This window comes from Marmota monax, unplaced genomic scaffold (genome assembly GCF_021218885.2).
Source record: "Marmota monax isolate L192 unplaced genomic scaffold, Marmota_monax_Labrador192_F-V1.1 WCK01_AAM20220418_F8-fsc00196, whole genome shotgun sequence".
NCBI classification, from domain to species: Eukaryota; Metazoa; Chordata; class Mammalia; order Rodentia; family Sciuridae; genus Marmota; species Marmota monax.
Genome location: NW_026694390.1, coordinates 899,236 through 966,610, shown reverse-complemented (window position 1 = coordinate 966,610; position 67,375 = coordinate 899,236). Strand labels below are relative to the sequence as shown.

The 67,375-nt window shown below is 50.8% G+C and overlaps 2 protein-coding genes across 4 annotated transcripts; one reads left to right on the top strand and one right to left on the bottom strand.

Annotated features, from left to right (window-relative positions):
• Positions 1 to 7,180: 7,180 nt before the first annotated feature.
• On the top strand, positions 7,181 to 20,431 carry Gprin1 (G protein regulated inducer of neurite outgrowth 1). Its single transcript, XM_046467966.2, has 2 exons — positions 7,181 to 7,716; positions 16,399 to 20,431. Exon 2 carries the CDS (start codon positions 16,441 to 16,443, stop codon positions 19,444 to 19,446), a length of 3,006 nt encoding a protein of 1,001 aa, XP_046323922.1. The 5' UTR covers positions 7,181 to 7,716; positions 16,399 to 16,440; the 3' UTR covers positions 19,447 to 20,431.
• A 21-nt stretch (positions 20,432 to 20,452) lies between these two features.
• On the bottom strand, positions 20,453 to 62,486 carry Cdhr2 (cadherin related family member 2). 3 transcript variants are annotated; one of them, XM_058586614.1, is made up of 33 exons: positions 62,385 to 62,425; positions 61,648 to 61,723; positions 48,476 to 48,537; positions 48,144 to 48,215; positions 43,618 to 43,757; positions 43,417 to 43,467; positions 41,013 to 41,102; positions 39,085 to 39,174; positions 38,321 to 38,446; positions 38,096 to 38,242; positions 37,928 to 38,003; positions 37,702 to 37,820; positions 37,367 to 37,600; positions 36,279 to 36,434; positions 36,036 to 36,197; positions 35,788 to 35,849; positions 34,943 to 35,186; positions 32,211 to 32,450; positions 30,380 to 30,449; positions 29,426 to 30,031; positions 28,094 to 28,165; positions 27,683 to 27,732; positions 26,013 to 26,164; positions 25,764 to 25,872; positions 25,591 to 25,679; positions 25,078 to 25,146; positions 24,896 to 24,973; positions 24,742 to 24,802; positions 24,536 to 24,660; positions 23,920 to 24,033; positions 23,759 to 23,839; positions 23,409 to 23,466; positions 20,453 to 20,695 (listed from the first exon to the last, which is right to left on the bottom strand). In XM_058586614.1, the coding sequence occupies exons 3-33, from the start codon at positions 48,525 to 48,527 to the stop codon at positions 20,558 to 20,560; spliced, it is 3,933 nt and encodes a 1,310-aa protein (XP_058442597.1). In that variant the 5' UTR covers positions 48,528 to 48,537; positions 61,648 to 61,723; positions 62,385 to 62,425; the 3' UTR covers positions 20,453 to 20,557. The 3 variants fall into 3 exon arrangements, with proteins under 3 accessions (XP_058442597.1, XP_046324069.1, XP_046324067.1); XM_046468113.2 differs by lacking the exon at positions 61,648 to 61,723 and having other exon boundaries at positions 62,385 to 62,486; XM_046468111.2 differs by lacking the exons at positions 61,648 to 61,723; positions 62,385 to 62,425 and adding an exon at positions 62,012 to 62,328.
• Between the last annotated feature and the right edge of the window lie 4,889 nt (positions 62,487 to 67,375).

The window sequence follows — 67,375 nt, the reverse complement described above, 5'->3', positions numbered from 1 at the left end:
GAGACCAATGTTCTCGTCTGCCAGGGTTACTTTAAATGCATTCCAGGCACAAGTCCAGAAGCATCAGCAGAGGATGCCAGGCCCGTGTCAGAAGGCAGTCCTGGCTGTGTGTGTATGTGTGTGTGAGCCCACACAGATCATGGTCTCCTCTCATGTGACAGGCACAAAATCATTTCCCAAGGGCCCAGGCATGTGGTCCTTAACTCCATTAATTTCACTTGAAGCCAGCTTCAAGGCTTCTTTGTTATTTGCCCCAATTTGTGAATGAGGAAATGGAGCTCAGAGAGGTAAAACCACATGTCCTGGTCATCTTGCTGGGAAGTGGCAAAAGAAATATTGAGCCCCAAACCTGAATCCAAAGCCTAACACCTTTCCAAAATGGGCTTTCTTTGGCTTTGTGGAGAAACAAACAAATGAAAACCAATAGGAAAATGCAGAGAAGCATCAATGTGGAGATTACAGACACTTGTGCAATGTCATGGAACCCAGGAGCAACACTGTGTGAGTTAGTGGGGTGTTCACACTTACAACTGAGATATGGACATGCATTTGCACTATGTCTGCATCTGTGTTCGTGTGTGTACATGGATGTTGCCCGTGTGTGCTGAGTTCATTTATTCTTCCAATAGTGTGTTTACACACTTGTTCTCCTCTTAGAAGTGAGGAACTTCAGGGAATAGCCCTGCAGGTCAATGCTCTGACAATTCACCTCCCAGAGATCACAAAACAATCAACAAGATAATTTCTAGTTTTATGAAGCACATAAAAGGGAGCCATGTGATAGAAAGTTACAGGGAGGGGGCTGGGTCAGGTGTCTGAGGAGGTGAGGTGGAGCTAAAACCTGAATGAAAAGAGGTGGTTTGGGCACAGCCAGCATTGCACACCAGAGAAAGTGCCCACCCCTGTGCCTGGGCATGTGCATAGAGGGAGTGTGGTCAGCAAGGCTCACCCTGCCAGGCCTCCGGATATCTGAGATCCTGCACCAGCCCCACCCCTCCTGGCCTGTGCTGTCTCCTCCTTTGCCTGGGCTCTTTCCCGCATCCAGACAAGCTGCCCTCAACCGTGCCTGATGAAATGCTTCCATCTTCTGAGCTTTCCTACTCCTCTGACCAGAAGTACATTCTGCTCAGCTGTGCATACAGAGTCCCCCTTCCCACCCACATCAGCCCTCTCTGGACCCTTGCTGGGCAGCTAAGCAGAAAATAATGGGGGGCTGGGGGTCATCCCTGCATCCCTGCCATTGTCTGTCTTCCCCCGTCTCCCCACCCCCATCCCCCAGTAATGCAGCTTCCCGGCTTTCTCTGGAACTTTATTTTTGTTTTCTCCCTTCCCTATTTATAGCTCTCTCCCCTCCGAACCATCCCTGCATCCATTCTGTTGCCTAGAAACGGGCTCTGGGCTGAGGGTGGGGGAAGGCCAGACGGAGCCAGGCAGGGGGAAAGGAAGAGATGTCACCCACTCCCCCCGCAGCACCGCCCCCTGGCTCCCAGAAGCCCACTCAGCCCTCTGCCCAGCACCCACAAGTGTTTCTTAAAAGGATGAAACAAAATGTGAGAACCAGCAGTCCTTTGTGGAGTCGTTCACAGCTTCTCAAGCGCCTGATGAGAGTGGCTTCACTCGTGCCTCTTAATAGCCTCTATCCTACCACAGGACTGGACCCATTGTTTTCAGATGGGGAAACTGAGGCTTCAGGAAGCAAAGGTCCTCACAACCAACGCTTTCTCAGAAGAAACTCCAGGCTCTACATTTGTTAGTCTTGATATATTAGTTTGAAACATGAAAGGTTTGAAAGCATAAATAATTCCATAATTCATGAATTGCAAGAACGTAAAGGAAAAATGTTTCTACATCTCTGCCACAAACCCTGCTGCCAGGGATACCTCTGCCATCCCTTCTCACATACCTCCAATGCCCTTGCCATGGCCCTGCCATGGCTCAACCATGCGACACTACTATGCACCTTTGATGCCCAGCCATGTCCCCGTCATGCCCCTGTAGTACCCCCACCATGTCTTCCTCCTAGCAATCGCCATATTACCCTGCATGCCCCCCAACCGTGCCCTAACTTTGCCCGAATCACAGCTCCAGGGCTTACTTCCCACAGAATGGACCAGAGGGCTGGGCTTTCATCCTGGCTCAGTCATCTCACTAACTGTGTGACACTGGTCATTTCATATATTTCTCTGAGCCTCAGTTTCCTCCGCTCCAAAGTAAAGATGCTAATTTCCACCCCCTAAGACCAGTAGGAGAATTAAATGTGATGCTGATGAGAAAGAGCTTTATAAACTGCACTACTGTGAAATGTGAGTGATCAACTAGAGTAGTGAACAGTGTTATTGTTGCTGTTATTATTAGAACCCAGACATTGAGGAGGCAAGCCAAAATGGGCCCTGGTATTGGAGAGGGAGCCCCTGGTCTCAGTCCAAACAAAGGACACCTTTTCCTGGCAGAATGAGGGTCAGGGTGAGGGCTTCCTGAAAGGCTCTCTTGTGCTTTGTCCTCCTTCTCAAGTGCCCCATCCCCCGCTCCCTGCCCCCCACTCCAAGGCCCACCTTTGCCTTCCAAATAGGCTTTCTGGGCAGAATGGGGGAGGGGGCTGCCAAGGAGCAGCTGGGCCATGATTCAGCCTGAGTCACCCATCCAAATCCTGGGGCCGCCCCCAGCTGGGCCAGGGCCTGCAGCTTTGGGGAGGGTGAGGGGGTTGCAGCAGGGGAGGGAAGGGGTCTGTGTGGGCATCAGGCTGTTCTCATAAAGTCCCAAACCAGGGAGTCTCATGAATCAGAGGGCAGCCAAGTGAGAGCCTGGGAGTGAGAAGGCCAGGGATGGGAAGACAGCTCCATGGGCATCAGTTATCTGGGTTGACAGGAGGCAGTGTGTGTGTGCTTGCACGTATGCACCCAGGCATGCGGTGTTGCATGTACATCTGGGTGGGGCTAATAGTGTGGCAGCAGTGATTCCCAGATTCCCTTCTAGCTGTGTGACCCTGGCAATTTACTGAACTTCACTGAATGTCCGTTTCTTCACTTATTCAATGGGAATAATAATTGTATTGTCCAGGTGATTTTCCTTAAGGATTAAATTAAATGAGATGATGACTATACTTAGGGAGTCAGTAAGGTATACTACTGTCACATCATCATCGCAAGCATGTAGAGTTATGCATCTGAGTATCTGGACAACCCTCAGGAGTCAATGTGTGTTGTACGTGTATCCCTGAAGCGCGAGAACGTTATGCAAGAACTTTACAGAAAGTTAGGATTATCTGTCACTGCCCACTATGATAACCCCTACCTATACACACACACATGCACACAGAGCACACACCTTTCCACCCTAGACAAGGACCAGTGTACAGGTGAAGGGGTCAGGAATCATGGCTGCTGCTGTATGGGGAATCTCAGATCTTCTCCAAAGCCTTTAGCATCAATCAAAGCTGGAATGGGGGTGGCTGGCTAGACCACAGGAGCGGGTGGTCCTGGTGTGAAAGAAGAATTGTGTTTGATGGAATGGATATGAACATGATAGAGACATGAAAGAGGAAAGGACAGCGTGTGTGTGTGTGCGTGCGCGTGCACGGAGAGGCATGCACAGGGGTGGCATTGGGGGCTGTCGGCTGTCTGCTCTGGTACAGTCTGCTTGTCTCCATGGTGCCTATTGCCACACACGCTTGCTTTTCAGAAAGTCACCAGGATTGTTTATTCCACCCCCGGCCTGGGCGCCAGCCAAGGAGCTGCAGGCCCTTGTTTATCTTCTTGTGCGCACGCGTGTGTACAGCTCCCCAGCAGCAGATCAACCTAAGCTATATGCACACACACACTCATATGGGTGCGGGTGGCCATGTGGGTTGTCAAAGGGGTGTCCCAAGCCCCAAGCCTAGGCAGAATCTGTCCTCATGAGAACAAAGATGACCCTCCAGCATGTGGACACATCAACAATTCAGCTATCCACAAAGTTCCAGGAAAGAGAGTAATTTGCTCTGAGTTTGGTCCCCTGCTCTACCCCCACCCTCAGAATAAATCCTTGGACATCAGTTAACCAGGCCTGGGTTACTACCCACCTCCAGAGCTGGCAATGGAGTCCATCCCACCCCACTACACAAACTAGAGTGGGGAGTTCCCCAGGAAAATGGAGGTGCTGTGGTCAGAAAAGGGCGTATGAGAAGCATCCTCTACAGTGGCTACCTTATGTCAAGCACTTAGTGTATTTTTTCTCAGATCGCTAGTGTTATATGTGGTAAAGTGAAGTTCACAGAGACCTCAGTCAAGGCCGCAAATTTAGTAACTGACAAAGCCAAGATTGAACCCAGACTGCCTCCCTGCCCATTTGAGCTCCATTCCTGTCTTAATAAATGATTTATTTTGTTGTCTGAAGATTTCCATTAAAAATGGTTTTATCAACAAGTCCCTTTGGAACAAGAGGGGTCAGAGAGCATGGAAAAGGACACAGATGCTATGCCTATGCAGCAGACATGGACAGAGCTCTACACATCCCCTTGAATGCCCTGACCATTTCTGTGCCCCCAGCAGGACTCCCAACAGTCAGTATGATTATCTTTGTCCAAGACACTCTCAGGCTGCTGCTGAACACATATCACCCCCCATGCACTGTGGACCAGAATTGCCCAGGAATTAACACACAGCCCCATGCCACAAACTCTGGGGATGGCACTTAAGCAATATCTGCCAGATGTGGGGATATGCATTCCCCAGATCTCTTTCCTTGGCCAGAGGAATTCTGAAATGAACATTTGCCTCATTTTCCAAGACTTCCCTGCAGAATTAAGTTTCACTCACCCACTGTGGTAGCTGGCTTAATAACAACCTCTCATTGGCTGCCTTCCTTTCCTGGGTCACCTTTACACTCCCCTACCGGTGTCCTTGCACCACACAAATAAACAACATGCCTTCGGAGTTCATGTCAGTTTCTGCAAGCCACCCCAGGGATCTGGATCCCACCTGTCCCTCCATCCTGAGTATCTGGCCCAGCCCTCATGCTCTGCCTTGCTGGCCTCCTCCCTTTTGCCCCTGCCCCAGGCCTTTCTCACCAGGATTTCAATGCCTTTAAGTCTCCTCCATTTTAACCTTGTATCGCCATAGAGATCAGCATCCCTCTTTTCTCTCTTAGAGCCAAAATTTCTTGAGAAAGGCATCTAATTGTTCTCTCCACTTTCTCCTCCCTGCCCCCTGCCCAGTGCCTGGTATCATACCTAGGGTTCATGCTAGGCAGGGACTCTGCCACTAAGCTATGTCCCCAGCCTAACTCCACCTCCCTACTCCCATTTGATCATCAAACTCCCCTACACCAACTTGGCCTTCCACCCCCTCCTCTCCACCCCTCCACTGACTGGGCTCTGATGGAGTTTCCAGTTAACCTTCTTTTCAAATTCAGAGGGCACCTTGCAGGCCACATTTTGTCTTCCCATGTGATTGACACTGCCCTCCTTCTGGAACATTCTCTCCCCTTGCCTTCTGAAACATCACACTCTCTTGGGTTTCTACTGGCTTCTCAGACTTTGTGCTTCTCATCCTTTGCAGTCTCCTCTTCTCAGCGGTTCCCTCCGTGCTCCTTCCTCAGGCTGACCCAGGCCCTGCACGTCTCCCTATTTGGTTGATACTTTCCCTCCACAGGCTGACATGTCTCTCCTGGCCTCCATTAACAGTCTCAGGGGGTGTTAACAGCTTCCTAGTCCATTTTCAGCAGTGGCCACTTCAGAATCCAGCTCTGGGCTCTTATGTCTCACTGTGGCTAGAACATGAGCCCCTCCTTTCCCCTGAGCTCATCAGATATAGATCTTCCATCCACCTGGATTTCTAAGGCAAAACTTCAGAGGGGCAGCAGAACCCTCTCTCCTCCATGCCAACCTCCAACCCATGACCAAGTATATTAGTTGGCCCCTCTTCTCCATACCAAGAAATGTCACCATGATTCACGTATCAGCGAACCTCACCTGCCATGGCTTCTTCATCTGTGTGTAGGATCTGCTCCTGTGCACTCTCGTTCTGCCAGAGGGGGAACTTTTTAGATCAGTTTAGTTCCTGCCACCTTTCATGTCTTGTGAACCTCCCCAAAATGTGTTTATCTTCACCATGGAGTCGATAATATTTGCCTTGAAGGACTGGAGGGAATGAAATGACGGATGCAGAAGGGTGCCCTTGTACCAGTGAGTGAATAATTTTTAGGACTAGGAATACAAGGAAGCATCCCGGCTCTGTGTGTGCTGTCCGTGGTGCTGAAAATTGGTCAGGCACTTCGCCGTTTTCTCCCTTTCCTGGGCTCCAGGCTGAAGATGCCAGTTTAATGGATTTTCTTCATTTGCCATCGGATTTTAAAAATAAAAAATTCTTTTAAGGTCACAGTTACTTATGGTTCACCGGATAAGGGAGAAGGCTAAAACAGTGAAACGTGAGGTTGCTGGAGTTAAATTGCATAAATTTGTAATGCCAGTCCCACTATTAATTGTGTGACCACAAACAAGGCACTTATCTGTATCTGTTTTCTTATCCGAAAATGGGGATATAATACATTAATCTTTCTCCTGAATGATTGGAAATGGAAATTAGATGAAACCTGTAAACAAAATCTTAGTACAGTGTTTGTGTTTGTGCCTAACTAAGAGTTTCATTTACATTAATTGTTACTATTTTTAGTAGATGGTTTCATAGTACAGGCAAGAGAGGGTTTTATCACCTCCAGGACAATTACAGTTATTTTCTCTTCGGGGAAATTGAAAGAGCAGGGGACCACTTCTCTGCCAGGAAACGTGGAGGAGGAGAGCAGCGAATCCTCATGTCTTTGGCAATTCAGATTCAACTTGAAGTCCCTGAACTCCTACTTCGGGCGCCTTCGGCCTTCCAAAACTACTGAGGTGATTAATGTTAGCCCCATTTTCCAGATCAGGAGACTGAGGCTCAAAGGGGGTGAAATGACTTGCTCAGGAGTATCCAGGAGGAGGAAAACCCAGCTTACACAGACCGGAGAGTGGGCGGACACCCTGTTTGGGGAGGACGGCAGAGGGAGAATGAAAGGCTCCTCTCCAGCACCACCACCGCTGGCGTCCCCTCCACCCACAGGAGCGTGGGCAGCGGCGAGACAAAGGGCCGGGGGCGGGGCGGGGGCGGGGGCAGAGAAGGCCGGATGTGCGGCCGAGGGGGAGGCGGGAAATTTCCTCTTCGAGGGAGCTTGGAGATCCCGACGACCTGGGTCCCCAAGCAGGCGCCGCAGGTCCTCGGACCAGTGGCTGCAGCTCTCGGAGCAGCAATTCCCTCCTCGGTGAAACTACAGAGCGTTCGCGGGGATGCGGTTATTGAGATTTGAGAAGCAACATGCCCCGCCTTCTGCTGGCGCGCAGCAAATGGGCAGCCTCTCCGCCCCTCAGTCTCCGGGTCTGTGAAATGGGAACCCGGAGGAGAAGGGCGGGGCACTCTGGAAGACCGGGCCGACGGTGAGGGGCGGCAGGCTAGGGGCGCCCCTCCCTCCACCCAGCTCCCGTTTCCCCGCCGGCACCGCCCCCCCCCGGGTTCCAAGGCCGCGAGTCGGCCAGCGCGCATGCCCGGGGCGGGGCGCGGGGCGGGAGCGCGGACCGGCTCGGGGGACGGCAGCGAGGAGTCCGCGGGTCCACCCGCCAGCCCGGCCCGAGGCAGCTGAGGCCGTTTGGGCCGCGGCAGCGGCGGGAGCCAGAACGTGGCGCGCCGAAGAGCCGGAGCATCGGCCCCGCGGGTAAGCGCAGCGCCCGCACCTGCGGTTCCCTCCAGGAGCGCGGCTTTGACCCCTCTGGTTCGCTGGCGGCAGCTCTGCAGCCGCTGTCCAGGGTCCTCAAAGCCCCTCCGCTGGGGGCTCTGGCACCGCGCAAGGCGAGGGGCGGGTTGTGTGTTCTCGCGGCTGGGGGCGGCAGGTGTCTGTTTCCAGGCTCCTCACTGGGGCGGGGCGGGGGCGGGTCCGGCATCCTCGGCCGGAACCCCCGAGGGGCCCTGCGGGCCTGGCCGCGGTGCGTGTAGGACTGGGGCCCCGCGTCTGGCCTGGACGCTGCTAGCTGCTTTGTTCCGCACGGCAGTGCGGGAGGGGGCGCTTCCCGCCACCGGGGGGAGGGGGTCCGCCCGCGTTGATTCATCTCCTCCCCAGAGTGAGCTCCGCGGTGCTTGAGAGGCTCCACTGGCACCACTGAGCACACTCGCCGTTGCACACCCAGTGTGGCACACACTCTGGGACACGGTCACACACTGCGTTGGAGATCACCTCATCCTTGGGCCAGGCCACAGGTCCAACACACACCCGCTGTGGCCCTTGGTCATTCCATCAGACTCATACACACAGCCACCTGTGTACCCACCCAATTCACCTAGTGGGAGCTTTGAGTATACACTCAGGCACAGTTAAGCACTCACATTAGCCATCACAGATCACAGCATACTCAACTCGACAATGCCCTGATCACAACACACTCCCAATCTCCCTACTGTGGTCTGATTGTGCCTGTTCACACCTGCTCATGGTGTCCCTCCTGTACCCCCAGAACCTGGAATAGACGGTCACCCTTGTGAGCACACTCCCTATCATTCCACACACAGACTTGCTGTGTCTTAGCTTGTTGCTTACCCCACCCAAACTAGCATGCCCCTAAATGCCCATTCTTGCTCTCCTATGGATGGATGGATGCATGGAGGCTGTTTCTAGGGGGGAAAGTCCCTTTAGTAGACTCCTTCTCCCTGAGAGCCCCAGGCAGGAGGCTTTGCTGTTCTAAAGGGACTAGTGGACAAGGGGCTGCAGACTATACTCACAGGTACACAAGCTTTTGTCGGTCTTGTTACTATGGGAGGAGATGTTTGCAGGTACCTGGCAGCTCTGGTCCTGATTGGGGGTGTAGGGATGGCTCCAGACTGCAAAGAAATCCTAGAGAGAAAGGAACAGGCTAGCCAGGTCTCTGGGCATTCAATGGGGCTGCTATGCCTTTGAGTGGAATACAAGTGCCTGTGCACAAACCCAGACCAGTCTCCCGTGAGTAAGACCATGAGGCCATATGGCCATATGTGCATACCCACAGGGTCCAACAGGCCCCCATGATGTGCAAACACACAGGCCATTCTGCACATATGGGTTATATGTACGCACACCAAGATTTTCTTCAGCATACCTCAGGAGCCAAGTCCTAGCTCCAGATTGGCCTAAGCTTGTACAAATCTCCACAGGCAGTCTGCTCACTCCTTTGCACACCAGGTGAGCCAGCCTATACTCCTACACAGTCATTTCAGCCTTCTTCCTCAATTGGGTCACACTCACCTGTTTATGCCCAAGTGTGCAGATCATCTGTTCATCGGGTGTGCATGTTCCCGCAGGTGGGTGTATGTATGCAGGGACATTCTTGCTTCCTCTACTGCATGCTCCATTGTACAGTTGCTGTGAGATCCACAGGATCCAGAGGAGCCTTGGCCTGGTCCCAAGGAACACAAAAGGGTTTTAAGAGCCAAGCATTAGTGTCCCCGATCCTGGCTGATATGATTGGGAAGAACCCAGGCTTTGGCCTCAGACAGAACTGGCTTTGAACGATAGCCTCCTTCCCCCCAATGTGTGCCCTCAGTCGAGTCACTTCTCCTTCTGACTTCAGTGTCCTCATCTGTGGAATGGGGTGATAATGTCTGTCCCCCCATGCATTTGTTGTGGGGTCCAGATGATGAACTGGGCCTGAGAGTTCTGGACCCAAGGCTGAGCATAAAGTAGGAAAGTGGTGGTGTTGGGTTCTAGAGGGAAGAAGTGGGGAGGAGGTGGATCCCCAGGCCTAGGCTGCCTCTTGAATTAGTGACTGGAGAATACTGAAGATTCCTTTAGAGCCAGGAGGGGCCCAGAAGAACTGGGAGCAGCAGAGCTTCTTGCATTGATCTTTGAGCCCCATTCAGACTGGGAAATAGAGGCCCAGAGAGTACAAAAACTCATTCAAAGACATAGAGCAAGTTAATGGCTAAGCTGGGTCTCTCACCCTGGCCAGGCTCTCTGTTTCTACCCTGAAAGCCCCACCCCCCCTATCCTATTTTAGAGACAAAACTTTGAGCAGGGAACTGGGAATCCAGCCTTTTCCAGGAAGGCTTGCCAGAGGGACATCATACCAGCTGGGCCATGCCTACTTCTCAGAACCTCAGCTTACTTCTCTGAAAAACAGGACGATAGCACCTACCTGACAGGTATGCAAGGTCTACCTGACTTGTGTGAGGTCACTTCCTGCCTTTACTGGCATCCAGTGCAGGGGTCAAAACTTTGGTGGCCATAGGTCAGGAGGGTAACATACATGAAAGGTGAGTTATAAAAAAACAACAGCATGAATTTAGTGATCAGTAGCAACAGTCAGCCTCAGTGTCCAGGACACCCTAGGGAGAAGTGAGGATGGCAGCTAATTGGACAGTGCCTCCCCTGTTGCTATGCAGGAAGCATACTCAAATTGTCAAAATTTAATTTTCCAGGAGATTCTGGAAATCTAATTCTCACATGGAATCTTCTAATTTTTAAATGTTGATCACCTTGCTCCTTTATTTAAAATTAATTTTTAACTTTTTTTTTTTTTCAAGCCCCGTGGGTCAAACAAGCATGTGGGAAGACCAGATTTTGCTGATTTGCATCTCTGCTGCAGCCCCCGCCCCCTCCTGGGAGCACAGCTGGGCTCTGACACGCTGAGTAGATAAAAACAGGCCTTTCATGTACACAGCCCAGCCCTGAAGGGAGCAGAATCCCACACACCCCTCATCTTCTTTAATTCTCTAACATCCCTGGAAGAGCAAGGGGTGGCTTCTTCAGGGTCCCCAGGGAGGAAGAGGTCTTGCTTGAGGCCACACAGCTGGTAAGTGGTGAGATGTCCAGACTTTTTGCCCAGGGCTCACCCAAGAGGAACTTGTTGGCTAGGCTAGTGTGTGCAGACCCCAGGGCCGAGATATTGGGCTGAAATGAGGCAGTGACCCAGAACACCCCCTTATAGCCTTTCCTGACTACTTGGAGCTGTAGCTTGAGCTTCCCATACACCTGGCAGGTAGCTTCTGAATTCCTGCTTTCCAAAGGAGGAAGCTGAGGCGGGTATGGTGAGGCGGGTATGGCAAGCCCATCTTGGCCCTCTCCAGAACCTGGGCCCTTTCTCTTGCCCATCCAGTCACTCTGGCTTATAACCTCCTTCTCCACAGCTGCCAGGACCAGATAAAGTGGCGGTCACAAGCTAGTGACTTTGGGGTCAGAGATGACCTACAGAAGTGTTTTGGCCTGTGTGATAGTTAAAAAACGAGACAATGTTAAAGATGTAGAAAATCTAGATTATGACTGTGCTCAATAAATTAGGAGACCTGGCCACCTAGAAGCCAGTTTCATTTCCCTGCCTAAAATGCTCCAGGGGGTTCCCAGTACCCTTAGGAGAACCCCCACTCCTCCCCCAAGCCCTGCAAGGCTGGCTGCTGCCGCTTCCCCTGCTTCCAGCTCTACCCCCTCCGCCGCTCTGATTTCTTCCCCAATGGCTCAGATGTTAACCTCAGAGAGGCCTTTCTTGACCACGTGTCCAAACTGGCTGCCCACTCCTTTGTCTCCACAGCATCTAATATTTGAAATGATATCACTTGTTTGCTCCTTGTTTGCTGCCCCTTCCTGGTCTACCTTCATTGGAACCAGGGACTGTACATCCCTCACCCACAGTTATGTTCCAGCACCAAGAACAGGGCCTAGGATGTTGCAGATGTGCCCAGTAAATGTCGAGCTCAGAGATGGATCTGACCATAGCTGGCAGAATTGAGTTCAGTGACCCCTTTAGAAGGGACCAGTGCCCTCCATTGGCCACAGTCCCTACCACACCCTCGTCTCCCTCACTCCGAGGATGTTGGGAATCTGTCATCATCTCCCTTGTTCTATTGTTTTTCTTATATTTTTTATTTCCACCCATATCACTATCAAAAGGTAAGCCATGCAGACGGACCCCATCTATTCAGCTCAAATCTGATCAATCCCTGTGGATCGATGATATTCTAACTCACTTTTATGCTGATGAAAAACACATCCAAAGGAGTCCGGCCAGACCTCTCCTGTGCTTCAGACCTGACTCTGATCTGACTCCTCCATGACCCTCCATAAGTCCCATAGGTGCCCCAATTCAACTCTTTAAAGCCCAGTGCCCTCTGAAAAACTGTTCTTTCTCCTGGATCCCCATCTTAGTTCATGTCTCCCACCCTGCGAAGTCTCAAGCTCAAAGCCTGGGAGACCCAGTGGTTACCAGTACTGACTGAATCCCCATCAAGAACCTGAGGTCAAGTCAGGGACCTAGAGGTGTAAATGAATACATGCAGAGTGACCTGCCTGGTCAGCGGAAGAACAAGAGGTCAGGAAATCCAAAGGACGCTGGGGGTGGGGGGTGGGGAGAAGGCCCACTAGAGGGTGAAGGATTTAAACTGAGACCTGAAGGTTTAATAAGAAATAACAAGGAAAGGAGGGAGCAAAAGAGTCCCCCTACCGAGGTGTATAGAGGCTGAGCTGGCTCAGGACGTGACACCGTGGGTGAACCCAAAGAGGCCACCTTGTGTGTGTCTGTGTGGTGTGAATGTGTGTGTGTGTGGTATGAGTGTGTGTGGTGTGAGTGTGTGTGTGTATGTGTTTTGGGGGGTGGGAGTAGGTAATGAAAGATAAATCCTAGCAGGTAAGAGGGTACTAGGGGATTAGAACCACACTTTAAAGATAGGCTTGACCCTAAAGACAACAGGGAAGCATTAAAGTTTTCTTTTTTCCCTTGTTTTTAAAAATGGTACAGTCATTTACCACATAACGGCATTCTGGTCAACAACAGACCACATACACAGCAGTGGTCCCATAAGATTATGATGAAGCTGGAAAATTCCTTTTGCCTAGTGACATTGTGTCCGACATCACATCTTAGCACACATTTGTGGTGATGTTGGTGTAAATAAACCTGCGCTGACAGTTGAATAAAATTATAGCACATATAATCATGTACAGTGCATATTTGATTATGATAATAAACAACTATGGTATTGGTTTATGTATTTACTGTACTATATCTTTTATCATTAGAGTGTGCTCCTTCTGCTTATAAAAAAACAAAAGTTGGCTGTGAAACAGTAGGCCGTGCTTCACCAGGAGCAGCTTCATACACCTAGAGTGTACTGTGTCTCTTAATTGCATCAAGAGGCCGCATGGAGTATACTCTGTAATATTCACACAATGACCAAATCATCAACAATGCATTTCTCAGAACACATCCCTGTTGTTTAGCAATGTGTGCCTGTACTGTGAGCACATGTGATCCAGATTCAATCTCAAAGGGGTGTACAACACAACAAAGGTCATCTCCTTTTTTTTTTCCCCCAATAGTAAAAGGAATAGGATTTGTTTGCACCTGAAGAACAAAAACAGAACTCTTGGAGAGGCAAGAGGGGACCCCAGCAGGGGGTTGCATCCCATTCTCATTTCCAAGAGGCCATCACCACTAAAAAGCTTTATGGAATTCCTTCCAGAAACGTGTCTGCCCTTTTCCTTGGCTAAACACATGAGAGTCTAGAAACTATGCTGTCCCTAGGTCTTTATTCTTTTACATTATCGTGGCATCTTTCCTCAACACCCCACGTATATTCTGGTAGCTGCATGATGTTCCCTGAGTTTGTCCCACTTGTCATAGAATTGCTTCCTGGTTTTCCTCCACCGCCAGCCATATTCTCAGGCCCCCAGTGCACGTTAGTCTATCTTCTAGCCTATCTTCAGGACCATCCCTATAGGTGGGTTGATGGCTCAAATTCTATGTACATTGTAAACTTTGACAGAAGTTGACAAATGTCCTTCAAAAAAGATGATAACCAACTTAACTTCCCATCAAGAACCAGAAGAAGCAGGATGTGGTGGAGCACACCTGTCATCCCAGTGACCTGGGAGGCTGAGGCAGGAGGATCGTGAGTTCAAAGCCAGCCTCACCAATTTATCAAGACCCTGTCTCAAATAAAGTATAAAAAAGGGCTGGGGATATGGCTCAGTGGTTAAACACCCCTGAGTTCAATTCCCGGTACCAAAAAAAAAGGAAGCATTTTGAGCCAGAAATAGCACGGATAGATCTAAATCTCAGCAAAATCAGTCATTCATGTAACTTTTATGAGGAGCTTGCCACTCATTGCTCCTGACTCTGGGATCTATCATTGAGCACAGCAAAGTCCCCACCCTCCTGGGGCTGGCATTCTAATAAGAGGAACACACCATAAACAATAAATAATATATGTGATACGTCAGATGACACGTACCATGGAGAAAAACTCAGGGGCACTAGGTAGATGGAGAACGCCAGCCAGCGTTGGGGAGGAGGCTGTGTTATACAGTATGGGCCAGGAAAGGCCTCAGGGAGTGGACCATTAGACAAAGGACCTTCAGTGCAAGGGCCCTGAGGCTGGGGAGGAGGGTGTTCAGAGTGTTCAGGGGGCAGTGAGGGAGCCAGTGGGCTTGAAACAGCACTACGAAAAAGGGAGAATGGTAGGAGAAATGGCCAAAAGTGTTAATGGAGCCAGAAAATGTCGGGTCTTAAGAGCTATTGAGAGTTTGCTTCTATTTGGCACGAGAAGTAGATACTGCTTGGTTCTGAACAGAAGGACATGATCTTCCTTGGGTTTTACTGACTTCTCTGGCAGCTGTGTTGAGAATAAACTGGATGGGAGAAGGAGGAAAGCCAGGGTCGTCCAGATGAGAGATGGTGAGGGTTTAGCCTAGGGCAGTGTTGGGATTCTGTATGTATCTTGAAAGTAGATCAAACTGGATGAACAGGACATGGGGGCCAGGTGCCATGTCGCATGCCTGTAATCCCGGCCACTTGGGAGGCTGAGGCAGGAGGATCACTAGTTCAAAGCCAGTCTCAGCAACTTAGCAAGACCCTAAATAAGCAACTTAGTAAGACCCTGTCTCAAAATAAAAGATAAAAAGGGTTGGGGATGTGGCTCAGTGGTTGAGTACCCCTGAGTTCAATCCCCAGTACCAAAAATAAATAAATAAAATAGGACATGGGGTATGAACGTCAAGGATTCTGGCCTGAGCACTAGGGAGATAGTTTTGGAGCAGGTTTTGGGGGGAATCATGAGCCCTGCTCACTCTAGCTGCTAGTGTGTAATGGGACAAAGTCGGTCACAGCTCCAGTTGCCTGCCAAACCCTCTTCTTTTTTTTTTTTAGATTTTTTTTTTTAATATTTATTTTTTAGTTTTCGGCGGACACAACATCTTTGTTTGTATGTGGTGCTGAGGATCGAACCCGGGCCGCACGCATGCCAGGCGAGCGCGCTACCGCTTGAGCCACATCCCCAGCCCCCAAACCCTCTTCTTGAATGTCCCCCAACTATCACAAACAGCTCATCCAGACGGAGTTCCCTCTTTCCCCAGATCTCCTACCCAGCGTCACTGCCCAGCACCACGCTAACAAATGTCCTGTGGGCCACCCTGGCCACCACCTGCTATAGGGCTGGAGAGGTGGCTCAGTGGTAAACAGCTCTGGGTCAATCCCTAGTACCAGAAAAAAAACAAACAACAAAAAACGATTGCAGCTGCTCAGGGTCTGTTGCTGAGAAGGGACGGCACAAATGAACTAAGGGTCACTCAAGTGAAAGACGGAATGAGTGGAGGACGGACCTCCTCACAGATACTGTCCAGTCCCTCTCCTCCTTCAGTGCAGCCTCCACGCCATTCCAGAGGAATCTTTGAAAACATACACATCTGACTGTGTCCCTTCCTTGACTATAAACCATTCACAGCTCCGCAGGGCCTACATAGACATAAACCGGTGGCCTACAGACATGTTTTCTTTGGCCCACATAGTGTTTTGGGTTTTTATTTAAATCCTGAATGAATTAGCATATTTTACATAAAAGTCTGTTTTTTCCCACTTCTCTTAAGACACTGGAAGAACTAGTGCTACGGTTTCATTTCTCCAGGACAGCACTTGGTTCAGGGAGTAGTGGCTTTCCCTTCAGACAGGGCATGATCTCTTGGCCACAGTCCCCACCATTCCCTCTTGTTTCATACCCAACTTGCTTCCCTCACTCAAATGACCCCTATGGCCTCAGAGTTTGTAGCTGTGGCCTACAGAACAAATATATAGTCTCTGGGTTGCATGAGGTGGGCATGACCATGGTGGGAAGACATTAGGAGAAACTGAAAGGTCAGGCTGTGGCCAAGTTGTGAAGGGCCTTGAATGCCATTTTAAGAAGTCCTATCCAGAGGACCACTGGGTGTGATGAAGCAGGAGAGTGACATGGTTGGGCCTATGCTTTTAGCCCAGGCCCTGTGAAGAGGAGGGGGCCAGACAGGGACAAAGAACCCTGTGAAGAGCTGGGCTGCTAGGAAGAAGGTGAGCAGGAGGGGCTTGGATGGATGCTGTCCCCTAAGTCTGAGTCTGCTCTCTCTCTGTTTCAGAACCAGACAGCAGCCTGCATTCAAGCATGGCTATGAGGGCAGATGGGCAGTGCTGAAGACCCAGCCTGGTTCCAGCTGCTTCCGACAGACTCCAGCCCCCACAGTCCCTTCTGCTGCCCACAGGATGGGAGCCTGGGTGCTGGGGGCCTGGCCATGAGGGATTGCTGCCCCTCCCAGCAAAAGGCCAGTCCTGCATGCCTCAGGCACACCCCTGACCAAACCCCAGGCATGGACTCCAGACACAGCAGCCCCAGGGGAGCTGGGGAAGGGGCCTCCTGCTCTGAGGACCCCACTGGGAACTTAGCCTGCCCCTCTGCCACCTGCATCCCTTCCCAAGAGGAAGCCACCAAGGAGACATTGGGGATACATGGAGCCTTGATCTCAGGGACACCAGAAACCACTTTGTCTAGGAAGCCAGAGATTGTGTCCTCACTGAAAACTGATCCCACATCCTCAGAGAACAGAAATCCTGTGATCCTGGAGAAGAGAGATTTCAATTCTTCAAAGCAGGCAGATTTGGGGTCCATAGGAAAGAAAGATGCTGGTTCCACAAGAAAGGCAGAGCCTGTGTTGACAGGAAAGGCAGAATCTGCAGCCTCTGGAAAGGGGGATCCTGTGCCTCCTGGAAGGATGGATTACACGACTCCAAGAAAGGAGGATCTTGAATCCTTGGGAAAAGTAGATCCTATGTGCTCCAGCAAGGTTGACACAGTGTCCCCAAAGGAGGATCCTGGGTCTTTGAGAAAGGTGGATCCTGTTTCCTCAGGCAAAGTGGATCCCATGTTCCCCAAAAAGGAGGAGCCTGAGTGTCATAGAAAAGAGCACCTTGTGTCCTCAGAAAAGGTGGGCTCTGCATCCACAGAAAAGATAGATCCTGGGCCCTCAGGCAGGGTGAATCCTGTATCCTTGAGAAGCATGGATCCCACACCCACAGAAAAGTCAGATCCTGGGCTCTTGGGAAAGCTGACCCCAGGGTTATCAGGCAAGACTGAGCCTGTATTCTCTGGAATAGGGACTCCTGGGTCCTTGGGAAGGGTGGATCCTACATGCTCAGGGATGGCAGATCCTGCATCTGTGGAAAATGCAGAAATGGTGTCCTTGGCAAAAGAGGACCCTCAGTTCCTGGCAAAGACAGACCCTACCTCTTCAGGGGAGGGGCATCCTGTGTCTGTGAGAATGACAAAAACAGTGTCTGCTGGCCCAGTGGATCCCATGTTTTCGGGAAAGATAGATCCCACATCTGTGAAAAGTACTGTTCCTGTGTCTCCAGGCAAGATGGATCCAGTTTCCTTGGAAAAGGTGGATCCCATGTCCTCAGGAAAGCCAGAGCCCTTGTCTTCTGGGCAGGCAGAACATGTGTCTATGGGAAAGACAGTAACTGTATCTTTAGGAAAAGAAGACCTTGTGTCTTCCAGAGGGGTGGATCCCACAACTGAGAGAAACACAAAAATACCATCTTCTGGAAAAGTGAATCCTGAATCTTCAGGCAAGACAGACCCTGAGTCCTCAGGTCCAGGGGACCCCAGGTCTTTGGAAACAGGGGTTCCTCCATCTGCAGTAAAAGCTGAGGCAGTGACTGAGGAAAAGGGAGATTCATGGTCCTTGGAGAAGGCAGGTCCTACAGTCTCAAGGAAAGCTGATCCCCTGGTTTTAGGCAATGTGGACCCTGTGAGCAGGGGAAAGACAGAAACTGCCCCCTCTAGAGAAGTGGACTCCATGTCTTTAGGAAAGTCCCCCATGACTTATAACAAAACAGGTCTGGTGTCCCCTGGGAAAGCAGATCCCATGGACTGTGGTAAAGCGGAAGCCATCCCAGAGGGAAAGGTGGATCCTCCGTCCCTGGAGAAGGGGAATCCTGTGAACTCCACAAAGAAGGAAACCAAGGCCTTGGGGAAAATTGAGCCCAAGTCTGGGGGCAAGGCAGAAGCAAAGCTCCCTGGGCAAGAGTGTGCCACATCATCAGGAAAAGCAGAGGGGTTGTTTTTGCAAAAGGAGCAGCCACAGACCTCTGAGAAAGTAGATCCGGGATCCTCAGGAAAAACAGATCCCATTGTGTCTGGGAACGTGGAGCCTGTGTCCCAGGCCGACTCTGCATCTCCAAGAAAAGCAGAGTCCCCATCCTCTGGAAAGGGGTTTTCCATTCCGAAGAAGACCGAGTCCTCCTCTTCCAGGCAATCAGATGGCAAACCCTGCAGTTCAGCCCCATCTCCCCGCGGTGGTCCCGGGAGCTTGGAGAGCGGTGTGGAGCCAGAGCCCGCCCCCAGCGCTAAGACCCCCAGCCTCTGCCAGAAAGACCTGGTGGCCACTGAGGCCGAAAAAAGCCCCCATGTGGAGGCCGCAGCGCCCCAGCCGGGACCACGGACTCGCGACAACTTCACCAAAGCGCCGTCGTGGGACGCAAGCGCCCCGCCACCGCCGCCGCGCGAGGACGCAGGCACACAGGCAGGGGCGCAGGCCTGCGTCTCGGTGGCCGTGAGTCCCATGTCTCCGCAGGACGGCGCAGGCGGCCCGGCTTTCAGCTTCCAGGCAGCGCCTCGCGCGCCCAGCCCCACGCCCAGGCCTCCCTCGCGCCGGGACGCAGGCCTGCAGGTGTCAATGGGCGCCGCCGAGACGCGCTCCGTGGCCACTGGGCCCATGACGCCTCAGACCGCCGCGCCCCCTGCCGCGCCCCCTGCCTTCCCTGAAGTGCGGGTACGGCCCGGCTCGGCACTGGCGGCCGCCATGGCTCCCCAAGAGGCGGCGGAACCAGTGCGCGACGTGAGCTGGGACGAGAAGGGAATGACGTGGGAGGTGTACGGCGCCGCTATGGAGGTGGAGGTGCTGGGCATGGCCATCCAGAAGCATTTGGAGCGACAAATCGAGGAGCACGGCCGCCAAGGGGCGCCCGCGCCGCCGCCCGCCGCGCGCGCAGGCCCGGGCCGAGCAGGCTCGGTGCGCGCCGCAGCCGCTGATGGCGCCGCCAAACGCCCGCCTGGCCTCTTCCGCGCGCTGCTGCAGAGTGTGCGCCGGCCGCGGTGCTGCTCGCGGGCAGGACCCACGGCTGAGTGAGCTGCCCCTGTTTTGTACGCCCGGGTTTTCGACCTTCTCAGGCTACTTTCTTGACCCCCAGACCCCTAGAAGGTGTCCCCTCGGCGTGCGACAGCCCTCTGAGGGGTGGGCAGCCTCTAGGGGCTTCTCATCCCCTTCTTCCCAGCCCCATTCTGTCCGAAACACACAAATGAAACCCCTTTACTTAGTTCCCTCGTGGCCTTGAGACCACAGACCCTGCCTCCCATCTTGCCCTCAGCTGCGTTCCCTCCTGGTCACACTGGGCTAGCAAGGGGACCTGCTCAGCACCCATACCTCCGGTCCCCTGAGAGCTAAGGCAAGCTCCTGAGATGGCCAGATTAGGTATGTTGAGGTCTCCAGTGGGACCAGATTCCCAGAACTGGGAAAGACTGCATGCAAATCTTTTAAGTGGCCCTCCGTGTGTGCAAGGATCGGTGTGTGAGACCCCCACCCCTAAGCGTGCTGGACTCTGAATGTGAGACCCTGGAGGTTTCTGAACGAGTGGGCATGTGCTGACCCCCAAGGCTGGGGCATCTCTTGCATGCTGTTGGTGGTCCCTCCCCATCTCCAGTCTCCCCCATCCCCCAACCTTTAGCTCCTTTCCCACCAGGTCACTGGTTCACAATTCCCAGAGAGGCCAAAGGCCAGGAAGGGCACTGGGGACTCAGATGAGAGGGAGAGTTGCAGAAAAGTGAGAGGGTCTCAAACAGGACAGAAGGTCACAGTCAGGCTCATGGAAGGTCTTGGGCCACAGCTGCCTAGGTGGTAGCTGTTCTTGGGTATTGGGGACAGGGTGAAGAGTTCATTCTATAACCACAGTTCACCTTTAAAGGCCACCCTCTTCAGTCCCTTGTCACCCCTGTGCTGTGAGCCCCCACAAGTCCCTTGTGACCACTCAGTGCCCTCGTCCCCACCCCTCCAGCCTCAGTTTTTGGCTACAAACTGTCACAGTATACGTTGGTAATAAAATCTCTCCCCAACCCTTGTCTGCTGTGATTGACTGAAATAAGAGGCAAAGCAACATCATATATTATTATATCCAGGGTGGGGGAGGTGTTGTTAGGCTGTCACAAGGCCTCTTCCCAAGAGGGCCAGGGGAGTAGGGCCTCCATCACAGGTCTGTGGTGTCCAGGCCAGGGTTGGTGAAGGACATTCCCTGTTGCTCTCCACTTGTGTCCACCTGCCTTCCTGACAGCACCACACTTAGGGGCTCTGGATCCTTCTCCGGTGGATTGTGCTGAGGCTCCTTCTGAGGGAAGAGGAAGGGAAGGTGAGATGACAGGGTGATTACAGGCCCTCGGGAGGAACATGGGCCTTCATGCCCATGACCACATGGCTCCTCAGCTGAGGTTGCCCCCACAAGATGTAGTTAAGATATCTAATGTCATCTAATCTTTGAAAAATACCTTTTTATTGGCATAACCTCTGTGTTTAGTAGAGATCCCTTTATTTCTGAGAGAGCTAAAAAAAGGGGGGGGGGCTTTCATTTGTTTGGGACAGAATGGGACTGGAAACCCCCAACTCCTCTTGGGGCCTCAATCTCCTAGGTATGTTTCAGAGTTGGCCACGACCAGGGGTGGTACATGCAGATGGGCTGGAGCGGGTGGTGGGCCAGGGTGAGTTCTTTTCTGCCCTTTGCCCCACCAACAGAGCAGCATTCTGGGGTTCTGCCCAGTCCTGAAAAATGTCCAGTCCTAAAAAATGCATCCTGTGCCAAGGAGTCAGTCCATCTCGGTTCCTGCCACCTGCACCCCTCAACAGACACCATGTTAAGCAAAGTTCACCCACTACCTGAAATGCCCACAAAAACCCCTTGAGGGAGGGTTTATATCCCCCATATTATGATGTGGGAACTGAAGCTCAGCAGACCCTCCTGGGCAGGAAGTGACAGAGAAAGCTTTGGATCACTGGTCTTTGTAGATCTAAAGCATGTCCTTGGATGAATCAAGCATCTCCTGCCACCCTCAGGGACATATCACACCCAGGTCCCACCTGTAGTTCATCATGGCACACACACTCCACTCCTGCCCTTCCTCTTTCCCCTCCCCATGTGACACAGTGCACACTTGCACATCCAGCCAGTCACATGTGCCTCCTCACACATACACCCTACTGTGGGAGGACCAGGTCCCCAGGCTCAATCCTCTGCTGCCATCTCTACCCTACCCAGGACACTCCAAGGGCTTTTCCCAAATTAGGAACTACTCCAGTCTCTAGTGAACAGTGGAACATCTGTGGGGCCCCAGAGGGGCTAAGCTCCACAGACCCTGAGCAGAGGAGCAGTGCTACCCAGGATAATGTCACCTAGCCCCTTAGATCAGAGACCTGAGTTCTAGTGTGCTCCTACCCTGCAAGCTGTCTGACCTTGAGAGAGTCAGCAGCCCTCTCTGAATGTCAGTTTCCATATTGGTAACCTGGAAAGACAGGATGGACGACCTCTCAGGTCACACACACTGTCTATCTGCCCATTTTTGGAGTTCTTGGGAAAGTCACGCATCAGTCACAAGATTGATGGAAAAGACCCCCGCCTGAATCCCCACCCAGCCAAGGAAGCGAAGGAACAATGGCTCCTAAGAAGCCTCTGTGGCCTCCTGGGTCTGCCAGAGACCCCCAAGGCCATCCATTGCTCAGGGCAGGAATGAGGCCTTGGGCAGCTTCTCAGAAACACAGCAAGCTCCTGCCTTCCCTGGAGCTCTTTAGCTTCGAAGTCTCTGTGAACTCGTCCCCTCCCGGCTCTAGACTCTCCCATGAGCCCAGCCCCGCCTCCTGGTCCCCTGACTCTACTCTCCTCCAGGGGTCAGCCTTGGCCTCCTCTGGGGGAGAGGGGTGCCTAACACCAATAGGCAAGATCATTCCCTTGTTTCTCGTCCCCTTGGACATGTTCACTGGAATTTTTGCCTCAAACTGTCTTCAGAGATGAGCTATGCCCAGAGGTTGCCTGGATTGCCAACCAATGCCCCCACCTCAGGGACCTATCTGGACGCCTCTATGCCAGATTCTCAGCACTGTGAGTGACATGCCTGGGTCCCTGTGCAGCATTCTGGCATTTTAAAGTCCAAAAGACACTTTGGTTAACCAAGTGTTTCCAAGCAAGGAGTCCTCGAGGGAACACGGGGACTGAGGAGTGAGGGCAGGCTGGCGCTCTTACAGACAGCAACCAGGCTGAGCTCAGGATCTCAGGGGGCCTGGCTGTGGGCAGATGGTGAGTGGACACCTCTACCTGCATCCACAACCTCACACCATTACAACTCAAAATAGGAGAATTTCTATTCCGGGGGAAGAGAAGGAGTAGTTCTTTTCGTTTCTGGATCCTCCTCCCCAGCCTACTGACCGGCTCCTGGGGTTCACAATCCTGCCTGTACCTTAGAATCCCCTAGGGAAGCTTTGACACACACCCATGCCCAGGCTCCACCCTGGGCCACCAAAATCAGGATCTCTCCTTGAGACCTGGCACCCATAATTTTAAAGCTCCCCACAAACCCAGGCTGTAAACGCTTAACCAATTAATCCACTTAACAAGTGATGGCGCTGCCGTGTATTGGGCCTGCCTCTCCTTGGTTAGACCATGTGTATTCATCTCCACATCCTTCCTCACCCCATCAGCTTTCATGTAAAGGCTAGAACAGGATGGAACTAGACTTCCGAGCACTTGTTTTAGGACCAAGTATTTTTTATGGCTGCTCTTATTTAATCCTCACGACAGTTGCTGTTTTGCTCCCCGTTTACAGATGAGGAAAGTGAGAACCAGAGCCAAGAAGTCATCTATCCAGGGTCACATGACGACAGGGATTAGACAGGGATTGAACCTCATTCCAAAGCCATGGGGCTTCCCAAGGCCTGGTGCAGAGGAGTTAGACTGCCCAGGCCAGCAGCAGGTTCTGCCCACCCCTTTCCTGAAACCACCCCTTCAAAGAAGACTCCCACATCAGAAGCCCCGGGTACCAGCTCATCCCAGATCTTGCCTTGATTTTCTGATTGTTCCCGTCCAGATCCACAGAGTTGTCATCCAGGGAATTGAGGCTAGGGGGAAATAGGGATGGAGCTCAGGATTGTTGGCAAACCCAGTCCTTCCTATCTGTGGCCTCCACCACCACTGTCTCCACTGCCGTCACCACCACCACTATGGCCACCACCACCACCATCACCATCCCCACCTCTATTACACCACCACCACTGTTATGGCGATCACCATCATCTCCATCACCAGTCACCGCCACCATCACAACAGTCACCATTACCACCATCACCGGCCCCATCACCGTGATCGGCACCGTCACCAATAACCATTCTGGCCATGAGAGGTGCTGCTCACCTGACATAGTCCAAGTCACTGGAGGAAGTGAGGTACTCGAGGCCCAGGTCTTTGGTGGGCAGGTTCAGCATGGGGTTGGCCCTGGAGAGAGGGTCAGGTCAAGCGGCCGTGGCCTTGGCCACCTCACGAGGTCCCTTGCTCACCCCTGTACCCCTGCTCACCGCTCAGTGTTGTACATGTTGGTCCCGGGGATGGCAGACCCTGAGGGCAGCACCCCTGCTGCTGTCTTCCGGGCCTCCTTGGCAGCCTTCATAGCCCGAAGCTTCCGGTGGTAGCTGGAGGGAACCAGGAGGGGAGTCATGTTTTGCCAGGTAAGCACCCACTGAGTGCCCCCCAGAGGCCCTGAGATGTGGCCTCACGATGATCCTGGCTGGTGAGAGCCTTGGCTCCATCTTACAGGGGCCAGAAAGAATAGCTAGAAGCTGAAGGGCACACGGCCTGCCCGAGGCAAGGCCTGAATGCGGCTGCGGTTGTTTCTACTAGAAGGGGCAAGGCCTTGGCACTTATTAACCACATTGGAGGTGCCGGGCACCTTGTATGACATACACTTCACAACCTTAGGTGCATCAAGAACTCTAGCGTCATGCTCCTTCTGCAGAGGAGAAGCCTGAGGCTCGGGCAGAAGTGACTCACCCCAGATCTCCCCACACGTCAGTGGGGCTTGAACACACGCATACCTGACGCCCAGACCCAAGCTCTTTCCATTCCCACCCTTGACCGTCTTGGGAGGTGGGGCAGGGGGAGGGTTGGGGATGTGGAGGGGCATTGGAGCAGCACCTCTTCCGCATACACACAAGGGCCATGATCATGATCGCCAGGACCAACAGCAAAGCCACTCCCAGTCCTATGATGACACTGATGAACAGTTTGCCCTGGTCTTCCTCCTGGCTCTCCTGGGAGCCCTGGAGAAGAAGAGGGATGACGGAGGCTGTGGGGTCCACCCCCGCCTGCTCCCTGTGTGCCCTCTGCCCTGCCCCACTCACCAGCACCACCAGCCCCAGCCGCAGCAGCTGTGTCAGTGCATCCTGGTCCTTCCGGATCATCCTGGCCAGAGAGCCCACTCAGACCCAAGAGCCATGCGCACCTCCCGGGCCCCCTGCTCGCCTTCCACCCACCCCCAGGGACAGCCCCACTCACAGGCTCAGCTCACTCAGTGTGAGGGCGGACCCATTGGAGAAGACAAAGTAGGCATCAAGATAAGACTGGGCTCGAGCCCTGGAATGGGTCGGAGGAGAAGAACTGGCAGTCCAGAGCCTTCTGCAAGCCTCTCTGGCTATTTCTTTCCTCAGCCCAAACGTGATGGGCCCATTAGCACTCACCGAGCAGTAGACTCCACGTCCTGAATGTTCACAACGTAGACCGTAGTCCTGGTCGCCTGGGCAAGAGCCCTACAAGGAAGGCAGGTGTCACGAGTGCCTAGGAGAGGGGTCTTAGCCAAGGCCTGTGGCTAGGGCTCTTCCAGCGGACTGAGGAATTACGTGAATGAGAAGGAGGCACAGTGGCTTGTTGGTGAAGCAGGTAGTACCTCTGTGCCAATCAGAAAGGGAAGCCCTTCCTCTAGTGCTTGGTGCACAGGGTGCTCCTGTGCAGTGCGCAGCCTTCACAGCTGTCTCCATGTGCAGCTTATTTAGGCCTCTTTCTGCTTTGTGCTGGGCATGCACTTCTGGGGGCATGCAGAAAGATGGTTCAGGGACAGGGACAGGATCAAAGACAGGGACAAGTCAAATATGGGTCAGGACAGAATTGAAAGACATTGCATCCAAGTCTTGCCAGGGACCAGCCTCTTAAGCCCTGTTCTTAGCCGAAGCCCCTCCTGTGCTCCCAAGACCTACGCTTTAATCTCCTCCACGTTGGCGCCCACCTCCTCCTTTGGTGTGGAGAACTGCAGCCTCACACGGTAACTCTGGTCCACAGTGAAGAGCTAGGGGACAAGGGTCAGGGAGGGTGAGGAGGCACTCAGAGGACTGGCAGAAGGCACCGGGCCGAGGTGGGGACAGGCACTCACGTTCAAGGTGACTTGGGCTTCCTGTGCAGGACCCACAGAAGGTTTATCCTGGGCCTGGACCGTCACTTGGTAAGTGCCTTGGAGAGTGGAATCAAGGTTGGTCACCAGTCTGCGGAAGGTGAGAGGACACAGCTCAATCTTGGAACCCAAGCTGGGCCCCTCTGTACACCTCCCAGGGTGGGGACTCACTCACGGGAAGCCTCCCTCGCTCCCCCCACCCCTGTCCCTCCAGGGGCTGCCTGCAGTTACTCAATGCTGCCAGTAAACACAGTGGCCTCCACAGAGGTGACAATCCTGAAGAAGCCCTGGAAAGGGATGGTGGCCCCATCCTTAGAGATGAAATTCACTTGGAGGATGGAGAACTCAATGGCCCCATTGTTTCCTGAGTCATTGTCTCTGGCCTAGGAACAAAAGTGGGTGACATCTGAGGGCCAGGTCAGTCACCCCTCCATTCCCAGCAGGGCTCAGAAGCCCAGGAGGTCGGTCTAGGGAAGCTCCATCAGCCTTTTGGAGGCTACTCCAAACTAGCAAACACTTTTCTGAAGAGAGTGAGCTTGCTCTGCAAATCCAAGTTGGAACAAGTTTCTGCTCCTGCACCCTAATTTAACATATCACTCCCCAGAGTCCCTCCCATGTAGAAGTTCTGCCTTTCAGCCAGGCACAGTGGTGCACACTTGTAATCCTAGCAATGTGGGAGGCTGAGGCAGGAGGATTGCAGATTCAAAGCCAGCCTCAGCACCTGGGCAAGGCCGTGTCTCTAAATACGAAATAATAAGGGCTGGAGAGTATCTCAGGGGTTAAGTGCTCCAGTACAAAAGAAAAGAAAGAAGTTCTGCCTTTCTCCCCCAACAACTTACACACACACACACACCACACATACACACTACACACACATATTCCTGGGCACAGAAATATTCAGCTTTCCTAAGCATTGACCGTACCCTTCCTTCTCTTTGTTCTCTCATTTCAGTCTTACTATTTACTACAAATACAGATTGCCTTGGTGAACCATGAATGCTCGAGGAGTGGGGCACAGACGTTTTTATTCATTCTAGTGCCTTTTGGAGAAAAATATAACTGACACACGAGGGCTATGTATCACTGGCTTTTCTGTTCAGATGAACAGCTGGTGGTCAAGTTTCAAACAGGAGTTGATTAAAAAAAAAAAAAAAAAAAAAACCAGTTCAAAGCCATGACTCTTCTCACGGCATCGGGCTTTGAGAGGCTGAAGGCTGGGAAACTGTTTTAAGGCTTTAAAGAACCTAGAGAAGAAAACTCTGGTCCCCATTTTATGAAAACTGAGGCTCCAATAGAGACACTGTCCTAAGGGCCCCTTGGTTCCAAGTGGGGAAGGCCAGGCCTGGCCACCCCCTATACCATGTCCCTTCCACAGCATAGGGGGTGGCACCCAGATTCCACCTGCCGAGAACCACCAGCAATCTTTCCAAGGAGGGAAACTGAGGCCCAGAGGAGCATGGCAACTGTCTGTGCCCAGGCCCCGTGGGCCTCACTCCCCCGTGGCCTAGCCACCTCTGATAAACACACCCACAGCCAACACAGAACAAATTAAAAGCATTTTTATCATTTTGCTCTGGACATAATTTCTCTAGAAGGAACTCATTTAATTTATAATTGGCTATGATTTTTCTTTCCTACTCAAGAATTCTGGTACAGTCAGAAATAAAAAGAAAAGTGTAGCCTGAAACGTGATATTGATAGTCATGAAATTTTTATGAGTACTAAATTGAACAATTAGCGAAATTTGATCCTATCAATGAGGCAGGTGTTGGTTTCCATTCTGGGATTGGCTTTTTCATCTGTTCAAACCCAGACATTTCCTTTCCAGTGTTCAAACGTTTTGGGAGCAGCTGACAAGCCTGAAGGGTTGCGTCCCATGCCCCCTGGGGCCAAGGACTTACCCGGACAGAAGCCACCTGCTGGTTCGGTATCACAAGTTCTGGGATGATCACTGCAATGTGAACAGAAGGGGGTCAGTCAGCAGGCTGAGACGGGGCCCATCTGGCCCGATGCTTTGTCCGATCTGCCCTCAGCACCTCTGCCCACGGGAGGCCCCACTGCGGCTACAGCGGGGCCAGGGATGGGCAGCTCCTCCACCTCCAGCTGTTCAGATGGGGAAACTGAGGCCCAAAGAGGGAGGGCGTCGGGTGTCCCCTCAGGGACCACTGTGGGGTGAGTAGGGTTAGAGTTATTTTTCCCTTTCTAAGGTCCCTTTGAGGCCTAAGGAGGGCCTACGGGGACTGCCTGAAGGTCATTCCAGGGGGCCCAGGGGGCAGAAGGGGGTGTTGGTGAAGAGCAGGGGGGCTGCTTACCAAAAGTTTGATTATCAGGTAGGAAATAGGGTGCATTGTCATTCACATCCTCGATGGTAATAAGGAGGCTTCCTGGGGAGACAAGGTCACCCGGCTGCAGGCTCTGGGCAAAGACCTGCCCCAAAGGTCCCGGGCCTCAGTAAGTTCCCTTCAGCCTCCCTCCCACGCATCACCCCCATTCAGTCCCTTCCCCTGCTCCTGAGCTGGGATGCCCATGCAGTCTTCTCTGGCCTGAGTGACTGGGAGTGTCATTCCTGGACCTCAGAGAGGAAAAGCAGCTCATCAAAAAAATATATATAGAGAGAGATAAATATGAGCTGGGGCTGGAGCATGGTGGTAGGCACTTGCCCAGCAGAAGTGAGGCCCTGGGTTCCATCATAGAGAGAGAGAGAGAGAGAGATGCACTGGAGATGGAACCCAGAGCCTCACTTCTGCTGGGCAAGTGAGATTATATATACATATATATGTATGTCTCTCTCTATATAGATATAGATATGGATATCTATATAGATATCCATAGATAGATATAGATATCCATATCTATATCTATATATAGAGAGAGACATACATATATATGTATATAAAATCTACACTACTTAGAAAGTAGTAGTATACACTAGAAATGTATATTATCAGTATATGTATGACTTTATATATATTTATAATATATATATATATATATATTACTTTCCAACTCATGTAGTTGCTTATTTAAACATCCATTCCATGCCTCAGTTTCCCCATCTATCAAATTGGGTAGACATCTGTTTCATAGGTTAGGCAGGAATCAAATGAGGATCTGCTTACTAAGGGCCTGGTATAGTTTTGGGCCCTGGTAAAGAGTCAACACATGCTAGTTGTTAATATGATTATTTCTGCTGTTTGGCAGCAGTAATATTGAAGGCAGCTATGAATATACATCTGCCTTGAAGTATGCTCTTTCCACTGTACAGACTAAAAAAATAACAGCATAGGGCACAGGGGACACGGCTCAGCGGTAGAGCACTTGCCCGGTGTGTATGAGAGCCCAAGGTCAGTTCCCAGTACCACACACACACACACAAAAAAAATAATTTAAAAATAACAACACTAATGAGGCACCTGCTGTATGCCGGGTCCTGCACTACATGCTTTTTACACATGCTGTCATTTCACGGCTGACCTGCTGTCCAACTCTACTGGACAGATGGAAAACAAATCCTGGAAAGGACTTTGCCTGGCACACCGCTACGTAGGGCTGGAGGCAGGACTTGGAGCCAGGTTGTGGGGGTCCCAGCCCAGAGGCCCACCCCATGGTCCTGAGCAGCAGCCCTGCGGGCCAGACCACCTTACCATTGTTGCTGTAGGCCTGGAAGCGGGGATCTGTGGTGCGGTCATAGGCCCGCACGACCAGCGTGACCAGGTCGCAGGCCTCGTAGTCGATGGCCTCGCTCTGATTGATGTACACGGAGCCGTTGGCCTCCACAGAGAACCAGTCATGGCACAGGCCGCCTACGTCCACCCCAGCCTTGGTACAGATGACATTCACCAGCTGAATCTCTAGCTGGGCCTCCGTGTCCACGTCCCGGGCCACGACCTCAGCCACCTGGCCATGTTGGGACCCATTCTCAGCCACAGAGATGCCCCGGAGGGACCCTTCATCCAGGGTGGGTGGCTCGTCATTCACGTCCACCACAGTCACGTTGACGCCCGCCGTGGCCTCGTGGCCCTGGGGGTCCAGGTTCTCAGCAGTCACTGTCAGAAGGAAGAGGGCCTGTGTCTCATAGTCCACGCTCCCATCTGAGGGCAGCCAGATCTGGCCCTCTGCCCTCCCGGGCCCCAGCACGGAGCCCCGGATCATGAAGTTGCTGGCACCGCTCCCCGACAGGCCGAAGCTGATGCGATTGTTGACCTCCGTCTGGTCGGCGTCCCAGGCCTCCACGACCCCCACCAGCACTCCTGTGGGCAGGGAAAGAGGTCACAGGGACCCTGGACAGGCCACGGGAGGCCTCCTCTGCCCCCAGGTCTCCGGCTTTCCCAGGCAGGCTCTCCCGGGCGGCGTGGCCGTTGTGACGGTGACTATGCTCTTTGGTGTCAGGAGTGGGATATCCACGTACACCCGACGACATTGTGCTCTTTCCCTTATGCTGCCTCACAAAACAGCAGAGTTAATGAGATGCCTACTGTATACGGTGTGCTTAGCCCTGGATGTGACAAGCACTTTACAGCCATTCAATCTTTCCAGCCAACGCACTGCCCAACTCTGGGGACATCACTGGAGCCCAGCCTGCCCTGGAGAGGACTTACCCGACTCCCTCTCCTTTACAAAGAATTGGTAGCTGGACTGGCTGAAGACGGGCACGTTATCATTGATGTCCTGCAGGTAGAGGGCGATGTGAGTTCCGGGGACCCTGGTGGACCCCGGGGTTCACTCGCCACACGTCCCACCTGAGAAGCCACAGACAGAGGATGGCCCCTCCTTGCACAGCTCGGCCCAATTCCTGATGGGCAAACAGGAAGTGGGCTTCTTCGAGGAGAGTGAACCTTGACGGTGTCCCTGTCACTTCCCCGGGTCTCCGAGGCATGTGCAAGGCCCTCTGTAATTATTTATACGTGGCCAGGAAGCTCCATTTCCCTTTTGTTTCTCTGACCACAGCTCAGGACAGTTTTGACCCTGTTTTCCAGAAGGCAGTTCCAGGTCCCCTCTGTGTCCCTGTCTGGCTCAGTGTGGCTTCTCATTTCTAGGAGAACTCTGCAGCCCACGCTCGCCCTTGTCCCCTCCCTCCTCCTGGGTTTCCTGCGTTCATCTGACCCGGGGACACTAGCTCTGTGCTCAGGTGGAGCTGGGTCTGGGCTCCTGCGAGAGCCTGGACTGGTCCTGCCCTTGGACACTAGCTGTCCACTTGTCACTTGCCCTCCCCAGCCAGGCACCTCTGGGCCCTGACAGTGTTGTCTCAGCATGAAACCGTCTCAGCCTTCATGACGGCCCCCACAGCAGCACGCACTTAGGGCCTCCCTGGACGCTCGGGCCCTTCTCCGGGGCTGCTCACCGGTGGGTGACGTCACGGGCCTTTGCTTTGACATTCAGTTTTCTATAACCACAGAGGGGACACTTGGAAAGCAAAGCACTTTTATCTTCAACTCGATATTTTCTTTCATTTTTTAAATTTTTAGATGGGTCCAGTTGTGTTGCCCAGGCTGAAGTGGTCCTGCTACTTCTCATGGTCAGCCCAATTCCCAGGAGTGGCCAAAAGCTAAGCCCTGGGTCCAGTCCCACCCTTCTCTGCCTCTTGTGTGTCTTGGACCTTCCTAGACCTCAGGGTCCTCTGCAAAATGCGGTAGCGGTATCCACTTACTAGTAGGACTAGCTCCTAGGGGTGAAGAACCCACTGTCTTAGGAAGAGCAGTTCTTCATTTTCCCTTCTTTGTGGACTTCCATAACCCCAGGAGAGCCGAGTTCTAAATTTTCGATTTCTCCAATATCCCTGGAATCATACTCTCTGACCTTTGTAGGAGAGTGGTGATTCCCAGCCCAGTGGCATTTCAGGACTGCTATGTGCAGTGGTGCAGGCTATGCACTGCACAACCCTCAGAGGACCATCTACATCATTGCCATTGTAGAGGTGCACATTTGTCACAACCCTTTCCCAGAGGAGGGTGCTTTGTGGGCAAGTGACAGCCTTCGAACCAGACCAATCATGTTCAAATCCCATTCTGCAACCCTAGGCAAGCTATTGAACCTCTCTGTGTCTGTCTTAATCAATAAAATGGTAATAACTTTGCAGAGCCCAAAGTGCAGTAGACACTCTCGATGCTGATGGGCCACTCTTTCTCTTTGCCTTTGGATCGTGGGGGAGGGAAGATAGGAAGGGTCCGGTAGGACTTTGGAATGATGATAAAAACTAATGTCCACTGAATTCCTTCTCTGGGCGGGGCCTCTTAGGAACATTTTTCATTGATGGACTCAATTCATCTCTGTGCTATTTTCATCCCCATTTCACAGATAAGGAATCACAGGCCAGGGGAGTTGAGTGGCCCAGGGCCACACTCCCAGCCTGTGGGCCGGGGCGCTCTCCCAGGCACCCAGTGGCCACCTGCTGGGGGGCCCCCAACCCGGCTCACTGAGCGGGGTCCTCACCTCCACATTGATGGTGACGTTGACATCCGTGCTCAAGCTGGGCACACCGCAGTCAGACACCCGCACCGTGAGCACGATGCGGCCCTGCAGGGTGGGGTCGATGGCCTCTCGGTCCAGGGGTTCCTGGTTTCTGAGGAGCCCCGTGTTGGAGTCTATGGAGAAGTTGTGGCTGTAGGGGCCAGGCAGCAAGCTGAAGAGCAGACAGCTGTTATTGGTGTCCGGCTCGTCATTGTCATAGGCCTGTGCAGACAGCAGAAGTCGGACGTCAGCCATCGGGTGCCCCTGAGCACCCCACCTCTGCCCTGCAGCCTGGCCTCCCCCTCCAAGCAACTGGGCCTGCAGTGACAGGGACGCTGGACAGACCCCCAACCTCAGTCTCCCTCCGAGGCTCAGAGCCACAGTCTGAGGGAGCTCTGAGGTCTGGGCGCTAACGTCATTATGCATTCCCCTCGCAACGTTCACTGTGCATCTATTACATGTCCGTGGCATTGCGGGTAGAGCAGTGATCAAGACAGTTCCCTATGAATCCGAGAGGCTACTGGGTAAAGGCCATGGGGAAGTGCACTACAGACGTTCAAACATCAGAAAATATAAGATCGCGATTTTCCCATGATGACTACTACAGTGCTATATTTTCTTTTCTTTTTTTTAATATTTATTTTTTAGTTGTTGTTGGACACAATACCTTCGTTTTATTTATTTATTTTTATGTGGTGCTAAGGATCGAACCCAGGGCCTCGCATGAGCTAGGCGAGTTCTCTACCCCTGAGCCACAACCCCAGCCCGAGTGCTATATTCTCAAAAGCTAATTCTTCACCCAATGTGTGTGAGTGTGTGTGTACAGGTGTGTTCCTGTCCTGCCAGGGTCCCAAACGTGTTTGGTTTGTATGCGGGGCAAACAAGTCATAGGATACAAGTTCTTCCAGCCACGGGTCCTTTGCACATGCTGTTTCCTCATCCTGAATGCCCTCTACCTCTGCCCTGACTGACTCTAGGCCAAGTTGAGGCTTCTTCTGGGTCCATCGTTTTGTTACCTTTAATATGGCAGAGATGACACTGTGCCCTCCTTGAAGCTGAGAGCTACCCATGGGTTGGAATTATGGTGACCTCATCTCTGAGGACCTGAGGTCCAGCAAAGGAGCTAGGCAGAGTGGGTGCTTGGTAAATGCCAGGTTATTCTAACTTGGAGCCGATATTTCCCCTCCTCCCTGCCCAGTTCCCACCTCCAGCCCTTTCATTTCAGTTCTGTTGAGATCTTGTTCATTAGAAGTTTCCTTCATAAGCAGCCAGAGATGGTTCTTCCCAAAGCCTGCCCCTGTTCGTTTCTTGAACTCAGACCAATTAATCTGCCAGGCACTCGTCAGGACTCACACTGGGCAGATTTGGAGCTCGGAAGCCAGGAGGGGATTATTGAGGAGCAGTGAAAAGGGGCTCCAGCTCCCAGAAGTCTGGGCGGAAGTCCTAGGGCTGCCATTTGCTGGCTGTGCAACCCTAGAAACCCACTTGACCTTTCTGAGCCTCAGTTTTCTCCTGTGAAATGGGAACCACTAGGGCAACTGCTTTGCAGGTGTTCAGGAAGCCGCCCGGTCCCCAGCGAGACGGGAGGGCTCTGTGGCCAAGTGATGGTCATCCTGGGGACCTGCTTTCCCACTTCTCACCAGACCTGCTTTCAGAAAGTCCAAGAGAAGCCTCTGAAATCCTCAGGACACAAGAAGACGTTCTCCTTGGTGCTTCTCTGGAGCCTCGAGTGTTGTGCTTGGTTGTTGTTGTTGCTTTTGAGGTGCTGGGGACCGAGCCCAGGGCCCTGTGCACGTGAGGCAGACCCTCTACCAACTGAGCCACGTCCCCAGCCCACGAGGTGTTTTTAATGTCATTTAACCTGCGTGTCCTCGTTTTGTTTTGCTTTGGCTTTAGGAAGCTCAGCACTGACTTTGCCCCCACGGTCAGCGATCTTTCCAACTCCACTGCAGGTTCTGCTCTTTGGGCTCTGAGTCCTACTCTCCCCGGGCCCTTTAATAATGCCACCCTTTTTTTTTAACCCCCTTTATTTCCTCTACTTTCGTGGAGAGGTCTTGGGGATTGAGCCCAGGGGCGCTCAACCACTGAGCCACCTCCCGGCCCTTTTCATGTTTTATAGGGAGACGGGGTCTCTCTAAGTTGCTTAGGGCCCCCCTAAATTGCTGAGGCTGGCTTTGAACTTGCGATCCTCCTGCCTCAGCCTCCGGAGCTGCTGGGGTTTCGGGGTGCACCACCACACCCGGCTTCCTCTACATTGTCATCTTACTTTTTAGGTAATCCCTCTCAAGTCAGCACCGTGCACATAAAAGAGCAGCCTATTTTTGAAGACCTATTTGCCTTATGCTGAGCACTTCACGTCCATTATCTCATTATCCCCTAGTGGGCCTGAGAATAAATATTATGATTATCTTCACTTTATGAAAACAGACGCTCAGGGCTGGGGTTGTGGCTCCTTGGCAGAACGTTTGCCTTGCACACATGAGGCCCTGGGTTCGATCCTCAGCACCACATAAAAACAAATAAATAAAAAATAAAGATATTGTGTCCAACTACAACTAAAAAAAAATAAAAATAAACAACCACAGAGGCTCAGAGAGGCTGAGCAACTTTCTAGGGCCACACAGCAGAGCTCAGACTCTATCCAGGCCAGCAGACCGCCGAGCCAGGCTTGGTCCCTCCCCCATCCCACCTACCAGGTCCAGGCCAATTCACACCTGGATGGTCACGGAGACGTTGCCCGTCTCTTCCTGGACGAAGATGTTGTAGGAGCCGCTGACTACCGGGGGATTGTCATTGACGTCCAGCAAGTTGACCTGCAGCGTGGTGGAAGTGGACAGGTTGCCGCCGTCTGTGGCCTGCAGGGTGAGGTAGTACACGGCCTGCCTCTCCCGGTCCAGCAGTGTGCCATTTTTCACAGTCAGTGTCCCTGAGTCTGGATCCACCGCAAAGACGTCGTCCCTGTTCGGGGGGGCCAGATGTAGCCAAAAAAATGACAAGATGCCCTCTGAAATTTGAGTTTCAGATAAGCAGTGACACATATTTTAAAACATACTGTCGATCTTTCCAACATCCATTCTTATTATGATTTGGATGTGACTTGAGTGTGTCCCCAAGTCTTCCTGTTGCTAGAAGCTTGGTTCACAGAGTAGCCATGTGAAGAGGCCACGGGGCCTTTAAAAAATGAGGCCTGGTGGGAGGTGTGTTCCCGGCCCCTCCGCCCCCTCTCATTCCCTGTCTCACCTCTGATCTCTCCCTCTGATACACATTTTCACCACAGTGAGGTCCCCGACAGATGCTGGTACCGTGCTCTTAAACCTCCAGAACTGTCAGCTAATGAGACCTCTTGTCTTTATAAAGAATCCAGTCTCAAGTATTGTGTTATAATAATAGAAAACAGACTAGTACACATTTTTTTAAAAAATTATTGCTTGTTTTTCTGAAATTAAAATGTAACCGAGATCCCTACGTTTTCTCAGGCTACCCTAGTCCCACGGTGAAGCACAGAGGTAGACCTGAGCCCCACTTTCCCCCCTGCCCACCGCCCTCCCTAAGACCTTACCCATTTCCTGGGAGCAGGCTGTAGGTGATGCGGCCCCATTCACCCGTGTCTGGGTCAGTGGCCTATGAGGCAGAGAGATGGTGAGACATTGTTTGGATCCAATGGTACTCTCTGCCTAGCATGCAATTTTGGGAAACAGGGCCCTCGTGCTTCCTGACATGATGCAGAGATTCAGAGCAGGGGCACGGTCCCCAGGCCCGCCCTTCTCTCCCTCCCATCCTGGCCCAGCCACACTCCCCATCAGTCACCTGGATGCTGCTGGTGACCACAGAGCCCGTGGCGCTGTTCTCTGGCACACTGAGCACATACAAGTTCTGGGGGAATGTGGGTCTATGGTCATTGATGTCTCGGAGCTGGATGGTCACCATGGCGACAGAGGAGTTCTTACTGACCGAGTCAGTGGCCACAACCTGAGGACAGAAGAAAAGGCAGCGATGCTGGGGCCTGACTGCCCGGTGGCCCTGACCCCCACGACCCAGGGCGCCCCTCACCTGCACCGTCATCTCTGTCTTTCTCTCGTAGTCCACCATCTCCGATTCTTTCACCAGGACCTGCACGTTGACGGAGCCTGCGGCCAACTCAGGAGAGACACTGAAGGCTCCTGCGTCAGGGCCCTCCAGGGACAGCAGGAAGGTGCCGTTTTCGCCCTGTAGAGGTGGGTGGTATAGTAGGGATCCCACGCCCCTTCCCACCTCCCCACCTGCGTCTTTCCCCCATCTCTAGCTCCGGGCTCCTGTCTCCAGAAGCCCTGCCCAGGGAGGTCCCACGTGCGAGAGGTCCTGAAGCAGTAGGGCCCAGGAGGCCGGGCTGGTCACTAGAATCCGCAAACGGGAACTTATCAGATGAGGACTTCCCTAGGCACAGCAGGTCCCAGACCTGGGTTGGAGACCCAGCCTGGTCACACTGCCCTCCCTCCCATGAAGTGTTCCTCTCCGTCTCGCTAACAACCCCATCGCCACACCAACCCAGCAGCACTCCATTACCAATGCCACCCTTCAGTCCACACCACGCACCAGCTCAACACACCCAGCACCCTCAACCTTTTGCACAAACTCCATATCACCTAGGACCACCCAATGCCACCCATGGTTATGTACTGGTCAGCACCACTCAGGTGACCACCTCTCAATATGGATCTTCATGTAAGAGTCCCCTCCAATGTCACACTCACTCAGATCACTGTGGCTGCAACAGTGCCCAGCATCTCCCAACTCCCAGTAATACCCCAGTCACTGACCACTGTCACCAACGCCACCAGAAGTTCCACCGCACTCAGCAGTTCCCACACCCAACCCCAACCCCCACTCAACCCTGCCTTTCTGTTCAACACCATCTGGAGTCACCCCGGGCACAACTCGCCAGCGAGTCGTAACTCACCAACTCAACGTCGTCCAACATCTCCAGGCATCGCCCGCGACCCCCACGCTCCACAGTCACCCATGTTCACCATCAGTGCCGTCTTTCCCCTGGGGCCTGCCACCCACCCTCCTGCCATGTTCTCTGCCACTCCTTCTCCACCTACCTCCCCAGCCGTCACCCACCATCACCCTCTGTTCTTGCCTGCTGCCCGTGCACCTGCCTTGTCTGGGTCGTAGGCCACCATGGTCAGCCCACTGATGGGGATGCGGGCAGAGGCGTGCTCATCCACGTAGCCGGTGAAGTTGGCCTGGGCTTCTTGGGGTGAGAAGGCGCAGTGCGGGAGGCTGCAGTTGTAAAACTCAGGTTTGTGGTCATTGGCGTCCATCACTCTTATAGTGACCCACAGGCTCACCTTGGCCTCTTGCCCGTAGATGTTGAGGTTACTCTCAGTGGCCTGAGGTACAGAGCAGGAGCAATGACAGAGGGCAGAGAACAGGGTTCAGAGAGGGTGTGACAAAGGGCAGAGGCGGGGAGGCAGGACGGCGGCTCACCCACCGTGACCTGCAGCTGCACTTGCTCATCCTCGTCCAGCAGCTGCTCGCGGTCCAGGCTGCCTTCCACTGTGATGACCCCATCGTCTGCCTCGATGGCGAACCAGCCGGGCCTTGTGGAGTCTGACCAGGAGGCAGACGGAGCAGCTGTTTCCAGTGACCCTGGCAGAGCCCCCACCCCATGCCTTGCCCCAGCCCAGGCCAGCCCAGCAGGACACCCCGGTTCTCACTGGAGATGCTATAGGTCACACGGTCATTGACGCCTTTGTCTCCGTCCACAGCCTCTACCTGCAGCACCGAGGTCCCCTGGAAGGAGGCCTGGTCAGTGCCCTTGGCCCTTTCCTCTGCCTGCCATCTCCTCCAGGGCCCTCCGGTCCCCTCCTGTCCCCGACACTTACCACGGCTGCATCCTCGGCCACCGAAGCCGAGTAAAACTCCCTGACAAACTGAGGGTCCAGGTCAGGCTGGTCCACCACCGTGATGGACAGGAAGACGGGAGAGGAGCACTGGGTGATGATGTCGTCGTGGAGTAGGCCGCCCAGGTCCTGTGGGGAGACGGGCTTTCTGTGAGCCAGGGCTGGGGGTCGCCCTTTGTCCCCGGCCCCCGCCTGCCGGCCACTCACGCAGGCTTTCAGCTGCAGCTGGTAGAAGGCGCTCTTGTTGTTGTAGCTGAGGCTGCCGTTGAGTATGATCGAGCCGTTGTCCAGGATTGTGAAGAGATGTTCACTGTCCAGAGTGGTAGGGATGACCTGGGGCGGGGGACATTCGGGTTGACCCTCAGGACAGCGGAACCCCCAGGAGCCGGCTCTGAGGGCTCTACCATTGACAAGTCCTGCGAACTTCACCAAGTCACACGATGCCTACTCCCAGTTGCTGCCTCTGGAAAGTGGAGTTGGACCAGACACTGCCTCCAAGGGTTGAAAAGAGGGTCCCACGAGACAACAGATGTCCAAGGGCGTAGTTGTTGCCAAGGAGTGGCATGATCCCTAGCAAATCTGCCTTCAAGTTTTCTCGCACATCCGGGTCGTCTGTGTGACCTTGGTCCAGACCCCAAATGTCTCTGAGCCCTGATTTCCCCTGAGAAGCCAGGAGTGTGTTGGCTACGGGGTGGAAAGACGTCAGCTCTACCAGGGACCCGACAGGGCCCTGTGCGGGAGGGTGGGAGGGAGGTACCAGGAAGCAGGGGGCTTCCTTTGGCAAATGGACAAAGTGGGGCTCCCCTGGCAGCTGGGTCAGGGGGGGTGAGAGGAAGCCAGGGGACCAGGGCCAGGCCAGAGCCGAGCTGTGACTCTGTGGATTAGCTGTGGATATGCTGCCCCCTGGTGGCCACAGAAGCAGTCAGGGCACACGCGCTCCCCGGGGCCACACCTAGGACTGCCACACTCACCTTCTCTATGAAGTACTTCACCACGCCTGCTGGCCCAGTGTCCTTGTCCACCGCCAGCACCGAGAACACCACGGAGCCAACAGGCAGGGTCTGTAGGGAGGGACTTGTCACCTGTGGGCTCAAATCCTCTCTACCACTCTTGAGCTTCAGTTGCCTCAACTGTCCCCTGGGAAAATGTGACCGCGTCCTTCCCAAGTGGGCTGGGCCTTTGGAGGTATCCAGGGATGGTGTGGGCAGGACCTTACTCTCCTCCTTTCCCTAATAGCCTTGCCACCACCTGAACTGGCTTCTGACTTGTGCAGCCTGTCAGGACCCGAGTGAGGGAACGTTCTAGAACCCAGTCTGACTATACCACTTGCCTGCTCAAACACCCCGTGGGCTCTCTACAGCGTACAGCCCTGAATTTCAAACGACACCCAGCAGAGCTGGAAGGTTCCTTCTTTTTTTACTTTTTCTATCTTGGTGCTGGGATGGAACCCAGGAGTGCTTCAGCACTGAGCTACATTTCCAGCCCTTGTATTTTTTTATTTTGAGACAGGGTCTCTGAGGCTGGCCTTGAACTTGTGATCCTCCTGCCTCAACCTCTGGAAGGTTCTTTTGGGAGGCCTTTGCTCTGGACTGCTACTTCCACACAGCAGCCAAACACATCTTAAAAGCATGAATCAGACCATATCCCTCTTGTGCTTAAAACCCTCCAGGTGTTCCCCCATTATACCCAGAACATAGTCCAGACAGCTTCTGGGGCCCTCTGAGGTCAGGCTGCTGCCCCACTCTGTGATCTCACCCCTTTCTCACCCTCTACTCTCCAGCCACTCTAATCCAGCTCATTCCCACCGCAGGGCCTTTGCACTGCTGTTCCCCTGCCTGGAACATGCTCTCCCCGGAGCAACCTCCAACAGGCTCCTTCTGGCCTTCCCTGTCCACTCCACCAAAAGCAGATCCCTTCCCAGTCACTTTCTTTCACTTGCCCTGTTTTGTAGTCTTCATATAACTCAGTCCCACTTTTATAGATTATCATCTGTGCCCTTCACTAGATCAGGAGCCCCTGCAGGTGACAACCAGGGAGGCGTCATTCACCCAGTAACTTTGGCCCCTAAAACAGCGCCTAGCAACATAGCACTCCATCAGAACCTGTCCCATGACTGTCCAGACCTTGCCAGCCCGTGTCGGGCCTAGCACGCCTTCTCCCCCCCCCCCACAGGTCTTTGCACCCAAGTGGTCAGGAACATTCCCAAGTGATGGTGTGTTTGCTACCCAATAGCCATCGGGGAACCTCTTCCCCACTCAGGTAGTTCAACCGGACTGTGCCCTTTTATTGAGGGAAGGCCCATGTGGCAGATTTAGCCAATCAGAGCATTCGTGAGTTTACATTAGTTCAAGGTTAACAATGACCCCAAGTGAGCCTGTGAAAGTCAGTCGTGGGTTTAGCCTGGAATCCCTGAGGAAGAGAGAGCTCTCCTGTTGAAGCTGCAAAGCTGCTAGGATGCTAATCTGGAGCTGCTGGGGGACATTTTCCTTGCCACTTTAATTTTGGAACTGCTTCCTATCCCTCATGATGAAGAGAGCAAGAGGAGAAGAGCCAAGAGGTGGAGAGAGACATCTGCTGAGGACACAGTTTGAGTACCTGGATCTAGCCAAGGCTGAAGTCAGTGGTATCTCTAAATTTTTTGGATACATTAAAAAAAATCAACTCCCTTCCCTTCTGCTATAACTGAACGAATTCCAATCCAATCTAGTTGCTTGAAAAATGTTGCTCTAAGTATTGTTTGTGGGTTGCCTCTCCCTGGATTTGGTTAGGGTAGCTGTTCCTTCTGGGAGAGAGTTTTCCTGATCCTGGTTACCACGGGCTGCCTCTGGTGCTTCCCACTCTGAGAAGCGCTTTGGGATATACCCTTCCCCATGCTCTGCCCCATTAAGAGAGATGTTACCTCATTGATACTGGTGGAGAATCCAGTGTTCTGGAAAACAGGGGCATTGTCATTTCTGTCTTCCACAATCACGGGCATGTCTTTTTGCACCTGCAGGTAAGAAAGCCCAGGTGAGCCCAGAAAATATGGTTTAAAATGCCAGAAAAGGCCAGGCACAGTGGTGCATGCCTGTAATCGCAGGGACTCAAGAGGCTGAGGCAGGAGGGTCGCAAGTTCAAAGCCAGCCTCAGCAACTTAGCGAGACCCTAAGCAACTCAGTGAGACCCTGTCTCTAAATAAAATATAAAAACAGGCTGGGGGCTGGGAATGTGGCTCAAGCGGTATCGCACTCGCCTGGCATGCGCGAGGCACTGGGTTCGATCCTCAGCACCACATAAAAATAAAATAAAGATATTGTGTCCACCTAAAACTAAAAAATAAATATTAAAAAAAAAAACAAGCTAGGGATGTGGCTCCGTGGTCATGCACCTGTGGGTTCAATCTCTGGTACCAAAAAATATATAAATAAAATGCCGGGAAAAGTTGCAAAGATAGTACACAGAACCCTGATACCTTTCTTCTAGATCAACCCATCATTTAGTTTCCCTTACTCTCCCTAGATTTTCTGAACCATTTGAAAGTGAAATTGCAGATATCTTTAGGTATTCTTTAAATTTAAAATGTGCCTGTCCTATAACAGGAACATGCAATTAAGCTTTGTTTGCCACAGTTGAAAGCTGTGAACAACCTGAGTGCCCATGAAAGGGGACTAACTAAAGCCCCATGACACATTCCCACACAGAAGACAGACATTACAAGAAACAGGGGAGCGCCCCATTTCTCCCCACGTGCTGCCCTGCACAGCCTTGGTACTCCCCCCGCAAGAAGTCCATCGCCAGGTGGAGCCCCTCAACACTGGACCAGAACTGTGAGCCCAAATAAACCTCTTTTCTTAAGAACTTTCAAACAAGGAAAAGAAAGAATGATTTATATTCACAAATGCAAAAAGAGCGTCAAGCTCAACTACCGAGTAGACAAGGCGGCTTCAAGACAGTACATACAGCAGGGTCCCATCACGTGGGTTTCAGGAAATGCACCAACAGGGGCAGCCTTTCCTCCATGGATATAGGGATGTACGCATGCACCCGGGAAGGGGAGGAAGCAACACAGTACCGTGGACATTTCAGTGGGGTTGGCCTCAGGGGGCTCTTTAAGGAGAATTTAGCTTTCTCTGCAAATTTTAAAATGTTTACATAGAGAATTTATTAACGAGAATTCAAGTGATCTTTTTAAGGGGTGGGTGCTATGGTTTGGATGTGGGTTTTCTCCCAAGGATTCCTGCGTTGGAGGCTTCGTCCACAGTGGGTCGATGTGGAGGTTGTGGAATCTTTCAGAGTGGGAGGTCCCTGGGGTTGCCCCCCTTGGAAGGGATTACGATAATTTCCCTGTGGCTCCTGGCTAGTTCTCACAAGGGGATTGTTATAGAAGAGCAGGTCGGGCCATTCCCTAGGCTCCGCAGCTTCCTGTCTGGTGATATGATCTCTCCCTCTTGCATGTATGCCCATCACTGTGGAGCCATGTGCCATGAGGTCCTCGCCAGAGCCTGGTCGATGCCAGCACCATGCTCTTGAACCTCTGGAACTGTGAGCTAAACAAACCTCTTTATGCCAAGCCTCAGGCACTTTGTTATAGTCATGGAAAATGGACTAATAAAATGTGGTTTAGGGAATACATCAGAGACCAACTCTCCAGTTCCATACAAGAGACAGTAGCATATTTTAGAAATGTGAACGTAGATGCCAACACATTCAGACAAAGGAGCTGAGATCACCCACCTGCGTGGGTAGGGAGGTGTTTTGTTTTGGTTTTGGTACCAGGGATTGAACCTAGAATTTAACCACTGAGGCACATCCCCTGCCCCTTTTTCATATTTTGTTTAGAGGCAGGGTCTTGATGAGTTGCTTAGCGCCTCGCCATTGCTGAAGCTGGCTTTGAACTCACGATCCTCCTGCCTCAGCCTCCCAAGCTGCTGGGATTACAGGCATGTGCCACTGTGCCCAGCTATGAGAGGTGTTTGACACTTGATTTTTAATCAATATTACATTAATTAATGTCATACTTTCATGTAAACAAAATTTGATTATGTAATTGAGTTAATAACACATATCAACTCTGGTCATGATAAGAATAAACATTAAATTTGTTATTAATTAGGGTGCTCTACTTGCTTGAGGTGGACCACACAGTCTAGAGGGGGCACCTGGGGACTGGGGACAGAGCTCAGTTGGTAGAGTGCTTTCCTCACGTGCACAAGGCCCTGGGTTCAATCCCCAGCACCACAAAAAGAAAAAAAATAGAGTGGGCCCCTGGAACCCTGCTCTTCCCTCCCTGGGTCACTCTCCGCCCCCTCCACCTTCCAACTCACTGTGTTGAGACCGTCGCTCACAGAGATGGTGACGCTGAAGACCGGGAGCGTCTGTGGTGGGCAGGGAGAAGGGACCCCGGGTGAGCTCAGCGTGGGTACATAGGCCAGTGCCCGCCACCTGGACACCACCTGAGAGAGGCCTCCCCCTCCCCTCCCCCTCCCTCCCCCTCTCGGACCCTTCCCATGCTGCTGCCCTGTTACCTCAAAGTCCAGAGGGTAGGCCAGCCTCACTTCCCCCGTGTCTCTGGTGACATTGAAGAAGTAGGCATTGGGGCCACTGATCCCATAAATCAGATGGGCATTATCCGTGTCTTCTGCTACCATCCAGAAGGCCACGGCACCTGGAGATGGAACGGGGCTGCCCAGGCTCTGTGCCCACCTCTTTCAGTACTAGTCTGGCAGAGCTGCCCATGAGGCTGGGCTGGGGGTCTGGCTGCTCTGCACACAGGCTCCACCTTAGTTCTGGGATGTCCCCAGTCCCCAGGATCCAGCCCTGTGGTCATGGACATCAGACGTGGTTGTTACTGAGCCCCCATTCAAAGGCCTCTCAAGAACTGCTTCTTGATTTCCTCTGGAGCAGTTTTTCTAAGTGCACGGGATGGGAAGAAGCAGGGCGGGCGTTACCCAGGTGCCTTCCTCTCCCATGGCCGAGCCTGTGGAGGTCACCGTGTTCCAGGTGCAGCAGCTGGGTGCATGCTAGGGTGGGGGCTGCTGATGACCCGGAGGTGCCTGGGCCTGGCCTCTTCTAAGCTCTCCCTTTATCTCGAGAGTTTCCCCGGAGCTTTTCAGGACACTGTTTCTGCTCCAGTTAACCAAAGCTGCATCTGCTGCTGGCCTCCCAAGAACCCGCCTCTCTCACTGCCTCCCTGGGCAGAGCAGGGGCTGGGAAGAGGGGAGCATGAAAACCCCGAGGTCGGAGACTCTTCAGCCTGAAAGGGACTTTTTGCAGATTCTTCAGACCGACCCCTGGTCCCCCCAGCCTCACCCAGTGGACTGTCGACCACGTTCAGCCTCTGCTGGGCCACCCTCGGTGCCTGGAACTCATCTCCCCTCAGTCCTCCCCTCCTGTCACTGGACACCTGCTCTTAGCAAGGGCTTTTCCCATTTTATCAGCGTGTGTCCCCCTAGAGCTGCCATCCATGGGTCCTCGGAAGCCTCATCCATTGGCACAGGAGGCTTGGAGCCTGGGAACCACGGTACTTTCAGGGGCACACAGTGATACTTAATGTCTTTTAAAGTCAGAAGGAGCCGGGCACAAGGGGGCACCCCTGTAATCCCGGCAGCTCAGGAGGACACAAGGGGGTACCCCTGTAATCCCAGCAGCTCAGGAGGCTGAGGCAGGAGGATCGAGAGTTCAAAGCCAGCCTCAGCAACTTAGAGGGGCCCTGAGTAATTCAGCGAGACCCTGTCTCTAAATAAAATACAAAAAAGGGCTGGGGATGTGGCTCAGTGGTTAAGCACCTCTGGGCTCAATCCCTGGTACCAAAAAGAAAAAAAAATCAGAAATAAAATATTATTTTTAATATAGTTTGCATATTTTTCCTTATGCCAATGCAACCATAAAATATAATTTGGAGGGGGGGACAGATGGAGAAAGATGGTTAATGGGTACAGGGGTACAGTTGGACAGAAGGAATAATTTCAAATGCCCTTTAGTAACTATGGTTGACAATAATTAATAACATATCTCAAAATAGCTAATAGAGAGGATTTTGAAAGTTCCCAACACAAAGAAATGACAAATGCAGGTGGCAGATATGCTAATTACACTAATCTGATCTTCACACAGTATATGTATTCATTGAAGTGCTGAGCTGTGCTCCATAAACATGCCCGATTTTATGTGTCGATTAAAAATTTATAACCAGGCACCGTAGTGCACTCCTGTAATCCCAGCCACTTGGGAGGCTGAGGCAGGAGGATCATAAGTTCAAGGCCACTCTGGGCAATTTAGTGAGACCCTGTCTCAAAATTAAAAAAATAGAAAAAGAGCTGGAGATGTACCTCAGTGGTAGCTCACCTGCTTAGCATGCTCAAGCTACTGGGATTGGTCTCCAGTGCCACCAAAAAATAAACAAATGTTTCTATGTATGTATAATTTGAATATATTGTTCTGAAGGGTCCCATGAAAGCAAAACTGCTCATGACAGCTTCATGCCCCCTGTGGTCCGGCGCCCATCCGAGCATCTCACAGAACCACCAGCCCCTCAGGGATGGCCGGGGTCACATGCCCTGGAGTCTGCTGTTCTCTGGTTAAACAGTCTCCACATCTCCAGCTTGGAAGGTCCGTCAGTCTTTCCCCACCAGGGCTCCCTCCCCGGGAGGACCTTCAAGACAGTGTTGCTAAAAAAAATTGTTTTCAGGAAAGGAAAGGAAAGGACCCCTTGGCCGAGCGTGGTGGTGCGGCCTATGATCCCAGTGACTCCAGAGGCCAAAGCAGGAGGATCACAGGTTTGAAGCCAGCCTGAGCAACTTAGCAAGACCCTGTCTCAAAATTAAATAAAAGCGGTTGGTGATATAACCATGGTAGAGCACTTGCCTAACGTACATGGGGCCCTGGGTTCAATCCCCAGGACTCCCCTCCCCCAAAGAGGAAAAGAACCCTTGCATCCATTGTTGGGAATGTAAATTAGTATAGCCACCATGGAAAACAATAAAGAGGTCCCTCAAAACAGTGAAAGTAGAACTACCAAACCACCCAGCTATCCCGCTGCTGGGTGTACAGCTGGAGGAAATGAAGTCAGACACTTGCACCCCAATGTGCACAATAGTTAAGATGCGGAATCATCCTAGCTGCCCAACCACAGATGAATGGATAAAGAAAATATGAGAAATATACACAGTGGAATATTATTCAGCCTTAAAGAAGAAAATAATTTGTCATTTGCAAAGAAATGGATGGAACTGGAGGGCACTGTGTTAAGTGAAATAAGCCAGACTCAGAAAGACAAGTATCTCACAAGCCAGGGGACAACAGCAGCAAGTGCTGTCAAGTGCTGTCCTCTCCTCCCTGACTCCCAAACCTTCAGTAAAGACTGTGACATGCAGTGGGAGATGCAGTCTGGGTCCAAGCCTGGAGAAAGCAAAGTGGGAAGGAGCAACAGCCTCCGGAGCAGGCAGGAGCTGGCTGCAGGGGACTAGGGACTGGCCAGAGGGCGGGAGACAGGAGCAAGAGGAAAGCCACAACCCTCAAAAGTACATACACAGGCAGAGCCTGGGATACCAGGGCAGAGACTCATGTTGACTTATTAGACATTAGAGGGCTGCCCAGAATTATGGGGATCTTGAGAGCATGTGCATTACACATATTTGTGACATTTGTTTGGAAACGTGTATGTGTGTTTGTTTATTTTTCTCTTACACCAAACAGTTATGAAAATATATGTAAATATCATTAATATGTATACAATATTTCTCTGTTCTACAAAGAACTTTCAGAGATATCTCAGATGGTCTCCGCCCGGTCCTCCAAGGAAGGGTGTGCCATCCCAGAATGTGATGTAACTATCGCCTCCCTCATCCTGGGCCTTAAACTTTTGCCAGTATGACCCATAAGATACTAACTGTCCCAGCAATCATATCCAAATGGATAAGGCCTTTGTGGCTGCAAAGTCCATCCTCATCCTTTTGTCCTGTACTTAGACACAAGTTTCTGAATCCCAGGGCTGACTGTGGCTTTCACTATCTTTGATGTAGTCTCTTGCTTCATCTGGTAACTTCTGATATTTTTAGATCTCAATTCTGACACTATGACAAAGACTGTTAATTTTTCCCCCTCTCCCCTCTAATACCCATTCCCCAGGAGCCAGGGACAAGCCCTCTTGGCCCCTGCTCCTCCCACTGGCTGGAATGGGGTATTGCATGAGCCATCTCTACCACATGGGGGGAGGCCACCCCCAGGGAAGGCAGAGCATTGAGGCAGAAGAGGGAGACAGGACAAAGGAGTGGCCTCCTTAACAGCTCTGGCTGGCCAAGGGAGAAGACAATAAGCCCCCACCTTGATGTACATCCGGGTCCCAATGAATGCCCTCAACTATTGTGTCAGCCTCCCTGGTCCACATCCTGCCTTCTGGGAATTTGGTCCAGTTCCCCTGGCTTCTTACAAAATGATGTTTCTCAATTCTTATTCCTTCCTATTTCACTGCCACAACCTTCTCCATATCCATGGATCATTAGTTATGATTCTTCTACTTCTTTTTTTTTTTTAAGATGGGGTCTCACTATGTTCCCCAAGCTGTTCTCAAACTCCTGGGCTCAAATGATCCTCTCACCTCAGCCTCCTGAGTAGCTGGGACTGCAGCCACCACCACGCCACCTTTATTAATCTTTTCACTAACTTGCTATTTCATATAAATACATATATTTTGAAAGCAAACTTTAGATCACTGACATAAATGGAACCCCCCGCCTTCTTGCCATAGAGAGAGTGTAACTCTACAAAGAAAGCAAACTGATTGACTTCCAGCACAACATGTCTAGGTAAGTCCCTGAGCCTGAAGTCATCTCCTTGGAGTAATCAGAAAGATTGAAAGAGATGGGAAATGGAAATGAGTTTTGTTTATCTGGCATTATGTGAGGGTCCCTGGAGGAGCAGATCACACCCAAGGGGACACTGTTCTCCACTCAAAAGCTGCAGAGAAAACAAACTTCTAAAATCAAACAAACTCCCTCCGGGTCGCCTGCACCCCTAGGACTTTGGTGGGTAAAGGCTTGGGACCGTTACTCACCCAATGGCAAGTCCTCAGGCAGTTGCACAAGCGTCATGTTGTCTCCAAACTTTGGGGGCAAGTTGGCTGCCACTGGAGGGACACAGAGCACTGGGTCACCTGGACACCCCTGAAGATCCTGACCCCCCCACCCTGTCCTATGGCCAACCTCCAGCCCAACTCATCCAGAGAGGGCTGGCTTCCTCCCCAGGCTCCCCGGGCAGCCAGCCACGCACAGCGCCGGGCACCGGGACCTGGGGGTTCGCTAATGAGGGACAGCCCCTCTACTGTGACAGGTCCTGCTGAAGGGCCCCAGCTTATTGCTGTTCTTGTTGGAGAGAGGAGACACCCACCAGATACCGTCAGGGCAGAAAGCAGGAAGCAGGGCAGCCAAGGCTGGGCCATCACGAGGGACCTAGGAGGAAAGGTGTCAGGGAACGGCATCTCAACCCAGGCCTCCCTCCCTCCCTCCCTCCAGCAAAGCCCATCTGCCTGGCTCTGACCCTGAGCCCACCCACCACCTTCACTCAGTGATTCTCCTTCAGGGCCCTCTCACCCTCTGTCTACTTTCCAGATGCTCCAGGTTGGGGGTGAGCACAGGGAGAGCCAGACAGCCAGGGCACAATAGCTGAACTTGACCCCAGAGCTCAGCTCTATCCCAGACCTTGCTCCAAGCATCTGAGGTGGAAAATTACATTATTCTTTGGCAGTTAAGAACTTAAGGCTGAGGGAAGAAGGGTTAGCCTGAGGGCACACAGAGAGTCAATGATAAGACCATGTGCTGAACACAGACAGGCCTTTTGGATGGTACAATGCACACCTTAACTACTATGCTACCCTGCCTGTTTGTTCACATTAATAGCATCCTTCAAACTCAGGGGCCTTGATTGTTCAAGACCATCAGCGACATTATGGGTAGGCAGGGTCCTTTGTCCCACTTGCTGATTCATTTAATAGCTGCCTTGTCAGCTTTTCTCAAAGTGTGTTCCATGGAAGCCAGCCCTGTAAGATTCTTTGCAGTAGAAGGATTCCCACCAAGTCACATCATTTTGGTAAAGGGTGTATGTGCACTCCTCTTATTGATTGACAGCTACACAAGCACCCTTGGAAAACTCAATCTTCTTGGTCATCTGAAATTACAAGCCGTCCTTCAACCAGGAAAAGGAGAACATTGTTTTCCTGTTATTCAGAGATCTAAAACTCCAAGTCTCCTTCATGCCAAAGGACAAAGTGGCTTATTACACTAAAGAAGGAGCGAGCAGGACAGGATCCTTAAATGTTTTGTTTTCCGTAAAAAAAAAATTTTTTTGAGCCAGGTGTGATGGTACACACCTAGAATCCCAGTGTCTCAGGAGGCTGAGGCAGGAGGATCTTGAGTTCAAAGCCAGCCTCAGCAACTAAACAAGGCCCTAAGCAATTCAGCAAGACCCTGTCTCTAAATAAATATCAAAAGGGTCTGGGGGGTGCTGAGGTTGTGGCTCAGTGGTAGAGCACTTGCCTAGCACGTGTGAGGCACCACATATAAACAAACAAGTAAATAAATGTCCATCAATAACTAATAAGAATGTTAAAAAAAAAAAAAAAAGGTCTGAGGATGTGGCTCAGTGCTTAAGTGACCTGGATTCAATTTCAATTCCCAGTATAAAAAAAAAAAAAAGAGAGAGAGACTTTTTATATGCTGCTGCTCTGTAATTATTCTATCAGATAGCACCTTAGCCTGTATATTGTGCTAAGTGAATGAATTAACTTTTCCAAATATGAATTAAATCAAAGCTTTAAAGCAAATAAAAGAACAGTTGTGCCAAGCACCCTCACCTGATCCTGGGCACCTCCCCATCCACTCTCCCTCCTGCCCAGTGCTTCTGCACTCAGTACCTTTCAAGAGGGAGGCCAGTGGGAGAGGAGAGGGATATAGACGGGCTTCCAGAGTTAAAACCTTGACCAAGGGAACCTTGACCTTGAAACACCAGAACTCCTCTCCTTCAAACCACCTAACCCTCCTCCTGAGTTTCCACCTCAAAGATCCACCCATTTGTCAAAGTCACTCTTAATGCCCCCTTTTCCAGACTGCACACATGTGTGAGTCCCTCTCCATTCCGCTCCAATCTGTCTGCACCTCCCTCTGACCCAGTAGCCCCCTTCCCCTCTCCCTAGCTCAGTGTTACCAAGCTTCCTGGAAGGCTCCCTCCCCCAACCTCTCTAATCCTCCATTCGGCTGGAGTAACCCTTCTTCACCCAATCCCATGACTTCCCTCCCTTGCTCAAACCATCAATGGCTCCCCATTGCCAGAGTCCAAAGTCCATAAAAGGGCTTTCCAAAGACCCTCTGTGACCTGACCATGATGTCCCTCTCCAGATTCATCTCTAGCCAGTCCCTGATTCTCTCCTCCACACCACTCTGCTTTTTCCTCACTGCTGGCCCTTTGTCCCCAAAGTTCTCTTTTTCTGGAATGTCCTTCCCTGCCTTGCTGCCTGATACGCTCCTGTTCATGTTAAAATCCTCGTTCCAGGGTCTCCTTCTGTCCAGATATCCCACCAATGTGCCCATGGGTGGAACCTATTTCTCCTTCAATCCTTTCTGAAATCTCCATCATTTCTGAAATAGTGGATCCCTGTCACCCCAGTGGGCTGACATGGAACACCTGGGAGTGGACCAGAGAGTACGACTAAGTATGTGGACAAGAAACCCTGGGTGAAAATCCAGTGTAATCTTGGGCAAGTAATTTTACTCCTCTGGCCCTCAGTTTCCTCAACTGTAAAATGGGAAGTAGAATGCCGTCTATACCATGGGATTTATGGTGAGGCTCTAGCAACGCCTAGCTCACAGAGAGTATATATTACATGTTAACAACTACCATTGTGGGAAAAGAAAGGTCCACCTCTCATCCTGCTCATTTTGGGGTCTCATTCCTGGTCCCTCTTTTCCCCAAATTCTGCCGTGGCCAGCTTTGGTCATTTCACAGACTCCCTTTCAGTGTCCCCTAGACACTCAGACAGACCTTGGTTCTATCGGACCTTCTACATCCTAGGTTGCTCCGTCTGCCACAAAGCCCAGAAAGAGGCTTCTTCTTACTTTTAATTCACATTTATCATGTCTGATTAGAAACATTTGGGAATTACGAGGACTGGTAATTTTAAATATCTGCTGATATTTCCCAAGTGCCTACTATGTGCTGAGTACCCTGATTGATAATTCATTCGCTTAATAAATATCTATGGGTCTCCATGATCCACTGTGCTCCAGCCCTTGTTCCCAGAGCTGGAGATACAACTGAGAGCAAAACAATCTGGGTGCTGCCCTCACTGAGCACATGACTTAAGGGACAAGCAGACTCTAAACAAGTAAATAAAGCAACAAATAATAGTCAGCTGCATTAGTGCTATGAAGGAAGAGACGTTATTACAAGAGTATAAAGAGAAACTATTTTGGTGGTATAGAAGACAAAAATAGGTTACAACTGTTTTTTTTTTTTAATCTCTCCATGCAAAGGATGGGCACTATGTCCACTCCCCTGAATCCGGTGTATTAATCATGCTTTAAAAAAGTGTTCTGTGTTTTATAAAGCTTTGACATCTTTGGGGCCTTGCTGTCTGGGGAAAGGCCATCCCTACAGGGCAAGCTAATTCCTAGAGATGGTAAACAACTTGCCTTCAGAGATGCCATTCCTATATAAACCAACCAACCCAAAGCCCACATTCCCAACCACTCCCTTTATCTAGGTCCCACACACCCAATCAATATTTCCCCACCCCAGGGCCAAGTACTGGACAACTCAGGGACTGTAACCTACTGTAACCCAGAGCTCATTGAGAAACCAGCCAGTCCTAATCCTGTTCAGCTGCTTAACTGCTCCTTCCCACCTTCCTTCCCATGAATACACCATAAAGACTCTGACTCAGGCTTCCTCCTCCCTCCTTCTGCCTCCTGACCTACTCTGGGCTTTCCCTGTGTAGTCCTGTATGGTACAGCATGTCCCCTCTACTTGGGACTTTGAGTATTCAAATTTTCAAATTTCCTTTCAATACCATCAGCTCCTCTGTGTTGTTACTCAGTGACCTCTGTAAATTTAACATCCTGTGGGTACAATGAACATATCTGGCAAAATTCTGTGACTGACTGATAGAACATGGCTCCAGAGATGCTTTCTGGGCCCAGGCCACAGATACTGACAGCTTCCCCTTTCTATCTCTTGGAATACTCACCCTTGGAACTCAGCAGCCATGCTTCAAGGAATCCCAAGCAGGCCCCTGAAGGGGTTCATGTGGAAAGGAACCAAGGCCCTGGCCCAGTCAAGCTTTGATTTGATAGTCAAAACCTACTTGCCATTCATGTGAGAAAACCACCCTGAAATGAATCCTCTACCTCCAGATGAACCATCCATGCTGAGCCTTGCCCAAATTGTAGATTTCTAAAGATAAAAAATGATGGCAGAAATTATTTGCCAGTAAGTCTGGGGTAGTTTTTTCATGCAGCAGTTGATAATAGGAATAGATAGGATGGGGTCTCTGAGGAGGCAAAGTTTCAGCAGAGATCTGAAGAATAAGAAGAGAAACTCGTGAGTGGAGAAGGAAGCCTCCTATTATGCATGGATGATTCTATGTTGAGCTTCACCTCCTCCCTCTTGAGACCCCACTAAAATGATGTAAGGAAGCTGGAAAGAACTAATGAGAGATTAACAATTTACCAAGCTAATGATAATCGAGTAGGGTATACACACAGGAAGCAGACCCCAAGCCCCAGGTAGGCTAAAAGATTGAAGGTTCTAGAACCTTCTGAAAGCAGAGATGTGAGATGGCCTGAGAGAAGACAAACTGGTTGGAAGTTTCTAAGAGAAGCAATTAGACATCCAGATATCATTTCCCCACATGCAATGAGGTGGCTACCCCACCCCACCCTCTGCACCAGAGGAAGTTGAATCAGCTCTGGACTTGGGAACACTAGCATAGAGGAGATGAGAATACCATAACAAATGGATTAAGTGAAAGACTGCACACTAAATGGTGCCCTTCTTAACCCCCTTCCCCACTTAATTCCAAGAGAATTGGCTGCCAGATGATATAACACCAATAACCAGAAATAAAAAGTTAAGAAAATGGATCTGTCTAAAACAAAAACAAAAACACAACAACAACAACAAAAAAAAAAAAAAAACAACCCACAGATTCTGGAATGTGTGTAGTGGGGTGTCCTTCATTGGATCATTTAAGGAGAAGCCTCCAGGAGACAAGTCCTACCCAAAACTCAGGGCTATCAATCAGTTTTTAAAGCATTAATCTCTGCCTCTTCTTCCTCCATAGCTGGAAATTAAACCCAGGGACTCACATGCTAAACAAGTGCCCTACCACTAGCTACATGCCCAGGTCTAGAGCCTCATTTTTTATGAACACACAGATAGGAATCATTAGAAATTGAAGGTAAGGTGGAGAAAATTTGCCAAATTTTCAGGAATTCTGCATGCTGGTTAATATCATGTAGATAGCTCAAGATCAGCCACAGTGGAAGTATTTACACTAGAGAAATTGGGCAAACACAGGGATTGGGGATGTGGCTCCATGGTCAATGATAGAGCACTTGTTTGTATGTATGAGGCCCTGGGCTTGAGCCTCAGCACACACACAAAAAAAAATGTAAGATGGTGTAAACACAACAATGAAGTTTTTTTCTCTCCCCCATGAACCTGCACACCAATGGATAGACACTGAGAAATCCAAACCAACTCAAAAGCCTTTCAGAAGGAACAAGACAATGGAAGAAACGAAGAAAATCATAATTAGAATTCTCAGAGCCATAAGAGAAAATACTAGATTCATTAACATGAATAGGGAAGATAATATAGATATTTTTAAATACAAAGAACAAAAAGAGTTCTTATAAATCAAGATTTCTCAACCTTAGCACTATTGACATTTTAGGTCAGTTGATTCTTTGCTGTGGAGGCTGCACTATGCATTGTAAGATGTAAGAACTCTAGCTTCTACCTACTAAAGGCCATTAGCAACTCCCAAGTTAGGATAGTCAAAAATGGTAGACTCTAGGGGCTAAATTCATCCCTCATCGAGAACCAGTGTTACCAAAAAAAAAAAAAAAAATTATGGTACTGAGCTCAAGACCCCACATATGCTAAGCAAGCACTCCACCACTAAAATACATGCCAAGCTCTTCAATTTTAACTTTGTGAGAGGATATCACAAGGATCAAACTTGTGATCCTTCTGCCTCCATCCTCCTGCCTTGATATCCCAAGAAGCTAGAATTACAGGTGTGTGCGACCATGCCTGTAATAATAACAGGAATAAAAATTTTAATAGGTAGATAAAAATATAAAGTTGAAAATGTAAAATATGTGGAAAAAAAACATAAAAAATTAGAGGACCCAGTGGGTCCTATGTCAGGTTAACTGAAGTTCTTGAAAGAGAAGTCAGAAAATGGAATCTATCAGAGAAGTATAAAAATAGTTTCTCATAAATGAATAACAAATTTCCAGATTGAAAGGCTTCCCAACAAAATGCGGGGGGCTATAACAAAGGATTTTCGGAATACTAGGGATCAAAAGATCATGAAATGTGAAAAGAAAATACAAGTTATAGAATCAGAAGGCCATGGAACTTTTCAAGAACAATCCTAGGAAGTAAAAGACAATGGAACAATAAGCAGTTAGTAAGTTAATTAGTGGTGTCTTCATCAAGAGGTGAAATCTGGGCTGGGGTTGTGGCTCAATGGTACAGTGCTTGCCTTATACATGTGAGGCACTGGGTTTGATCCCCCTGCCCCCAGCACCACATTAAAAAAGAAAAAAAAAAAACAACAACAACAAAGAGGTGAAATCTAATCCCATGCTCTTGAATCTGAACTGGCCTTCATGACTTGCTTTACCAACAGAGTGTGGCAGAAGTACATTCTGGAACTTCAGAAGAAGGCTTTCAACTTACACCTAGGCCTCATGAGACATTTGCTCTTGGAACTCCAAGGTGCCTTATGAGAAGTCCAACTACTCTACTATCAGGAAGCCATGTTATAAGGAAGCTCAAGCTAACCACATTGAGAGACCTAAAGAGAGCAGGATACTCAGCAACACCCACTGCTCTGGCCCTCAGCCTTTCACAAAATCCTTTCTAAAGTCCCAGACACTATGGAGCAGAATTAAGCAATTCCTTATATGCCCTATCCAAATTCATGACCTAGAGAATCATAAAATATACTAACAAATCATTGTTTAAGTAACTAAGTTTGGTGGTATTTTGTTATGTAGAAGTAAATAACCAGAATGCTATGCCTGCAAAATGCTGAAGACAAATTACTTTTCAACCTAGAATTTTATACCTACCAAAACTATCAATTTCATGTGCAAGCAAAATAAAAACATTCTTAGACACACCAAAGTCCAAACGTTTACCTCTTATACATTTTTTCCCCTGGGGAAGCTAGTCAGGAACATAATCCATTATATTTATCAAGGGAGTAAGTTAGAAAAAGGAAAGGAAGGAATCCAGGAAATAGAGGATGCCAACACAGAAAGTGGAGAAAGAGAGCTGAGAGAGCAATGGGTCTCCAGAGGACTGTCTCTAAGAAAATGGAAACAGGGCTGATGGTTTCAACATTTTAGGGGAGATTTACACCTCGGCTAGAGTGAAGAGGGATCCTATACAGGAAACTAAGCAGAAACAGCAAAGGAGGTGGGTGGGAAATCTTTTCTGGAAAGGGCACAGGAACATAATACACTGAGGGGTTGGATGTGAATGTTTCCATAGTCAGTGGGCTGTAAACTTATTGTGAGCATAAGGGGAGTGCACTGAGGTATAAAAGAATAAAATCCTCCAGCTGGACCTGTAGCTCAGTGGTGAAGTGCTTGCACACATGAGGCCCTTGGGTTCAATTCTCAGTACCTTAAAGAAAATAATAATAATGAGGAGAGAGAGGGAGGGGGATGGAGTGAAGAGTGGGGAGAGAGTAAAATCCTCAACTTTCACTTTAGGAAAGAAACAGAAAATGTCTAAAGTGGGAAAAAAATTCAGAAATGACCATATAAACATATTGAGAAACATGCTGACAAATAGAAGAAACAGCTAAAAAAACTAAAGCAGAGAGTGGTTTAAGTTCAATACCCACATGGCTTTGATCAGATAGATGAGCATTGTTATGTGGATGAGGGGTATTCCAGATATCATGGACACTGTAAGAGATGACCTTGGGTCAGGTAAGAACCCAGTGTGTTCCAGGAATTGAAAGAGGGTCTGTGTGGCTGGAACACAGGGAGAAGGGGAGAAGGGTGAAAGGGGAGGGAGGGGGAGTAGGCAAGTGCTATAGTTGGGATCTAGAGTGTCCACAAAGGCCCAGGAGTTAAAGGCTTGGTCCTAGCCTGTGGCACTGTTGAGAAGTGGTGGAATCTTTTAATGTCTAAGGAGCAGGAAGTCCTAGGTCATTGACAAGGTGCCTCTGAAGGAGACAATGGGCCTTCAAAAGAGGTTATGGAACTTTGGTATCTTCTCCTCCTTTTCCCCCACCACTTCCCAGCCATAAGGGAACAGCTTTGCTCCACCCCTCAAGTGCTCCTTCCACAATGTGCTGCTGCCCTGCCACAGGCCCAAAAGCAACAGGGCCAACTGATCATGGGCTGAAATCTCCAAATTATGGGCCAAAATAAACCTTTTCTCTTTTTATGTTGATTATCTCAGGTATATGTTATAGTAATGGAAAGTTGACTGGCAAAGCAGGGGCCAGATCATGCAAGGGCCCACGAGCACAATAAAGATGGCTTTTTATTCTAAGAAAAATTGAATAAGACTTTAGAGTCTTAAGCAGGGATTTTGAGGAGCAGGCATTTTGCTCTTCTAAAAGACCTTTCTAGCTTTTGTGTGTTGGCAAACTGAACTGTGGCAGTAGAGTTGGAGAGAAGAGGCAAACGTAAAGCTATAGTTTGGAAGCAGAATGTTTAGAATTCACAGAATTTTTTCACAGCAACCCGTTACAGATGAGGAAACTGAGGCACTAAGTGATGTGCTGAGGATCTCACCATTGGAAGGGAGTGGGATTCACTCCCAGTTTCTCAAGCCCAAGACCCTGTTCTGTGCTTGACACAGAGGGAAGGGTATAGCCCTGGCCTTTCCCTTGGACCCAACAGGAAAGAAAAAAAAAAAAGCACAGTTCAATGTGGACCCCAAACCTCCAAATGTTTATCCTTTTGGAACCAGTCATCCAACTAACCTAAAACAAGGAAGTTCTTTTTTCAGAATGTTGTCCATCCAAGTGAAGATTCCAACCCTGGCCAGTTGGAAGTCACCTAAACATGGCGCACAGGGAATGGGTAAAGAAGAGGAGACCAAGCACTGGGTGGAATGTTTGGCAGCCATTAAACACTCTGATGATGAGCAATAATAGCTGCCACATAATGAACACCAACTGTGTGCCAGACACTGAGATGGGCACTATTTAAGAGCCACAAAAACCTTTTAAGGTAGGTACTATTATACCCACTTTACAGAAGGGAAAACTAAAGTTCAGAGAAATAAAGATCCCTCTGGGTAGCACACTGCCCTTCTCCGAGCCTGTTTCCTCCTCTGTACAACAGGAATGGAAACCCTAGGAAGTGATGAGGGTGAGCAGGGTGTAGGGATGATCCGAAGGAAAGCTCTTTGTCAATGTCATGGGGCAACTTTTCATAAACGTACTCATTTGATCATAACACATGCTCAGTTGTTTTGGGAAATGCAGACGAACCCAGCCGCTCAGGAGGAATTAATAATCATCCACGGTCCTCACAATCCTTGGCAGTGCTGAGCCATGCTCAGCCCTCAGTGAGATGGTGAGAATGCTGTGCATACACCATGCTGTCAGAGTGTGGGTGTGATGGAGTTAGGGACAAGGGCAGTGACTGGGATGCTGCTGGAGCTGGTCCTGGAGGGGTTGACAGGGATAAGGCAGTGTTCACGTGGCAGAAGGGATGGCAGTGGGGATGGAAGTGACAATGGTGCACTGCTAATGTGTATGATGGTTAGGAGGGAGATCCAGGTGGAGCTGGTAGAGGTGGTGATTTGGGGGTAGAAATGTTGGTGGACTGGAAATGGAGGTACAGATAGAGTTCTTGGAGGCAATAGTTGTGGGATGGAGATGATGGTGGTGGGTAGAGACGCAGCTGAGCATAAGTGATGGGGTACACTGCTGATGTCCACCCTGTGAGGAAAACTCAGGGGCTTTCATGCTGGGTGGACATGTCAGGACCTGGCATCCCTGAGGGGCTGTAATCGTCCACTTAATCTCTCATCTCTTCTGTTCTCTCCTCTCTCCTCCTTCAGAAGTGAGTCAACAGTTGCAAAAACAGTCATTAGGTGCACAGCCAGCAGGAGTAAAAGGTATATTTATCTCCATTACAAAGTCCATCTCAGTCCCTCTCCCAAGACGGGAGATTACTGTCCTCAAGATCCCTCTACCCAGTCCTCAAGAAAAAATGGAGCTGACAAGAAGGGCCACGCGCTGTGAATGGCACTTTGTACCCATTATCACTGAGCATACGAGGTGGGGGAGAGACAGGGACCAGTCAGTAATGGGGGTCAGATCCAAAGCCAGGTAATCTGTACTCTCTGTTCTGGCCTTCTGGTGTTTCCTTCCTGACCTGCCAAGATCCCCCCCAGGTAGGTGAGGTTGAGGGAGATCAGCCTGAACCAGGACCCTCATTCCCCACCATCCCTGAGGCCTCCCCTCACAGCGCCCTTCCTCTGTACTTCCTCTTGCTGTTCAATTTGTCCCATTCCCGTCCCACTCTCATGGTGAGGGGGAGGTCAACAAGTCTACTGTCCTTACTGGACAGTAAGTAACTGCATCTGCATAAGCACATACAAAGTCTCCCTGCATCTGGTCCTCAACACCCCCTGGAAGGAAGAGGAGGCTCCTCAGCACCCCCAACCCCCATTTCCCATGGGGACCCAGAGTCTCAGGGAAGCAAAGGCTCCTGCCCAATAGAGGCCACCAGTCAGAGGGGGAGCTGGGATGGCGCCCTCCTGACTTCTGGCCTAGAGAGCTCTTTCCTGTCCTCTTGTCTCTCCTCCCTCCGGATCAGCTGGGTAGGCCCTGGGTTTCATTCCGTCTTGCTTCCTCTTTGTCACACGTCACAGCAACTTTTCATAAACATACTCATTTGATCGTAACGAGGCCAAAGTTCAACATCATTCCCTGCATTTGGTTACTTAAGGAAAAAAATGTCCTGTGTGAGCCGGGGAAGGCACCAGGGCAGGCTGCCCTCTCTGAGAGCCTTCCCATCCGGCTGGGCTCACTTGCTTCCAAACTCAGACTCCCCCACGGCTTCCCCTGGCCGCAGGACACCCTTCCTGCCCTTCCCCCTGGCAGGCTAAGTCCTCACAGGGTCCGGGTCTCAGTGTCCATACCAGCCATTCTCTCCCCTCCTGTGGTCCAAGGACACGGAAAGCCCCAGTTCTTGGTTCACACCCTGCATTTTCTCTCCTTCCTGCATTTGCATCTGTCCTCCCCTCTGCCCAAAAGTCCTTCCCATGCCTTTGGCACGTGTGCAAATTCTCCCATCTTTTAAGGCCTAGGTCAGGGGTGGAGCCATGTTCCAGCAATTGGTATTTCCCCCTCTGGGCCCGTAATTTTTGGTACTCCAGCAAGGTACCAGTGAAAAGAAAGTGGGTGGACTTGCCCACGGGCAACTTTCTCTGGGTACCCCCTTCTCCCAGCAGGCGCAGCCTCAGGCCAAGCTTGGTTCTGAAGCAAGGCACAGTCCAGTTCCAGCTCCAGCCATCGCCATGCACAACTGTATGCGGTCTCCTTTCTTTCGGTTTGTTTCACTAAGAGTTGGAGACTCTACATTCTGAAAAGTCTGCTTCCTTGCCCCCAAGCTCTGGTCCCACTCTTATTCTTTCCCACTCTTTTTTTTTTCCTTCCAGGGCAGGGGGGGGCAGGGGGGGAGGGCGGAGGGTGGGAGGCCGGGCGGGGGATGGTGCTGGGAACTCAGGGGCACTTGACCACTGAGCCACATCCCCAGCCCTGTTTTGTATTTTATTTAGAGACAGGGTCTCACTGAGTTGTTTAGCACCTCACTTTTGCTGAGGCTGGCTTTGAACTTGTGATCCTCCTATCTCAGCCTCCAGAGCTGCTGGGATCTATTCCTACTTTTAAAAAGTGTTTGGGGCTGGGCATGATGATGAACATCCGTAATCTCAGTGACTCTGGAGGCTGAGGCAGGAGGACTGAAAGTTCAAAGCCAGCCTCAGCAAAAGCAAGGCGCTCAGCAACTCAGTGAGAACTTGTCTCTAAATAAAATATAAAATAATATAAAATATGAGGCTGGGGTTGTGGCTTAGTGGTAGAGCACTTGCCTAGCATATGTGAGGCACTGGGTTCGAATCTCAGCACGGCATATAAGTAAATAAAAATAGATGGTCCATTAACAACTAAAAAATTAAAAAAAAAAATAGGGGGCTACGGCTGTGCTCAGTGGCAGAGCGCTTGCCTAGGTTTGAGGCCCTGGGTTTGGTCCTCAGCATCACATAAAAATAAACAAATAAAATAAAGGCATTCTGTTCATTTACAACTACAAAAAAATATATATTTAAAAATATATAAAAAATAGGGCTGGAGAGATGACTCAGTGGTCAAGTGTCCTTGAGTTCAATCTCTGGAACCAGGAAAAAAAAAAAAAAGTGTTTGAGGAAAGATCAGAGGCAAATGAGGAGATTCTGGACCACACCTCGGAGAATGCGGATAGTCCCTGGGTGTCCTCTTTGGCCCTGCTGGGCCCTGGAAACACCAGCTCATCAAGCTCATTTGGAGGAGGCTTCAGACAGCTCAGAACAGTCCAGGGATGTTCTAGACTTTCTAGAATTCAGATCCACTGGGATTCAGAGCCTCCAGGAGGATGAGAAGGGAGGCCTGCCCACCTTATCCAAGGGCCCAGCCACACCACCCACCACTTACCACACTTTCATTTCTGCTTTCTCTTGTTGCCTTCCCAAGGAATTATCATTCAGATCACATCATTCTGAGAAAACTGAGGCTCAGAGATGCTCACAGAAGGATGCCCAAGAGCAAGGGGCAGAGAATTAGACCCAGAGCAGCTTTAAACGCAGGAGACCCTGGCCAAGGTCTGGTTTGGGCTCCACTCAATCATTCCATGGCTATATCTGCAGACACCAACTCAGCTAGGGTGTTCCAGGGTGAGGATATGGGACTCACCACCCCTATAGTGCCCCTCCCACAGTTTGCTGCATCTGAGAGACAGATATGGAGTCAGATGGATTCCAACATTTCATCTACTCATGCAGCCCCAGGCCAATTCCTACCCCCCTCCCTGGGCCTCTGTTTCCCACACTGAGAAGTGGGACTAGGATAAGGTCATGGCCTGTTTTGTTTTATTTTTGTGGTGCTGGGGATCATACTCAAACCCTAACGCTTGCCAGGCAAGTGCTGTACCACTGAGCCACATCCCCAGCCTGCCCGGCCTGTTTTGATCAACAGACTCTCATGCTCACTGAGACCCTACCTTGGGCTTGTGCTAACCCAGTAAGCCAGTCCCTACCTTAGGAATGAGTCCGGGCCCCCGGGGGCAGCTTAGTCTCCACCATATAGACCACGGCAAGGTGATGTAGTAGGGCCTGGAATGAGCCAGGTTTGGGGGCCATTAGTCCCCACCTGACACCTCCTCATCCTGGCTGAGGTAGCACTGGACTTGATCACTGAGTCTGGAGAGAGTATACAAGCACCCAACCCTGCCTGCCTCAGGGCTGTTCAGCTTCTTGGCTGTACTAGCATCCCCACCCTACAGATGAGGAAACTGAGGCCCACAAGAGTTATGCAGTCCAGAGCTTAGATCTAAACCAAGCAGTCAGGGTCAGAGCCCAGCTTTTTCTCCTAAACCTCTAGGGCTCCCAAGGCTCACTTACCTTGTCCTCATCCTTTCCAGTCTCCTATGAAAGGAGCCCAGGTGGGTTAATCAATTTGCCTGGGAGACCCTGCCTCCCTTCCATCCTGAGAAGACTCTTCCGTAGGCCAAATTACCCAAGGACTTGGAAGAGCAGGAAGTAGGCATTATCCCCATATTCCAGAAGAAATGGAGACCTCGCAGCTGGTTGGGACTCAACTCCAGGTGTGTCCAGCCCAGCACCACAGCTAGCTCCATCTGGCAGGCATTCCCACCCAGCGGCAGGCGGGATCTTTAAAGACCCCCAAGCTTGCCTCATCTCCAAGGACCCTACCTTACCCCCCGGCCAGAAAATCCCAGAGCCCACTGCTGCATCTGAGCCGTGTGTTCCCTACCTGTGCCCCGGAAGGGGCCACAGAGGCGGAGATGATCACCAGCAAGCACAGATAGGCACTGTCTAGGCCTGGCAGCAGCACGCCCTGCAGACTTTGGCACCATCTCTGCCTCTTCTGAGCAATCATTAACCCTGCCAGAGACCACACCTCCCGGGATGGGGCTGACTCCTCAGGAGGCACTGACCACAGCTGGGGGCCAGGGGAGGAGGAAGGGACAGTTCCAGGGCTCACAGTGATCCTGAGACGAGAGTTCAGACTGGAGGAGCAAGGGGGAAGGACCTGGAAGACCCCCAGCTCAGAGCACCTGGGAACAAAGATCCAGCCCTGTGGTAGGCGGGAGATGGAGAGGGTAATGGAGTGGGGGATATCAAGACCCTCCCTGCTACAAGAGTCTCCAGGGACAGGGACTTGTGGAGAAGGCAGGGTTAGGACAGGAGAGGAGACTAGTAAAATGGTTTGACAGTCAAACGTGGCGACTCCAGGACAGCCCGAGAGGTTTATGCAGGGGAGCAAGCCACCCTGGAACTGCCCCTCCTGTCATTGCTATTTATTCTCTCCACTGAGGCCCTCAAAGAGCAACCACCCTTCTCCAGGAGTTTCATCCACCCCAGGCTGGCTAAAGCTGTCTCAATGCCAATGGCTTCCCATCAGGGACCGAGCCCCCAGCCCCTTCTCAGCCAACCTCAAGGCCCAACCATCCCATGTGAACACAAGAAAAGAGGGTCCCAAGTACAAGATCATCAGCCTTGTGTCCTGCCTCTTTCTAGCTGGGGAAGACAGTACCCCCTTCTGAACCATGCTGTCTGCACCCAGGTCCCTCTGGCACCTGCTGGGAGCCTGTAGGGTAGACAAGCAAGCACAGCGAACCCCGGCACTTCCAGAAGGGATCACGGGATGCAAATCCTTGGAACTGGCATCTCACGATCCAGAGAAGTTCTAGTGAAGGCTGATGTTATGCCTTCCAAAGGGAGTTGGAATCAGCATTTATTGAGTACCTACTGTGTGCTTTACATCATGTTCTCAATGATGCCTGACATCACCTAGGAGAGTTAGAGACCCATCATGCCCATTCCACAGAGGAGGAACCTGAGGTTCAGAGAGAGGAAGTGACCATGCCAATGTCCCCTCAAGAGCAAATAACTGAACTGGCAACACATTCTGATTAGAGCCTCGGGGCTCCACAAATGGAAAGGGCAGGGGAGTGGCCACCGTGTCCTTGCTCACTCACCTGGACCCTCCCTCTTGCTCCTTTAGAGGGGGGATTCCTCTGTGCACTTCTTTCCTTGTTTCCGTCTGCCTACCTCCCAGAAGGTCTCCCCTGTTCCCTGGCAGTGGGCACCTGATATTCCCATTGCCCAGTAGTCTTTCTCCTGGCAACAGCACCCTAGTTTTTATTTGGGGAAACTCCATGCACCACTCTCCTCTGCTCCATGCTAGGCATAAATGAGGCTGAACCAGTCAAGTCACAGTGTCTCCTGGTCTGGGCAGGTGATCAAAGTTGGGCCAATAAGAATGAATGGGTCTCAAGTAAAGGATTTTTGTTGGAATGGTCAAGAGCAAGAACTTCCTCCCAGTTGGGATGTCTGAGTTGTAAGAAAGTGACTCTGGGGCTTCCAAACGCTATCTTACTATTTGGAAGGCAAAGTCTGACTAAGACATAATCTAAGACTGAGTAAAGCGGAGCTAAGAAACAGAAACACACAGATTCCTTGTGACTCTGTGTGAGCCCCTGACGCAGCCTGTTGAACCCATCTATCACCAGATTTTTCAGTTACTGAACCAAAACATTGCCTTTTCTGCTACAGCTTGTTAAGTTGGTTTCCGATCTGACTACAGTCCTCTTCAAGATGGAAGTTCCCTTTCTTCAACACCCAACCCAGATGCAAAGAAAGGGCATAGACAGGTGAGCAAGAGAGACAGAGTCTGAATGTGGCTTGGCCACTTCCCAGTTAGTAAGCCTCTTGGAGTCCCTGCTCCTCCTTGTATCATGATATCAGAAACCCTCATTTGTTTTGTTTTGTTAAACATTTAGTTTTTAGTTGTAGGTTGATAGTGTACCTTTATTTATTTATTTATTTTGCTGAGGATCAGATCCATTGGCTCACGCATGCTAGGCAAGCACTCTACCTCTGAGCCACAACCCCAGCCCCAGACATTCTCATTTATAACTCAAAGAAAATATTACCTACTGCATGGGATCTTGTGAGGATTAAATCAGGTAACTGAGACACCTCTCAAGTCATGGGATCTTCCCACACACCCTCATCTGGGCTTCCCCAGCATTGAATTCATAACTTTCTTAAGGCATATGCCTTCCATCTTGTCAGCCCCATAGGGTGGCCTGTTCCTCATGAGCAGGAACCACATCTGATTCACATTCAATGGATACACATCAGTTAGTTACTATAGCCAGAAATTTTAACAGGATAATTTGTTCCCCAGCTCCTCAAATTTAACACAGATTACCAATATATATGCTACAACAAGCTTTAAAAGGCAAAGAAATCTGAGGCTGGAATTGTGGCTCAGTGGTAGAGCGCTTCCTAGCACACGTGAGGCACTGAGTTTGATCCCCAGCATGACAGAAAAAGTACTAAATAAAGGTATTGTGACCACCTAGAACTGAAAAATAATATTTTTTAAAAAGGCAAAGAAATTTGAAGGGAAGATGCTTGAGAAAACAAGGAGAATCTAAGCTTGAATGGAGTCCACAGAATATTTGCCTTAAAATTGTGGGTAAAAGAGGTGGGCCATGAATCAGGTTCTGAGCTTTTCAGCAGGAAGGCAAAAAGGGAAACATGATCCACTGAGTCCGGCATCCATCTGTTTAAAACTACAAGTCTAGGCCAGGTACTGTGGCCCATGCCTATAATCCCAGTGGCTCAGGAGGCTGAGGCAGGAGGATCATGAGTTCAAAGCCAGTCTCAGCAAAAGCAAGGTGCTAAGCAACTGATCCTCGAAGTAGCAGAATGTGTCTTCATGCGCAGGTGTGCCTTCCTGCAGCCCATGGGTGGAGCTGTGCTCACCTGTACCTTTGTGATATTACCCTTGCCCTGTTTGGGATAGAATGTTCCATGGAAATGCCTTTTGCGTGTCCCCTTCTCTTGCTCTGCCTTTGGGTGTGGCCTACCCAGGTGTCAGTCAACCTGCTGACAGCAGACATCAAGAAGCTAGATTCAACCCCCTGAAAACTGACCCCTTGCCTCATTTGAATGGCTTCTCCTCAATAAAAGGGTCAGTACGTGCTCTCTCTTTCTGTGAACTCTTAAGGTCAGAGGAGCCGCCACAGGACCCCCCAAAGAAAAAGGTCTCTGTCTCTTGTGTGGTTATTTCATGCAGCCCAGTTCCTGTGGAGTGACCCTTAGTGTTTTTGTCGCCAGGAATGTGACAGAAAGGATGCTGTGAATGGTTGGACAGCACTTGACATGACTGGCACAGAAAAGCAGTTAAGAGAACAGATCAGGGTGAGACTCCTGGGTTCAACTTGGGGAGAGGCAAGCTACACAATATCTCAGAGCCCTAATTTCCTCATCTGTAAATTGTGGGTAATGTATGACACCTTCCTTGGAAGGAGGTGGTGAAGATGAAATGAAGTCACATATCTAAAACCCTAGGCTTGGCTGGGGATATAGCTCAGTTGATAGAGTGCTTGCCTCACATGCACAAGGTCCTGGGTTCAATCCCCAGCACCACACACAAAAAAATAGCCCTAGGCTGGGTTCCTGCACAGAGTGAAATCCCAGTAAGCGTTTGTCATTACAAATATTATCTTAGCCAGGCATGGTGGTGCACACCTGTAATTCCAGTGGCTCAGGAGGCTGAAGCAGGAGGATTGCAAGTTCAAAGCCAGTCTCAGCAAAAGCAAGGCGCTAAGCAACTCGGTGAGACTCTATCTCTAAATAAAATACAAAATAGGGCTGGGGATGTGGCTGAGTGGTCAAATGCCACTGAGTTCAATCCCCAGTACCCCAAAAAATAAATAAAAATATTATCTTATTTAGTCCTCCCCAAAACTTCAAGGATGATCTTTCCCCTATTACAGATGGGGAAAATAAAAGCCCAGGCCGGTTGTGTCAGCATCTGAGGCCAGACTGTCAGTAGGCAGCAGAACCAGGACAGTAATACATATCTGCACAACTATTCTTGCCCCTGGATTTCCTGCCAGTTATCAGATTCTCCTCTGAAGAAAGTAGGCTCTAATTATCACTGGTGGCTGATAGGTAGAAGGAGAGGCAGATGACCTCACCCAAGGCTCCAGGTTCCAAGCTCCAGCTCTATTTCAGATCACAGAAGTAAGCCTGGTCTCTCTGCACAGACCCCAGACACAACCCTCTGCCCTCCTTCCATGCTGTGATGACTGGGGCCATCAGTTCTGAGTCACTGTTCTGGCTGTTAGATGTACCCTAGTCTACTTAGACCTTTGGACAGCACCTGGATGAGCCAAATGTGATCCTGGCCATCTCAAGGGACACCCTTTCACCTACCACAAGGCAGCCTGGGAAGCTCGCTGTGTTCTAGGCTGTGATGAGCCAGGTCTGAGTAACATGTGCAGGTTCACTTACTTTCAGGGAGCAAAAGACCAAGAGCCCAGGATGACCAGGATCCTCATGTCTTCTCCCAAATTTACCATCTGAAGCCTTGGGCAAGGTACTTCATCACTCTGAACCTTAATATCCTTATCTGTAAAATGGGTATAAGGGCAGACTCCAATTCACAGAATTATTTTTTTTTTAATTTTTTTTTAATATTTATTTTTCAGTTCTTGGCGGACACAAGATCTTTGTTTGTATGTGGTGCTGAGGATCGAACCCAGGCGGCACGCATGCCAGGCGAGCGCCGCTACAGCTTGAGCCACATCCCCAGCCCAACACAGAATTATTTTTAAAGATCAATCATTTAATGCATGAAAGCATCCAGCACAGGATAAGTAATAGTGATGTGCACATGAGGTAACAATTTAGATACACATTAGGGTTCCTTCATAACCACTG

Coding starts and splice junctions, on each gene's coding strand:
- Gprin1 (XM_046467966.2), top strand. CDS start 16,441: ATGGGCAGTGCTGAAGACCCAGCCTGGTTCCAGCTGCTTCCGACAGAC.
- Cdhr2 (XM_046468111.2), bottom strand. Junction 38,243..38,320: donor AGCTGCAGCTGAAAGCCTGC/GTGAGTGGCCGG, acceptor GTCTCCCCACAG/GACCTGGGCGGCCTACTCCA. Junction 30,450..32,210: donor ACGTCACCATCAATGTGGAG/GTGAGGACCCCG, acceptor CTCTACCTGCAG/GACATCAATGATAACGTGCC.